Source organism: Chlorocebus sabaeus, chromosome 29, assembly GCF_047675955.1.
Source record: "Chlorocebus sabaeus isolate Y175 chromosome 29, mChlSab1.0.hap1, whole genome shotgun sequence".
Classification (NCBI taxonomy): Eukaryota; Metazoa; Chordata; class Mammalia; order Primates; family Cercopithecidae; genus Chlorocebus; species Chlorocebus sabaeus.
In genome coordinates, this window is record NC_132932.1 from 482598 (window position 1) to 553304 (window position 70707).

A 70707-nucleotide genomic window follows, 5' to 3' on the forward strand; every position below is an offset into this window, starting at 1 on the left:
CCAACATCATTTATTAAATAGGGAATTCTTTCCTCATTGCTTGTTTTTGTCAGGTTTGTCAAAGATCTGATGGTTTTAGATGTGTGGTGTTATTTCTGAGGCCTCTGTTCCATTCCATTGGTCTAGATATCAGTTTTGGTACCAGAACCATGCTGTTTTGCTTACTGTAGCCTTGCAGTATAGTTTGAAGTCAGGTAGCATGATGCCTCCAGCTTTGTTCTTTTTGCTTAGGATTGTCTTGGTTATATGGGCTCTTTTTTGGTTCCATACAAAATTTAAAGTAGCTTTTTCCAATTCTGTGAAGAAAGTCAATGGTAGCTTTTTGGGGACAGCATTGAATCTATAAATTAGTTTGGGCAGTACGGCCATTTTCACGATACTGATTCTTCCTATCCATGAGCATGGAATGTTTTTCCATTTGTTTGTATCCTCACTTATTTCCTTGAGCAGTGGTTTGCAGTTCTCCTTGAAGAGGTCCTTCATGTCCCATGTAAGTTGGATTCCTAGGTATGTTATTCTCTTGGTAGCAATTGTGAATGGGAGTTCACTCATGATTTGGCTCTCTATTATTGGTGTATAGGAATGCTTGTGATTTTTGCACATTGATTTTGTATCCTGAGACTTTGCTGACATTGCTTATCAGCTTAAGGAGATTTTGGGTTGACATGATGGGGTTTTCTAAGTAGACAATCATGTCATCTGCAAACAGGGACAATCTTACTTCCTCTTTTCTTAATTGAATACCCTTTATTTCTTCCCCTTGCCTAAGTGCCCTGGCTAGAACTTTCAATATTATGTTGAATAGGAGTGGTGAGGGAGGGCATCCTTGTCTTATGCTTTTCAAAGGGAATGCTTCCATTTTTTTCCCCATTCAAATAGCTCTTATTATTTTGAGATGCATTACATCTATTCCTAGTTTATTGAGAGTTTTTAGCATGAAGGGGTGTTCAATTTCATTGAAGGCCTTTCTGCATCTATTGAGATAATCATGTGGTTTTTTTGTCCTTGGTTCTGTTTATGTGATGGATTACGTTTATTGATTTGCATATGTTGAACCAGCCTTGCATCCCAGGGATGAAGCCAACTTGATCGTGGCGGATTAGCTTTTTGATGTGCTTCTGTATTCAGTTTGCCAGTATTTTATTGAGGATTTTCGCAATGATGTTCATCAGGGATATTGGCCTAAAATTCTCTTTTTTTGTTGCATCTATGCCAAGCTTTGTTATCATGATGATGCTGGCCTTATAAAATTAGTTAGGATTCCTTCTTTTTGTATTTATTGCAATAGTTTCAGAAGGAATGATACCAGCTCCTCCTTCTACCTCTTGTAGAATTCGGCTGTGAATCCATCTGGTCCTGGACTTTATTTGTTTGGTAGGCTATTAATTATTGCCTCAGTTTCAGAACCTGTTATTGCTGTATTCAGCGATTCAACTTCTTCCTGATTTAGTCTTGGGTGGGTGTATTTGTCCAGGAATTTATCCATTTCTTCTAAGTTTTCTAGATGATTTGCATAGAGGTCTTTATAGTATTCTCTGATAGTAGTGTGTATTTCTGTGGGATCAGTGGTGATATTCCCTTTATCATTTTTTATCGTGTCTATTTGATTCTTCTTTTCTTTCTTAGCAGTCTTGCTAGTGGTCTATCTATTTTGTTGATCTTTAAAAAATAACCCAGCTCTTGGATTCATTGATTTTTTGAAGTTTTTCTTTTTGTGTGTCTCTGTCTCCTTCAGTTCTGCTCTGATCTTAGTTATTTCGTGTCCTCTGCTAGCTTTTGAATTTGTTTGCTATTGCTTCTCTACTTCTTTTAATATTGAGGTTAGGGTGTTGAGTTTAGGTCTTTCCTGCTTTCTCTTGTGGGCATTCAGTGCTATAAATTTCCCTCTACAAACTGCTTTAAATGTGTCCCAGAGATTCTGGTATGTTGTGTCTTTGTTCTCATTGATTTCCAAGAACATCTTTACTTCTGCCTTCGTTTTGTTATTTACCCAGTAGTCATTCAGGAGCAGGTTGTTCAGGTTGTTCAGTTTTTATGTAGTTGTGCAGTTTTGAATGAGTTTCTTAATCCTGAGTTCTAATTTGATTGCAGTGTGGTCTGAGAGACAGTTTGTTGTTGATTTCTGCTCTTTGACATTTGCTGAGGAGTGTTTTACTTCCAATTATGTGGTCAATTTTAGAATAAGTGTGATGTGTTGCTGAGAAGAATATATATTCTGTTGATTTGGGGTGGAGAGTTCTGTAGATTTGTATTACACCTGCTTGGTCTAGAGCTGAGTTCAAGTCCTGGATATCCTTGTTAATTTTCTGTCTAATATTAACAGTCGGATATTAACCTCTCCCCTTATTATTGTGTGGGAGTCTAAGCCTCTTTGTAAGCCTCTAAGGACTTGCTTTACGAATCTGGGAGCTCCCGTATTTGGTGCATATATATTTAGGATAGTTAGCTCTTGTTGAATTGATCCCTTTACGATTATGTGATGGCCTTCATCTTTGTTGGTTTAATGTATGTTTTATTAGAGACCAGGATTGCAACCCCTGCTTTTTTTCCTTTCCATTTGTTTGGTAGATCTTCCTCCATCCCTTCATTTTAAGCCTATGTGTGTCTTAGCACATGAGATGGGTCTTCTGACTATAGCCCACCAATGGGTCTTGACTCTTTATCCAATTTGCCATTCTGTGTCTTTTAATTGGAGCATTTAGCCCATTTACATTTAAGGTTAATACTGTTATGTGTGAATTTGATCCTGTCATTATGATGTTAGCTGGTTATTTTGCCCATTAATTGATGCAGTTTCTTCATAGCATTGATGATCTTTACAATTTGGTATGTTTTTGCAGTGGCTGGTACTGGTTTTCCTTTCCATGTTTAGTGCTTCCTTCAGGAGCTCTTGTAAGGCAGGCCTGGTGGTGACAAAATCTCTCAGCATTTGCTTGTCTGTAAAGGATTTTATTTCTCCTTCACTTATGAAGCTAGTTTGGCTGGATATGAAATTCTAGTTTGAAAAATATTTCTTTCAGAATGTTGAATATTGGTCATGACTGTCTTCTGGCTTGCAGGGTTTCTGCTGAGAGATCTGTTGTTCGTCTGATGGGCTTCCCTTTGTTGGTAACCTAGCCTTTCTCTCTGGCTGCCCTTAACCTTGGTGAATCTGACAATTATGTGTCTTGGGGTTGTTCTTCTCGAGGACTATGTTTGTAGTGTTCTCTGTATTTCCTGAATTTGAATGTTTCTTTTTCTCTTTTTGTCTCTAATCTTGTCTTCTCGCTTTAATTAATTTGACATTCAATTAATTCTCTCGAGGACTATGTTTGTAGTGTTCTCTGTATTTCCTGAATTTGAATGTTCCTTTTTTCTCTTTTTGTCTCTAATCTTGTCTTCTCGTTAATTAATTTAACATTCAATCACTGATATCCTTTCTTCCACTTGATTGAATTGGCTATTGAAACTTGTGTATCCTTCATGAAGTTCTCGTACTGTGGTTTTTAGCTCCATCAGGTCATTTAAGCTCTTCTCTACACTCTTTATTCTAGTTAGCCATTTGTCTAACCTTTTTTCAAGGTTTTTAGCTTCCTTGCGATGGGTTAGAACGTGCTCTTTTAGCTCAGAGAAGTTTGTTATTATTGACCTTCTGAAGCCTGCTTCTATCAACTCGTCAAACTCATTCTCCATACAATTTTGTTCCCTTGCTGGCGAGGACTTGTATTCCTTTGGAGGAGAAGAGACTTTCTGGTTTTTGGAAGTTTCAGCCTTTCTGCTCTGGTTTCTCCCATCTTTGTGATTTTTATCTACCTGTGGTCATTGATGTTGGTGACCTATGGATGGAGGTTTGGTGTGGTTGTCCTTTGCTATTCTGATGTTGATACTGTCCTTTGCTGATGTTGATGCTATTGGTTTCTGTTTGTTAGTTTTCCTTCTAACAGACAGGCCCCTCAGCTGCAGGTCTTTTGGAGTTTGCTGGAGGTCCACTGCAGACCCTGTTTGCCTGGGTATCACTAGCAGCGGCTGCAGAACAGCAAATATTGTTGCCTGATCTTTCTTCTGGAAGCTTGGTCCCAGAGGGCACCCACCTGTAGGAGGTGTCTGTTGACCCCTACTGGGAGGTGTCTCCCAGTCAGGCTACACAGGGGTCAGGGACCCACTTGAGGAGGCAATCTGTCCATTTTCAGAGCTCAAATGCCACAGCTGGGAGAACCACTGGTCTCTTCTGAGCTGTCAGGCAGGGATATTGAAGTCTGCAGAAGTTGTCTGCTTCCTTTTGTTCAGGTATGCCCTGCCCCCTGAGGTGGAATCTAGAAAGGCATTAGGCCTTGCTGAGTTGAGGTGGGCTCCGCCCAGTTGGAACTTCCTTGTGACTTTGCTTACACTGAGCATAGAACTGCCTACTCAAGCCTCAGTAATGGCGATCGTCCCTCCCTCGTCAAGCTCCAGCTCCAGCGGAGGATGTTCCGGAAATATGAATGCCCAGACTGGGATACAGGGGGTGCCTTGGAACTGGGATGCATGGCGCGGGGTGTCGGCGGTGTGTGAGGCACCGGGCTGGGGTGCACCGCGGGGAGGAACACGCTGGGTCTGGGATGCTCCCGGATGGGTCGTCCCAGAGACGTAGGCAGCATCTTACCTTAAAACTCGCGGGTGAGCTCCACGCTGGGCTTGGCCACGGGCTCCAGCTGTTGAGGCTGCTGCAGAGGAGCCGCCGCCATCCCTGCCGCCGGGGAGCCGGGACACATGCTAGACTACGCTTTGATAGGGGCGCTGAGCGCTGCAGTAGTGGCAGAGCCCGCTCCAATCAGGGCCTGCTGCCTAAGCGCTCCTCTCCCGCGCCTCTGAGCGCCGCTCTCCCGCCCCGCCAGGGGAATTGCCGGACTGAGCATGCGCGCCGCGCTGCCGAGTCGCGTGAGACCACGGGCCGCTGGCCTCTACCCCTCTCCTGGGCTCCAGCATGAAAGGCCCGGCGTGCATAACCTGGTGTCCGGGCCTTCGGGGCGGGGGGTAGCGTTCCCGCTTTCCGTGTACTCAGTCCTCGGGCCGTGAGCAGAACTCATTTCTTTTGTTTGTCGACCTGGGTACCTTGCAGGGCCTGTTTCTATTCCCCACCTGCTCAGGACCTGTCCAGCTTGTCCTTGCTGACTCGGGAGGGAACTCGGAACCTAGGGCCATGCTGGGAGAGAACCTGGCCGGATCTGGGAGTCAAGGGGCGGGGAGGTGTTAGAGAGTTCATCCTTCCCCACCCTCGCCAGCCTGGCCCTGCCTCGGGGATCCCCGTGGCGTCCTGGGCGTTCCCGTGCCACCTCCCTTCCAGTTGGCAGCTCTGCAGACACCTCCACCCCTGCACATCACGCTCAGGTTCTGGAGACAGGGAGGAGGGCTGGGGGATCCAGAGATCCAGCCTGGCCAGACTTCTGCTCTCTGCTCAGCTAAGCACCCCACACTGAGAAATGAACACGTGGATTCGATTCAAAGCCCTGAAATCATCTGCATTTTATTTGCACCTCATTTGCAAGTTGTTAATTTGCAACTCTGCTCCTTCCACTCCAGCTTCCTTCTCTCCCATCTCCCCTCAAATTCCCCAGTGGCCCGGGCAAAAAATATCGGTTGGTCTTTGCCAAGGTAGACTCAGCCTTGTCAGCAGGCCTGTCCTGTGTTCTCAGGGGAGGCCTTTACCCAAGGCCACAACAACAGCAGGAATCCCGAGTAAGACGCCACCTTGACGGCAGGGAAGGCTGGATGTTGTCACAGGGCAGAACTGATTTTATGAGGTGAACAGTAAGGTGAGCAGCGGTGGGAAAGGCCAGTGGATGAATGCAGGAACAGCACTAGGAGCTAGAGCCCAACAGTGCCCCGTGGGCTGTCTCCTGGTCCTCAGAGGCGGGACGGGGTTCCTCCACCCACCACCACTGTCTCCCCAGTGATGTAGCTGGCATCTTCAGAGCACAGGAAAGACACGATGCCAGCACAATCCTCTGGCTCGCCTAACCTGGGGAATAGGGGAAGAAAGGAAGGGAGTAAAAATTAAATAGTTCTGGCCCCCTCACCTGGGACACAGGGAATGAAGTTTGCTTAATCAAGAATTATCAGATGACTTTTCAGGATCAGTGTACAAGCTTTCTGCCTATCAAATAGGGTTACCATGAGGATATGCTGTTATAATTTAGTAGAAGCATACTGTACTCTGCAAAAACCATTACCCATAATATTCAAATACTATGGAAACATACTGTTTTATAGAGAGCTCAGGACACCAAGATCCAAAGTTATATAGATAAAATGGTGAGCAATTATTTCATACTTCAAAAAAAAATGGTTTCACATGTGCACACACTAAAGTATCAGGGAGTCTGTGTGACAGTAAATGGTGTGTTTAAAATGATTCAGTTTGTAGAAGTTCAACTTACAGACGACCTTTCCAGGAATCTATACTTGTCCCTTAAAGTCAGGTTCATTTGGTGAGAATGTGCTAATTCTTATTTTGTCAGCGATTGCATAGTTAGGGGACACTTTAATCTGCCTGCCATAGCATGTTCTAGAGGTGGGCAGAGTGAGTACCTCAACCCTAGAAGGGCTGAATTAATGGTTCTCCATTCTGGCTGTATCTTGCAATCATTTGAGAGGCTTAAACAAAAAAAGAAAAGACAAAGAAAAACAAAAGCCCAGATGGTCCAGTCCTACCTTGGACCAATTACAAAAGAATCTCTGGGAGTGGGTGGGGCCTGAGCACCTGCAGTTTAAAAAGCTCCACAGGTGATTCTACTGTGAATCCAGGATTGAGCTACATGGGCTAGATCATTCATGGGAGCTCTAGGATGACAATCCCGTGACTTATAAACCAGGCCTGTAGCTGATGCCTGACATCAGAATGGCTTTGGGAAAATTTGGAATGTCTGGACCGGTACAGAGTTAGGCATCGCTGGCATTTGTCCTTGAGGGACAAGATGGAGGAAGTAGATAGTGCCCTGAAGCCAGAAGGTAAAGAGAGGCAGGGAACTTAGAGGAAAGTGAGCCCAACAAAGGTGCTTGAACAGTTCACCCAGCTCACTGGGGAAGAAAGTAAGTCCTTAGGCAAGGGGAGTTTGGGGCTTAGTAAAGCTCTTCATTCTTTTCATTTGGATTGTAAATCATCAACCTGAGTTTGCAAACGTGTCATTATTCAAAGGAACTAAAAATGCATGGTTTTGGTTTTGGTCCCTGGTCTCCATGGATGCTCAGAGGTGGAGGCAATCCCCCAGATGGAGAGAGGACTCAGGGCTTCTCCCAGAGCTCTGCACTGCTGAAACCCCAATGTCTCTGGGTTTACCTTTTGAAAGGGAAGCTGACTTCTTGCTCAGGCCACAGCAGTGATAGTGTTTATGAATCTGTGGTCTGTGAGGCAGAGAAGAGCCTGCCTGTGTTATCTGTGGGACTGAGACAGCGGGCTGTGGGCTGCTAGGGACCAGACCTTTCCATCTTCATGCCTCTTAGGGCCCTTGATCCCATAACAGTTTTACCTTCTTATCTGCAGGGTTTGTTTCATTCTTTCCTCTTTTTCCTTGTCCATCCAGAGCTGCAGGAAGAAGGGAAATCTCTTTAAGAAGAGGAAAGTGAGGAACAGAAAGGGAAGAAACTGCCCGTCCTCATGGCAACAGAGAGTAAGGATGGAGAGACTTCCCTCTTTCACTTTCTATTCCTTTTTCTACTTCCCAGCTCTCCCTACTGCCCTCATGTGTTTCATTTGTTTCAGGTTCTAGTGATGCATTTTGCTGCGTCTCTCCAATTCTCATCCATGTAAGAGGAGAGGAAACAGTGTGAGTAGAGTCTGAATACCGCAGTCTCCACCCTATGCCTTAGGAATGGTGTGATTGGAGTCTGGCTTAGATAGGGCAGCTGGTACAGAGAGGGAATGTGGAAAAACCCAGGGAAGGAGAACGGAGTGGTTGAGAGCTCAGATACTAGGCTTCCCTGTCCAAGAAGATGGATGCCTTTCAAGGGGTTCCAGTGGGATGCAGAGCTCCCCTTCCTCACCATCCTGCTGAAGCTGGTCTTGATAAGTCCAGGTGCTAGGCAGTTCACCCTAATGTTCCTTGGGGCCAGCTCTATGGCCAGGGTCTTGGTGAGGCCCAGCAAAGCTGTTTTACTGACATTGTAAGGACTGAGGCCCTGGAGAGAGAAAACAATGGGTTAGACTCATAATTTCCAGGTCATTCTTCGTTCTAATAACTAGACATAAAGGGCACTGCTCAATAGGGATCTCCTGTAATGGAGGGGCACAGTTAGGAAACTGTCTTGTGGCCAAACCTCCCCTAGGTTATGGTTTGTGGAGGCAAGGCATCTATTTTGTGGGCAGGGACTTGGTGGTGTGATTCTAAAAGGGGACACAAACTTCTTTGGGTAACAGGTGGGGTGGAAAGATGTACAGGATGGGATGGAAGGGGCAGTCAAAAGGGTTCTTACAGGAAATGGACTGAAGGCTGCTATGGAGGCCACGATCACCACTGAGCCGCCTCTGGAAAAAGAAGAGAGCTGACGGTCTTCCCATTATGGACCACTGCCCTCAGCCCGTGTGGGGTCCCATCTCACCCAGGCTCTCCCTCACTCTCTGTACCCTCGTTTCTCCATTTCTGGCACCACTGCCTTTGTCATCAGGGCTGGGGCCTTCACATTAATGTCCAGAGTCTGAAGCCAAGAGAAGAAGGGGAAACAGCGTGAGTGAAGAGCACTGGAGGAGGCATGGCAATGAGGAGTTAGAGTGGGTTCCTAGGATGTTTGTCAGAGCTGACGAAGATCTTAGGATGATATACCTGCATCTTGCACATGAAGAAACTGAGGTTCAGGGAGAGGTAGCTCTCACCAGCTGCTCAGCTAGATAATGATACATTAGGTTCAGGTGAGAAAAAATGGAGCCTGGTTCATCTTGTTTCGTAACCAGCCAAGTATGACTTGGCCCAGAAGGGGCCTAAATCCTCAGGGCTCCTTTGGATTTGAGCTGCGTTTTCTGCGTTTCTTCAAAAGTAGGGAGAGCCTGCAGTTGTCAGCTTCCTGGACCTGTCTTAAAGTGCGCTATGCTTCTCAGGGAAAATGTGGCCTGACCTTGGATACCTGGGGTTGTTCTAGCACTTCTCTGGCTTCTATACTTAGGGAGTGAGATGCTCTTGGCCCTCTAGGATGGACTTCCTGGCTAGACCTGATTAGAAAGTGGGATCATGAGGAGGCACCTTCTGGGGAAGCTGGGGGACAAGCTACAATCAGAATCCCGACATCCATAATCTAAAACAATTGTATGACCCCTGTTTACATTGTTCTAGACAACTGCTTATATTAAAATATTTCAGTCTTACAGAAAAATTGGAAATAGAAGTACAATGAGTATCTAGATATCTTTCACTTAGATTCACCAATTGCTCACACTTTGTCCCCTTTGTCCTCTCTGTAGATCTGTGCGATTTTTTAAACGAACCACTGAAACTCAGTTGCAAGTTTTCTGAAAGATTTTATATAATAAAATGAAAAATTACTAAGAACACAAATAAAAAAATAAAAATGTAAATTAAAAAAAAAGAAAGTCAGGGCTGGTCGTGGTGGCTCATGCCTGTAATTCTTGCACCTCGGGAGGCCAAGGTGGGTGGACCACTTTGAAGTCAGGAGTTTGAGACCAGCCTGGGCAACATGGCAAACCTCGTCTGTACTAAAAATACAAAAATTAGCCGGATGTGGTGGCATGTGCCTGTAGTCCCAGCTACTCAGGAGGATGAGACAGCTGAATAGCTGGAACCCAGGAGGTGGAGGTTGCAGTGAGCTGAGATAGCACCACTGCACTCCAGCCTGGGGAATTATGTGAGGCTCCATCAGAAAAATAAATAAATAAAATAAGTAAACTCAGTTGCAGATATTACAATGCTCTATTCCTAAATACTTATCATACATTTCCAGAGAGTAACGATGTTCTTTTACACAACCATAATCTGTTATCACAACCAAGAGTCTGACAATGATGATAATGCTATCTAATATATTGGCCTCATTTGTGCCCCAAATGTGTTGTGTTTTTTAAAGTCCAGAGCTCAATCAAGGATCAGCCATTATGTTTGCATTTGATGTACTGTGATAGTTTAAAAGATATATAAAAGAAAAGTTATAGACACATCTGATTTTATTATGCTTTGCAGATTTTTTTTTTTTTTTTTTTTTTTTACAAATTGAAGTTTTGTGGCAACCCTGCGCTAATTGGAGTCATTTTTCCAATGGCATGTGCTGACTTTGTCTCTGGGTCACATTTCGGTAATTCTTGGACTATTTCAGACTTTTTTCATTATTATTATATCTGTCACGGTGATCTATGATCAGTGATCTTTCATGTTTTTATTATAATTGTTTTGGGGTACCAAAAACCACACCCAGAAAAGAAGGTGAACTTAACCGATAAATGTCGTACGTTCTGACTGCTCTGCCCTTCTCCCATCTCTCTCCCTCTCTGTGGGCCTCCATATTCCCTGAGACACATTTATATTGAAATTAGGTCAATTATTAACCCTACAATGGCCTCTAAGTGTTCAAGTGAAAGGAAGAGTCACACATCTTGCACTTTAAATCAAAGGCTAGAAATAATTGAGCTTAGTGAGGAAGGCATGTTGAAAGCTGAGGCAGGCTGAAAGCTAGGCCATGTGCACCAGTTAGCCAAATTGTGAGTGCAAAGGAAAAATTCTTGAAGGGAATTAAAAGTGCTACTTCTGTGAACACATAAATGATAAGAAAGCAAAAAGCTCTATTGTTAATATGGAGAAAAAGTTCTGTGTTCTGGATAGAAGATCAAACTAGCCACAACATTCCCTTAAGCCAAAGCCTAATCAGAAAAAGGCCCTAACTTTTTAATTCTTTGAAGGCTGAGAGAGGTGAGGAAGCTCCAGAAGAAAAGTTGGAAGCTAGCAGAGGTTGGTTCATGAGGTTTAAGAAGCCATCTCTGTAACATAAAAGTGCAAGGTGAAGCAGCAAGTGCTGATGTAGAAGCTGCAGCAAGTTATCCAGAAGATCTAGCTAAGATCAGTGATGAAGGTGGCTACACCAAACAACAGATTTTCCATGTAGATGAAACAACCTTCTAGTGGAAGAAGGTGCCCTGTAGGGCTTTAATGGCTAGAGAGGAGAAGTCAACGCCTGGCTTCAAAACTTCAAAGGACAGGCTTATTCTCTTGTTAGGGGCTAATGCAGCCAGTGACTTTAAGTTGAAGCCAATGCTTATTTACCATTCTGAAAATTCTATGGCTCTCAAGATTTATGCTAAATCTACCCTGCCCATGCTCTATAAATGGAAAACAAAGCCTGAATAACAGTACACTGTTTATAGCATGGTTTACTGGATATTTTAAGCTCAATGTTGATAGCTACTGCTCAGAAAAAAATATTCCTTTCAAACTATTACTGCTCCTTGACAGTGCACCTGGTTAGTCAAAAGCTCTGATGGAGATGTACAAGGAGATTAATGTTGTTTTCATGCCTGCTAACACAACATCCATTCTGCAGCCCATGGATCAGGGGGTAATTCTGACTTGCAAGACTTATTATTTAAGACGTACATTTTGTAAGTCTACAGCTGCCATAGATAGTGATTCCTCTCATGGATCTTGGCAAAGTTAACTGAAAACCTTCTGAAAAGGATTCACCATTCTAGATGCCATTAAGAATATTTGTGATTCATGGGAGGAGGTCAAAATATCTACATTAACAGGAGTCTGGAAAAAGTTGATTCCAACCCTCATGGATGACGTGGAGGGGTTCAAGACTGCATCAGAGGAAGGAACTGCAGATGTGGTGGAAATAGCAAGAGATCCAGAAGTAGAGCCTGAAGATGGGACTGAATTGCTGCAATCTCATGACAAAATGTAAATGGCTGTGGAGTGGCTTCTTATGGATAAGCAAAGAAAGTGGTTTCTTGGGATGGAATCTATTTCTGGTGAAGATGCCACGAACATTGTTGAAATCACAACAGGGGATTTAGAGTATTACATGAACTTAGGTGACTAAGCAGTGGCAGAGTTTGATAGGATTGACTCCAATTTTGAAAGAAGTTTTACTGTGGGTAAATGCTATGAAACAGCATTGCATGCTACAGAGAAATCTTTTGTGAAAGGAAGAATCAACTGATGTGGCAAACTTCACTGCTGGCTTATTTGAAGAAATTGCCACAGCCACCCCAGCCTTTAGCAACACCACCCTAAGTCAGCCACCATCAGTGTTGAGGCAATACCCTCCACCAGCAAAAAGATTACAGCTTCTAAAGTCTCAGATGATTGTTAGCATTTTTTAGCAATAAACTATTTTAAAATTAAGATACATATATATATTTTAAGATATAATACTATTGCTTATTTAATAGACTACCATTACATGACCATTATAGTGTAAACGTAACTTTTATATGCACTGGGAAACCAAAAAATTCATGTGACTTGCTTTATTATAATATTGAATTTATTGTGCAGTGGCCTGGAACCAGACCACAATGTCTCCGAGGTGTGCCTGTACTTAGTTCAAAACTGATTTTCATATGGTCTCTGTTCAGACTGTTCATGAATGATGTTCCTCTATTTTAAAGACTATCAGAATCTGGCTGGGTGCGGTGGCTCGTGCCTGCAATCCCAATACTTTGGGAGGCTGAGGTGGGGGGATCTCTTGCGGTCAGGAATTTGAGACCAGCCTGGGCAACACAGTGAAACCCCATTTCTATTAAAAATACAAAAAATTAACTGGGTGTGGTGGCACATGCCTGTAGTCCTGGGTACTTCAGAGGCTGAGGCACAAGAATCGCTTGAACCTGGGAAGCATAGGTTGCAGTGAGCTGAGATCGCACCACAGCATTCCAGCCTCAGTGACACAGCGAGGAAAAAAGAAAAAGGAAAAAAAAAAAAAGAAAAAAAGAAAAAAAAGAAAGATGGAAAAAAGACAGGGCAAGACTGTCTAAAAAAAGAAAGAAAGAAGCCAACCTTAAATGGTTAGCAGCAAATCTTTGGGTAGTTTTGAAGAAAAGATGATTTATAAAGAGAAGTCATTTTGATGATAGTTCCTAAGAAGGAAGGTTTTGTTGTCATTGTTGTTGTTTTTAATATAGAGAAAAGGTCTCACTGTGTTGCCCAGGCTTCACTCAAACTAGCTCAAACTAGAATCAAAAACTAGCTCACTGAAGAACATTTTGGCACTTTGGTCTTTATGTGTATGAAACACTGGTAAATAAACCGTAGTATTTTCGCAACCTGATACTTTATTGTTGAGAAATTTTTGATGACATCTGATATAGTTGGTATGTTTGTGCCCTCTAAGTCTCATGTTGAAATGTGATCACCAATGTTCAAGGTGGGACCTGGTGTGAGGTGTTTGGGTCATGGGGGTGGATCCCTTATGAATGGCTGGTGCCCTGCCTGTGGCAATGAGTGAGTTCTCACTCTATTAGTTCATGCCAGGACTAGTTGTTTAAAAGAGACTGGTTTCTCTCTCTTGCATCCTCTCTTGCCATGTGACACCCTGCTCCCTTTCTCCTTCTGCCATGATTGTAAGCTTCCTGAGGCCTCATCAGAAGCAGATACTGGCACCATGCTTCTTGTACAGTCTGCAGTATTGTAAGCCAAAACAAACTTCTTGTCTTTATAAATTGCCCAGCTCAGGTATTCCTTTATAGCAACACAGAACAGACTAATACAACATCAGAGTAAAAAGCAAAACCATGGGAAATCATAAAAAATTAGCATTTCCAAATCATGTGGGAATATTAACCTTAATAAACAAAAACAAATATTTTAATTAAAACTTTGTAATTAAATATGTGTGAAATATATTATGAATATAATGTAATTATACATTTTCACATAAAATCCAATGTTCTACCACTTGAATTTAGACATCTGGATCTCAGATTTTCTTGACATTGCTGTTAAGAAGAAAATAATACGGGTTTTTATTTTATTTTTTTAAAGGATGTATGTTTTAAAGGGGCAACTGGTCATTTTACCAGAATTAGTATTTTAAATAACTAGCAGCATTTAATATTTCCCAACTAATGAAAAAGATTACTTTTTGTCAGCAGAAAAGGGGACAGGTGGGTGTGTAAATTTAAGTGTTGTAGTTGTTGGCATATTAGCTGCTATGTCTCTGTTGGAAATCAGCCAGACAGAAGAGCATACCGGGGAAGAAGCCTTGGGAGGGGAGCAGACTACAGCTAATGAAGAGCAAATACAAGAAGTCAGAACTAGGAGTAGCAGAAACGAATAGGAAGGGCAGGGATAGAGCTACCCCTACCCGCCCTTTACCAGGTGTGCTCCACATGTGTGGCACATGGCAAAGAGTCCTCACATTTACACTGCCCTTGACAAACACATTCTAAAAGCAGACGGAGTTTGTACTGAATATGTTCTGAGGCCCCCCCCTGCTGATTTAATCCCCTCTCACCTTGTCCCACACCTCCTCGGTGATATCCATTAGGCTTCCAAAGAAAGGGTTGACAGCAGCATTGGAGACTAGGATATCGATACCTCCATGAAGCTTCACAGCCTAGAGAGAGGGGGTGAGGTCTGGACCAGGGCTGCAGTAAGTAAAGGAGGTGCATTTACCCATGTTGATAAAAACTTTCTTTTGAGCTATGCCCTGTGGCTCATGCCTGTAATCATGGCACTTTGGGAGCCAAGGTGGGAGGATCACTTAGGTTGAGGAGTTTGAGAGAAGCCTGAGCCACATAGCGAGATCTTATCTTTATATTAAAAACAACAACAACGACAACAAAACCTTCCTTCTTAGGAACTGTCGTCAAAATAAGTTCAGTTTCTTAAAACATCTTTTTTCTGAAAACTACCCTAAGGTCTGCTGCTAACCATTTAAGGTTGGCTTCCTTCTTTCTTTTTTAGATGGAGTCTTGCTCTGTCATCCAGGCTGGAGTACAGTGGCATGATCTCAGCTCACTGCAGCCTTGATCTACTGGGTTCAAGCCATCCTCTTGCCTCAGTCCCCAAAGTAGTCGGGAGTATTAGTACTTGCCACCACACCCCGCCAATTTTTGTATTTTTTGTAGAGACAGGGTCTTGCCCTGTTGCCTTCTGGAACTCCTGAGCTCAAGCCATCCACCTGCCTCAGTATCCAAAAGTGTTACAGGTGCGAGCCACCAGGAAGTTTGTCTTATATTTTTTTGCAGTCTTTTCTTCCCACCTCCTATTCTTCTAAGGCTGTCTCTGATCCTTTGCTCTTTTCTTTACACTTGCCCTTTGGGACGCTCCTTCATTCTCATGATTTCAAGTCTCACCTCAAAATCTATTTCTAGACACCTCTTCTTCCTTTCACAGTGATTTCCACCCCCATTTCTCCAAGTGCTTACTGTCCAATTCTCCTTGAATAAGTTACCCTTATCTCAAAGTCAATCTGTTCACACTTATCTAAATGGAAAAACTGGCTTAAATAGAGCTGAAGAAAGTTACCCTGGAGGGGCCTTTGAGATCATCTATTCCAATGTCCTTAAGGTGGAGATGATGAAACAGGTTCTGGGAATTTTCTCAATCATATAGTTGAGTAGTGACACACTGGCGCTAGCTAAGAACAGGAGGCCTGCTTATTCTGTGTTTGGGAAAGTGATTTGCTCAGGGCACAAAGCTAGTTAGCAGTGGAAGAACTAAGGTCAGTCTCCCACTTTGTAGCACACCGCTAATTCATAAGAGCCCTCTGAAAGTGAGTTGGGGTCATTAGGAAACTGGCTGCCCAGGAGAGCCATGATGGGAGAAGATACCAGCCTGAATTTAAAGCAATTCCATATTTAGTTATGATGTCATTTTCCCTGTCTCTGTCTCTCTCTTTTGACCTGAAGGCATGAAAGATTCAAGGTAGAAACTGACATTTAAACTGAGAAAGCCAAGAAAGGCAACATCTCACCTCCTTAATAAGTTATAAGTAGGTAGTGAGGTGTGTGCTAGAGTAATGAATGGCCAAGCAGAATCTGCCAACAAGAGTTTTCAGTACAAAGCCACCTTGAAACCAGACTTTGCATTTGCCCAGAACTGGCAATTTTGATGCCTTGGGCAAGCAGCAGTACATGGGCCCTTGGTCAACTTTGTGCTTCGGACTTGGCACACAGAGGGGTGTTACTAACAATGTACACCATCTGCTAGCTTTCCATTTTAACTAATTATTCTTGTTAACTAGGTGCTAAGCTCAGTTGTTTCTAGATGGTTGAAGGAATGCCTGGGCTGTCAACATGTAAATCTAATAAAATTTACAGTCATATAATCTTTTAAAACCAGTATTAATACTTTCCTGCACCCTTTAAATTTTGGCATAAAGCCCAGTCACCTGCCTTGGTTTTGTATAAGTCTCACAAATGGACTTGTTACCAGGGAGGTGCAGAGTAAGTTAATAAGTGATGTGCGCTGTGCTGAGTTCACATGTTTTTGGGCTGGGTGAGGACAGTGGATTGCTCTAGAATCACCTGGAGACATTTTCTACTCTGCAGTATACCTCATGCCTGTAGTCTTAGCCACTTGGGAGGCTGAGGTGGGAGGATTGCTTGGGTTCAGGGGTTGGAGGTTACAGTGAGCTATGATCATGCCACTGCACTCCAGCCTGGGAAACAGAGTGAGGCCCTGTCTCTGGAAAAATAAAGTATCTAAGTCTTGTTCTAAATTGTGTGATCACTACACTAAAGCGGTTAGGAGCTGTTTGCTCTGTGTTCTGATAGTTATGCATTTTTAAGAAAACATATAATCAAGCAGATAGGCAGCTAATCTGGCTTCTGCTTACCACACACTTAGAAGCTTTGTGGTGCAGACGAGGAGGCCACTGGGTAGTGACCATTCTCAGGGCAGTGGCTTTTCTCATCGCAGGGTAACATGTGGCCATTGGCAGAAGACATTTCAAATAGCTGACAAGTGCTCTGTCATTCTCCTCTCTGACAATGGTCACACAAACTACCTGAGAGCCATTTTTGACTTCGCTCGTGTTTCCCACTTTTTGACATGGGGTTGGAAAATCTTGGTTCGTTCCCACTAAATGTCTCTTGGACACATCTGTTCCAGTCCCACCACACTGCTCTAAACCTGGATGACAGCAACAGCTTCCTCACTGATGCCCTGGATTCAGTGTTTTCTCTGTATATCCTTCCGACCAGAGCCAGATTATCTTTCTTAATAACCATCTTTCTCTTGCTCAAAACCTCACATGGCTTCTTATTTGCTATAAGGATGTCTAAACATATCCTTTTAAGGTCCTTAACATATCCTTTTAAGAAGCTATTGCCGGGTGCGGTGGCTCATGCCTGTAATCCCAGCACTTTGGGAGGCCGAGGGGGCGGATCACCTGAGGTCAGGAGTTCAAGACCAGCCTGGCCAACATTGTGAAACCCCATCTCTACTAAAATACAAAAATTAGCTGGACGTGGTGGTGGATGCCTGTAATCCTAGGTACTTGGGAAGCTGAGGCATGAGGATTGCTTGAACCTGGAGGCTGAGGTTGCAGTGAGCTAAGATTGTGTCATAGCACTCTAGCCTGGGCAACAAGAGTGAAACTCTGTCTCAAAAAAAAAAAAAAAGAAAAAAGAAAAAAAGGATATGGAGGCTCATGGCCTCTATCTTTCCAATGCAGCCCCTTTCCCAGCAGTACTTCTAAGCCTGTGCTCTCCACTGTGGACTGACAGCGCTCCTCTCTTTCCTTCAGTTCCTTCTTGGCTGTCTGCTCATTTTGCGGAGTTTTCTGGAACCTCATCTCTATTCCATCTGTCCATTCACATTTATTCCTAAACGTTTAGCTCAAGTACCACTTCTGGGCTAGGCCTGTAGACCTTGTGAAGTGAACCTAGTGGGGGTCACAGGATGTTTTTTCAGCAGGATTTTGACATTAAATTGCTACTTACATGTCATATAGTTAGTGCTAATTGACCCAGACTCCCAAACAGCTCCTTCCACTATCAGGATCAAGTCCCCAATCTTGGGCTCTGTCCACCAGCCTAGGCCAGCCTTTTTTGGACTCACATTTGTGACTCTCTTGGACTCACATTTGGCTCTTTCCAATGCACATCTGAGCATTTGCCAGACAGTTCCTTCAAAACGGAATTACCCTATACAGTCTACCACACTACCGTCTACTATTGTTAAGATCCTCCTCTTCTAAGAAAATTATGCAAATTATTTCTGCCAACCTTCCAATCTGTTAGCACAATCCTGTACTTTCCATTTTTGGGTAGATTCTCCCTTCCACTCTGCGGAATAAAGTGTGTGTCCTGAGCCTCAAGGGAAGAGGAACTTCCTTTGCTGGATGGTTCATATTTTCTTCAGCAGCTGCAAGGCTGGTGTCCACTACTAATTGTGACATTGACTTATATACTTTCTTTGAGACTAAAGTCCAGTACCTGGTAGTCTGTAGCCAGTCAATAAAGGAAGGGAGCTTGGGAGGTTCGGGTTGAATCACGGCTCTTTCCTTAATGGCTGTGGGACCTTAGGAAGTTGCTCCAGCTATCTGAGCCAGTCTCTGCAGACTGAGAGAATAGTCCTTGCCTTGCTTGGGTTGTTGTCAGGCCTAGAGATAACCTGTGTAAGGCTCTGAACACAGGAAATGGCACATAATAAGTGGCTGAAACATGATGGGCTGCTTCCTGAGGTTCCCAGGGACTTGACTCTATAAGCTGAAGAATAGGGGATTGTTTATTAGCTCATGGGTGGGAACATCTATTTTGTGATTGTATTTACCCTTCTCATCTGTCCAATTAGATGGAAAATTACTAGAGAACCAGTACCAACTGTTTCTTTGGGGTACTCAAGGGATGATGCAGGGTTGAAGCATTAGAATGTTTTAAAATTCTCTGAGATGGGATGATTCTCTGAAGTTAGTTCATGAACATAACAGAAAGGCACACAGTAAAAATGTGCTGCTATCCAGGAAAGCAGGGAAGGAGGATCAGGCTGGCTCCCTTTTCCACTTCCTGGCTCTGTGCCTATTTCCTTGCACCTCACCATAGCCACCAGCCGCTCCCGGTCCTCCGCCTTCCCCACATGGCACACGGTGCCCGTCACGCTCAGCCCTTCCCCCTGCAGCGTGGCCACCGCCTGGTCCACATTCTGCTGCTTCCGGCTGCTGACGACCACGTGGGCCCCATCCTGGGCCAAACGCCGGGCGATGGCAAAGCCGATCCTGTGAGCAGAAAGAGACAAAGACTGCCAAGGCCTGTGCAGGGGAAGAGGTGGACAGCATGGGCTCTGAAGACTGCTCGGGTTTGAATTCTGGCTCTTTCTCTATATGATCTCCACGTGTCTCTTCTATGTGTAAAACAGGCTTAATGGCACGGCCATTTTTGGCACTCATTTACTTTTTCTTATGACCTGGACCACAGCCTCAGTTCCCAAGAACTTACATCACTTTCTACAGTTCCCACCATGAGTGACAGGCTTCATCCCCTGTTGGGACTGAGAGTTAAGAAATGAGCTGGGTGTGCAGCATCCACTTCCATGATTTGAGGGTCTCACTCAGAACAGCCTTGCCCCCAGGTTTCTTTCTTACTAGTCTACAACATTCTCAAAATTCTATCCTTAGTTATTTTTGGGGAACATCTATTTTGTGAAAAGATGGTCTCCGGTCAAAAATGTAAATATTGCCTTGGGAGGAAGAGTTACACATTCTGCACTTGTCAGCCGTTAGCGTTTTACCTACATTTGTATTTTAGTTTTGTGGAGAGCTGGCATCTAGCAAAGTGCTGTAGAAATCAGAACCAGGACAGACAAGAGTGGTGGGTGAGAAACAGGCTGGACAAGGTAGGCCCAGATGTACCGACCTAAACAAAAATCTTGAAACATGGCTCTTGTGTCCCATCTAGGTAAGGGGGAGGGGTCCCGGGAGACTTTCTCGTGCCCAAACAGAGTGTCTGGTACATTTTCATAAAGCTGGAGGCCTTGGGATAGGATTTTGAAATCCAGATTCCCTTGGATTTCTAGTTTCTGGTCTTCCCGGACGCTAGGTGGAGCTGGTTGACTGGGGCAGCCCAGAACACTGCGGGGACCAGAAAGATGGGGCTGCACAGAGGCGGTACAGTTGTGCCAGAGGCAGCAGGGACGCGAACCTGGCAAGGGAGGGTCCAGGGCCAGGGGATTCGGAGGGGCTTCAGGCGGACCACGCGGCTGCTTTTTTCCAGGGCCAGACTTTGGCTGCGTGTGAGGTCTGAGGGCAGGGGCACCGGAGGCCGAGGATGAGAGGCCAGTGCCTGTCACCAGGCAGCCAGGGCCTCAGAAACTCCGGCCGGAGCACTCACCCGTCGGTGGAGGCGGTGACCAGGGCCACCTTATTCGCGAGCGGATCCCGGCGGGTCATCCCGGAGCTGGCCATCCGCACCGAATTCCAAGCGCTGACACAGAGGCCTGGCAGCCCCGCCTTGTGCATGGCTCAGACCAGCAAGTCTGGGTTCCACTCCTTCCAGCGGAGGTGACAGAGAGTAGGGCGAAGGGCAGGACGAAGGACTAAGGGCAGGACGAAGGGCGGGCCGCTTCCCTGCCCGCCCCCTCCCGGTCCTTGGCCCGCAGGAAGTCCTCTGTGGCGGTGCTCGCCTCCCTCCGTCGCCGCTCTCCGCAGCCAGCTACGTTCAGCCCGACTGGGGCTTGCCTTCCCGGGCTAGCTGGTGACCAAAGCGCTCTCTGTTCAAGTTTTCCGTAGGGCTCGCCCCTCCCGTGGCCCCTGCAGGAACCCGCAGACTTTGGCCGCTGCCCTTCTGCATCTGCTTGCCCCGTTTTTCTTCTGCGGGAAGTGGGGGTTTTGAGTTGCTTTTGCTTCTTCAGAATTTCTTCTCCAAGAAAGTCTGGGTCAATGTATGTGACAGCCCACAGGAGGGCAAATGTTTTGAGACTGCCTATGGAGCTGAGGCCTGTGGTCCTCATAGAGTCCACCAGGTGAGGCTGGAGGAGCCTGGGAGAGATGTGATAGGGAGTAACTGCACCAGGTCTGGCACTGCCCTTCACTCTGCCCAAGGTCTCCTCCATCTTCACGGGCCCTGGAGGGCAGACTATGGTCATTGACCAAACAGTATCTCACATCCCTCTCCAAAGGGACTTTCTCCTTTACAGGGGCTAAGTGCTAGAGAGGAGGCTGCAGAGTCCCTGGAGCAGTGGTGGAAATGCTGAGAACTGGGGGCACTCAAGTCTAACCACTATGTCCCCAGGTCTTACCCTCCATCCTAGTTCAATAAATATTTGTTGAATGCAAAATCTCTTTATGAACTGTAAGCTATAAGCACATAGTAGTTACTGCCACCATGTAGTGATTATTATTGCTGCCCTGGGCCAGACTCTTCATCTGTAAATTACTGACGGTATGGAGTAGATGGTGAATAAAGTCCTTACTAGCTATAAATTCTGTGTCCAAGACTTCAGCCTCCACTTCTGCTATGTGGGCTGAAGTGATCTCCCTCCTGGGTTTCTGGGAGAATCAATAAATCTGGATGGCTTATGGTGCACTATAGAAAGACCCGAACAGACGCAAATGTAAGCATCAGAATTTGTTTAACCCACTGGCCTCCAAAGGCCAGACTGAGAAGCAGTGCTGGTCCATGACAACGTTTTCACTAGTGTAAGGCAAAATGAGAAAAGGAAACACATTACAGTGAGTTTCATGAAGCTAAGTCTATTTAACAGTCCTTTATTGTGGAGTATACGTTTGCTCCTTTTTTTGTGTGTGTGTGTTAGTGTTTTCTTTCAGAAAAGATGATGAAAGCAGATGGGTAGGTTTAGAGATGTGTTGTTGGTGAAATCACCAGTTTGGCAACCTTATTCCCCTGCAACTGGGGGGAAAAATCCTGGTTTATGAAATCCAGTTCTAGGGATGACTTTTTAATATAATTCATGTTTGCTTAAGATTCATTTAGTGTATGTGTAGGTCAATTGTGCAGCTGAAAAAGGATATCAACATTCAGCTGGGCGTGGTGGTTCATGCCTGTAATCCCAGCACTTTGGGAGGCCGAGGCGGGCAGATCACGAGGTCAGGAGATCAAGCCCATCCTGGCTAACATGGTGAAACCCCGTCTTTACTAAAAATACAAAAAATTAGTCGGGTATGGTGGCACGTGCCTGTAGTCCCAGCTAATCGGGAGGCTGAGGCAGGAGAATGACATGAACCTGTGAAGCGGAGCTTGCAGTGAGCTGAGATTGCGCCACTGCACTCCAGCCTGAGCGACAGACGGAGACTCTGTCTCAAAAAAAAAAAAGAAAAAGAAAAAGAAAAAAAATGGATTTCGACATTCAAAAGAGGATATATGGCAAGCAAGTAATAGAACAGGCCTGCACTGGATTTCTACTATTTTCCTCAGCCAAGAAGTAACAGCTTCAGTACTCTGCTTTGGTACTCAGCACATCCCGATGAGATAGGAGAGCTTAAGTATAATTTTCCCCATGTCCAGGGAAAACTGACTCTGACTGGTCCTCCTCAGTCTGACCTCATGAATTATTGACAGAGGCTGGAAGCGCCACACTCCTTGTCCTCTCGCACTCTTTGGTGCTAATGCACTGTGGAAACCCTTTCCAGGGCTCTCCATCTGTGTGTAGGGCTGGGGAGAGGGTACACAGGAGGACTGCTGCAGGGCTTCTCAGGGCTTGGTTCAAAGGGACAGGCCTGCAGGGGGCGTTTGATCTCTCTTCCCCTTCTCTTCAGAGGTAGGCTGACTGAGGGGCGGAGGGTTGCAGGAAGGTGAGGAAGACTACACTTCAAAGAGCAAAGGATTCTGGGAAAAGAGAATTGTGGCTTGGGAGCTTGGTGAACATCACATGGCCCTTCCTTTTGTGGGCAGGGTTGCTATTTGTCCTCCAGCACTATTTCTTTTGCAAAGAGCACAGGAGACATTAGGGAGGGGGCCTGTGAGCAGAAAAGGATAGAAGGAAGTCAAGAAGTATGGGTATAGCACTACTATAGTACTACTATAGCACTAGTATAGCAGTACTATAGCACTAGTATAGCACTACTCCTCATCAAGCTGACTTATTGGAGATAAGAACGGGAAATCTTGGGCCGGGCATGGTGGCTCACGCCTGTAATCCCAGCACTTTAGGAGGTCGTAGTGATCACATCACTTGAGGTCAGGAGTCCGAGACCAGCTGGCTGAGATGGTGAAACCTCATCTCTACTGAAAATACCAAAATTAGCCAAGTGTGGTCTGGAGTTTGAGACCAGCCTGGCCAACATGGTGAAACCCTGTCTTTACTAAAACTACAAAACTTAGTTGGGCGTGGTCAGGAGTTCAAGACCAGCCTGACCAACATGGTGACACTCCGTCTCTACTAAAAATACAATAGCTAGTTGGGCCTGGTGGCACGTGCCTGTAATCCCAGCTACTCAGGAGGCTGAGGCAGAAGAATTGCTTGAACCTGGGAGGCAGAGGTTGCAGTGAGCCGAGATCACGCCACTGCACTCCAGCCTGGGCAACAGAACGAGAGACTCCATCTAAAAAAAACAAAAACAAAAACAAAAACAGGAAATCTTCCAGGGAAATACATGCATATGTGGGAGTATCTCTTTGAGATGGGAGCTGTAATAGGCAATGGGATTGTTCTTGTATAGAGATGGTAACATCTGCCTGTCTTGAGGAACAAATGCCTCCACTATTGAGGGCTCTACTCCCATCCTTTTCAAGGGCTGCCTGTGGTCCAGAAGAGGATTCACCTGGGGTGGAATTTAAGTCTTGCATTTTGCAATAGCTGTCCTAGATTGACTGTTGAGTCATGCATCACTGACACAAGTCAGGATTAGGCAATGTGGGAGGGCTGGTGTGGGGTTAGGACAACTGCCAAGCAGAGAAAGTAAGAGTGTTAACAGTATTTATTGAGCACTTCCTTACTAAGTGCTGACAAGTTTTAAGTGCTTTTTTATAAATTTTATTGAATATTTTTAATCTGGTGAAATGGGTGTTTTAATGAAGGGAGCCAGAGGCCTGAGGGTTGTGACCAACTCAGCATTCCACTGAAGGCTATATGATCAAACAGCAAACTGTTTATCATGAATGCGGAATGTGGGCCAACTCACTTCTGCACCTGCCGCCAGGAGGTTTACTGAGGGCAATCACTCCCTGGTGCTGTGCTCCTTGAGGTTATCTACTGCAATATCTGGAGACTACTGTTCAAAGAATGCACTCATGCAAGCCTGCACTAAGTCAAGCAGCTGACTGACAACCACCCGTTTCTCCCTACCTCCTTTACTCAATAAATACAAAGGGCTGTGGAAACTCAGGGCCCTTGTTCACTAGAAGCAAGGAGCCCCCAACCCCCTCTTCCAAATGTGCTCATCTTTGTCTTTATTCCTGCATTAATATTCTTTTGTTCAGTCCACCAAGGACTGCGGCATTTTAAATTCGTTTTTGTTTGTTTGTTTGTTTTTTTGAGATGGTATCTTGCTCTGTCACCAGGCTGGAGTGCAGTGGCACAATCTCGGCTCACTGCAACCTGTTCCTCCCAGGTTCAAGCGATTCTTCTGCCTCAGCCTCCCGAGTAGCTGGGACTACAGGTGCACACCACCTCACCCAGCTAATTTTTGGGTTTTTAGTAGAGATGGGGTTTCACCATGTTGGCCAGGATCGTCTCGATCTCGACCTAGTGATCTTCCTTCCTTGGCCTCCCAAAGTGCTGGTATTACAGGCATGAGCCACTGTGCCCGGTCAGGTGTTTTAAATTCTATATGTGAAATCAGAGTGAGTGATGACAACCTCAATCACTGTCTGTGTTGTATAGTTACATTTCATTTTTCTGGCATTTTTGGGGGATTGATAGTTTTCACATAAATCAATTTTCTCTGAATTGGAATTTTAACTTTTAGGATCAGTGTGTTTTTCAAATCAACACATCTATTCATTAAATTATAAAAATAACACATGCTCATTATTTTAAAAAGGGATAAAAAGTTATGAGAAAACTGAAAGGTAACTCTTCCTTATGGTTCCTTTACCTTTTTCCCATATAGCTCTTGGCTTTGTGTATCCTTCCAGAAGTTTCCTATACATTTACATGCATTTTTCTTCTAAAAATTGTGTCACAAATGAGATGACACTATACATACTGTCCTTCAAATTGCTTTTCTTTTATTTCTCCCATGTTCCAACCCCCACTTTTTTATTTCTTTTTTAAAATTTTTTTCTTTTTTAAAATTATTATACTTTAATTTCTGAGATACATGTGCAGAACTTGCAGGTTTGTTATATAGGTATAAACGTGCCATGGTGGTTTTCTGCACCCATCAACCCATCATCTACATTAAGTATTTTTTCAAATGCTCTCCCTCCCCTAGCCCCGCATGCTGCCGACAGGCCCTGTTGTGTGATGTTCCCTTCCCTGTGTCCATGTGTTCTCACTGTTCCACTCCCACTTATTAGTGAGAACTTGCAGTGTTTGGTTTTCTGTTTTTGTGTTAGTTTGCTGAGAATGATGGTTTCCAGCTTCATCCATGTCCCTGCAAAGGACATGAACTCATCCTTTTTTATGGCTGCATAGTATTCCATGGTGTATATGTGCCACATTTTCTTTATCCAGTCTGTTATTGATGGGCATTTGGGTTGGTTCCAAGTCTTTGTATTGTGAACAGTGCTGCAAAAAACATACATGTGCATGTATTTTTATATTAGAATGATTTATAATCCTTTAAGTATATACCCAGTAATGGGATTGCTAGGTCAAATGGTATTTCTGGTTCTAGATCCTTGAGGAATGGCCACACTGTCTTCTGCAATGGTTGAACTAGTTTACATTCCCACCAACAGTGTAAAAGTGTTCCTCTTTCTCCATCTCCTTTCTAGCATCTGTTGTTTCCTGACATTTTAATGATTGCCATTCTAACTGGTGTGAGATGGTATCTCCTTGTAGTTTTGATTTGCACTTAGATTCTGGATATTAACCCATTGTCAGATGAATAGATTGCAAAAATTTTCTCCCATTCTGTAGATGGCCTGTTCACTCTGATAGTTTCTTTTGCTGCGCCGAAGCTCTTTAACTAGGTCCCCTTTGTCTATTTTGGCTTTTGTTGCCATAGCTTTTGGTGTTTTAGTCATGAAGTCTTTGCCCATACTTATGTCCTCAATGGTATGGCCTCAGTTTTCTTTTAGTGTTTTTATGGTTTTAGGTCTTACATTTAAGTCTTTAATCCATCTGGAGTTAATTTTTTTATAAGGTGTAAGGACGGCATCCAGTTTCAGATTTCTGCATATGGCTAGCCAGTTTTCCCAACACCATTTATTAAATAGGGAATCCTTTCCTCATTGTTTGTTTTGGTCAGGTTTGTCAAAGATCAGATGGTTTTGGATGTGTGGTGTCATTTCTGAGGCCTCTGTTCCATTCCATTGGTCTAGATATCTGTTTTGGTACCAGAACCATGCTGTTTTGGTTACTGTAGCCTTGCAGTATAGTTTGAAGTCAGGTAGCATGATGCCTCCAGCTTTGTTCTTTTTGCTTAGGATTGTCTTGGTTATATGGGCTCTTTTTAGGTTCCATACGAAATTTAAAGTAGCTTTTTCCAATTCTGTGAAGAAAGTCAATGGTAGCTTTTTGGGGACAGCATTGAATGTATAAATTACCTTGGGCAGTATGGCCATTTTCATGATATTGATTCTTCCTATCCACAAACATGGAATGTTTTTCCATTTGTTTGTATCCTCACTTATTTCCTTGAGCAGTGGTTTGCAGTTCTCCTTGAAGAGGTCCTTCACGTCCCATGTAAGTTGGATTCCTAGGTATCTTATTCTCTTTGTAGCAATTGTGAATGGGAGTTCACTCATGATTTGGCTGTCTATTATTGGTGTATAGGAATGCTTGTGATTTTTGCACATTGATTTTGTATCCTGAGACTTTGTTGAAGTTGCTTATCAACTTAAGGAGATTTTGGGCTGAGATGATGGGGTTTTCTAAATAGACAATCATGTCATCTGCAAACAGGGACAATCTGACTTCCTCTTTTCCTAATTGAATACCCTTTATTTCTTCCCCTTGCCTAAGTGCCCTGGCTGGAACTTCCAATACTATGTAGAATAGGAGTGGTGAGGGAGGGCATCCTTGTCTTATGTCAGTTTTCAAAGGGAATGCTTCCAGTTTTGCCCATTCAAATAGTTATTATTTTGAGATGCATTACATCTATTCCTAGTTTATTGAGAGTTTTTAGCATGAAGGGGTGTTCAACTTTGTCAAAGACTTTTCTGCATCTATTGAGATAATCATGTGGTTTTTTATCCTTGCTTCTGTTTATGTGATGGATTACATTTATTGATTTGCATATGTTGAACCAGCCTTGCATCCCAGGGATGAAGCCAACTTGATCGTGGCGGATAAGCTTTTTGATGTGCTTCTGTATTCAGTTTGCCAGTATTTTGTTGAGGATTTTCACAATGATGTTCCTCAGGGACATTGGCCTAAAATTCTCTTTTTTTGTTGCATCTCTGCCAGGCTTTGTTATCAGGATGATGCTGGCCTTATAAAATTAGTTAGGATTCCTTCTTTTTGTATTTATTGTAATAGTTTCAGAAGGAATGGTACCAGCTCCTCTTACTACCTCTGGTAGAATTCGGCTGTGAATCCATCTGGTCCTAGACTTTTTTTTTGTTTGGTAGACTATTAATTATTGCCTCAGTTTCAGAACCTGTTATTAGTGTATTCAGTGAATCAACTTCTTCCTGATTTAGTCTTGGGTGGGTGTATTTGTCTGGGAATGTATCTATTTCTTCTAAGTTTTCTAGATTATTTGCATAGAGATGTTTGTAATATTCTCTGATGGTAGTGTGTATTTCTGTGGGATCAGTGGTGATATTCCCTTTATCATTTTTTATTGTGTCTATTTGATTCTCCTTTTCTTTCCTGGTAGTCTTGCTAGTGGTCTATCTATTTTGTTGATCTTTAAAAAATAACCCAGCTCTTGGATTCATTGCTTTTTTGAAGTTTTTCTTTTTGTGTGTCTCTGTCTCCTTCAGTCCTGCTCTGATCTTAGTTATTTCTTATCTTCTGCTAGCTTTTGAATTTTTTTGCTCTTGCTTCTCTAGTTCTTTTAATTTTAACATTAGGGTGTTGAGTTTAGGTCTTTCCTGCTTTCTCTTGTGGGCATTCAGTGCTATAAATTTCCCTCTACAAACTGCTTTAAATGTGTCCCAGAGATTCTGGTATGTTGTGTCTTTGTTCTCATTGATTTCAAAGAACATCTTTACTTCTGCCTTCGTTTTGTTATTTACCCAGTAGTCATTCAGGAGCAGGTTGTTCAGGTTGTTCAGTTTTTATGTAGTTGTGCAGTTTTGAATGAGTTTCTTAATCCTGAGTTCTAATCTGATTGCAGTGTGGTCTGAGAGACAGTTTGTTGTGATTTCTGTTCTTTGACATTTGGTGAAGAGTGTTTTACTTCCAATTATGTGGTCAATTTCAGAATAAGTGTGATATGGTGCTGAGAAGAATATATATTCTGTTGATTTGGGGTGGAGAGTTCTGTAGATTTGTATTACACCTGCTTGGTCTAGAGCTGAGTTCAAGTCCTGGACATCCTTGTTAATTTTCTGTCTAATATTAACAGTTGGGTGTTAACGTCTCCCATTATTATTGTGTGGGAGTCTAAGCCTCTTTGTAGGTCTCTAAGAACTTGCTTTATGAATCTGGGAGCTCCCGTATTTGGTGCATATATATTTAGGATAGTTAGCTCTTCTTGTTGAATTGATCCGTTTACCATTATGTGATGACTTTCTTTGTCTCTTTTCATCTTTGTTGGTTTAATGTCTGTTTTATTAGAGACTAGGATTGCAACCCCTGCCTTTTTTCCTTTCCATTTGTTTGGTAGATCTTCCTCCATCCCTTCATTTTAAGCCTACGTGTGTCTTAGCACATGAGATGGGTCTTCTGACTATAGCCCACCAATGGGTCTTGACTCTTTATCCAATTTGCCAGTCTGTGTCTTTTAATTGGGCATTTATCCCGTTTACATTTAAGGTTAATATTGTTATGTGTGAATTTGATCCTGTCATTATGATGTTAGCTGGTTATTTTGCCCATTAATTGATGCAGTTTCTTCATAGCATTGATGATCTTTACAATTTGGTATATTTTTGCAGTGGCTGGTACCGGTTGTTCCTTTCCATGTTTAGTGCTTCCTTCAGGAGCTCTTGTAAGGCAGGCCTGGTGGTGACAAAATCTCTCAGCATTTGCTTGTTTGTAAAGGATTTTATTTCTCCTTCACTTATGAAGCTGGTTTGGCTGGATATGAAATTCTAGTTTGAAGAATATTTTATTTCAGGATGTTGAATATTGGTCATGACTGTCTTCTGGATTGTAGGGTTTCTGCTAAGAGATCCCCTGTTAGTCTGATGGGCTTCCCTTTGTTGGTAACCCAACCTTTCTCTCTGGCTGCCCTTAACCTTGGTGAATCTGACAATTATGTGTCTTGAGGTTGCTCTTCTTAAGGGGTATGTTTGTGGTGTTCTCTGTATTTCCTGAATTTGAATGTTCCTTTTTTCTCTTTTTGTCTGTAATATTGTCTTCTGACTTTAATTAATTTGACATTCAATCACTGATATCCTTTCTTCCACTTGATTGAATTGACTATTGAAGCTTGTGTATCCTTCATGAAGTTCTTGTACTGTGGTTTTCAGCTCCATCAGGTCATTTAAGCTCTTCTCTACACTCTTTATTCTAGTTAGCCATTTGTCTAACCTTTTTTCAAGGTTTTTTAGCTTCCTTGTGATGGGTTAGAACGTGCTCCTTTAGCTCGGAGAAGTTTGTTATTATTGACCTTCTGAAGCCTGCTTCTATCAATTCGTCAAACTCATTCTCCATACAACTTTGTTCCCTTGCTGGCAAGGACTTGTATTCTGTTGGAGGAGAAGAGACTTTCTGGTTTTTGGAAGTTTCAGCCTTTCTGCTCTGGTTTCTCCCATCTTTGTGGTTTTATCTACCTTTGGTCATTGATGTTGGTGACCTACGGATGGGGTTTTGGTGTGGTTGTCCTTTGCTATTCTGATGTTGATACTGTCCTTTGCTGATGTTGATGCTATTGGTTTCTGTTTGTTAGTTTTCCTTCTAACAGACAGGCCCCTCAGCTGCAGGTCTTTTGGAGTTTGCTGGAGGTCCACTGCAGACCCTGTTTGCCTGGGTATCACTAGCAGCGGCTGCAGAACAGCAAATATTGTTGCCTGATCTTTCTTCTGGAAGCTTGGTCCCAGAGGGCACCCACCTGTAGGAGGTGTCTGTTGACCCCTACTGGGAGGTGTCTCCCAGTCAGGCTACACAGGGGTCAGGGACCCACTTGAGGAGGCAATCTGTCCATTTTCAGAGCTCAAATGCCACAGCTGGGAGAACCACTGGTCTCTTCTGAGCTGTCAGGCAGGGATATTGAAGTCTGCAGAAGCTGTCTGCTTCCTTTTGTTCAGGTATGCCCTGCCCCCTGAGGTGGAATCTAGAAAGGCATTAGGCCTTGCTGAGTTGAGGTGGGCTCCGCCCAGTTGGAACTTCCTTGTGACTTTGCTTACACTGAGCATAGAACTGCCTACTCAAGCCTCAGTAATGGCGATCGTCCCTCCCTCGTCAAGCTCCAGCTCCAGCGGAGGATGTTCTGGAAATATGAATGCCCAGACTGGGATACAGGGGGTGCTTTGGAACTGGGATGCATGGCGCGGGGTGTCGGCGGTGTGTGAGGCACCGGGCTGGGGTGCACCGCGGGGAGGAACACGCTGGGTCTGGGATGCTCCCGGATGGGTCGTCCCAGAGACGTAGGCAGCATCTTACCTTAAAACTCGCGGGTGAGCTCCACGCTGGGCTTGGCCACGGGCTCCAGCTGTTGAGGCTGGTGCAGAGGAGCCGCCGCCATCCCTGCCGCCGGGGAGCCGGGACACATGCTAGACTACGCTTTGATAGGGGCGCTGAGCGCTGCAGTAGTGGCAGAGCCCGCTCCAGTCAGGGCCTGCTGCCTAAGCGCTCCTCTCCCGCGCCTCTGAGCGCCGCTCTCCCGCCCCGCCAGGGGAATTGCCGGACTGAGCATGCGCGCCGCGCTGCCGAGTCGCGTGAGACCACGGGCCGCTGGCCTCTACCCCTCTCCTGGGCTCCAGCATGAAAGGCCCGGCGTGCATAACCTGGTGTCCGGGCCTTCGGGGCGGGGGTAGCGTTCCCGCTTTCCGTGTACTCAGTCCTCGGGCCGTGAGCAGAACTCATTTCTTTTGTTTGTCGACCTGGGTACCTTGCAGGGCCTGTTTCTATTCCCCACCTGCTCAGGACCTGTCCAGCTTGTCCTTGCTGACTCGGGAGGGAACTCGGAACCTAGGGCCATGCTGGGAGAGAACCTGGCCGGATCTGGGAGTCAAGGGGCGGGGAGGTGTTAGAGAGTTCATCCTTCCCCACCCTCGCCAGCCTGGCCCTGCCTCGGGGATCCCCGTGGCGTCCTGGGCGTTCCCGTGCCACCTCCCTTCCAGTTGGCAGCTCTGCAGACACCTCCACCCCTGCACATCACGCTCAGGTTCTGGAGACAGGGAGGAGGGCTGGGGGATCCAGAGATCCAGCCTGGCCAGACTTCTGCTCTCTGCTCAGCTAAGCACCCCACACTGAGAAATGAACACGTGGATTCGATTCAAAGCCCTGAAATCATCTGCATTTTATTTGCACCTCATTTGCAAGTTGTTAATTTGCAACTCTGCTCCTTCCACTCCAGCTTCCTTCTCTCCCATCTCCCCTCAAATTCCCCAGTGGCCCGGGCAAAAAATATCGGTTGGTCTTTGCCAAGGTAGACTCAGCCTTGTCAGCAGGCCTGTCCTGTGTTCTCAGGGGAGGCCTTTACCCAAGGCCACAACAACAGCAGGAATCCCGAGTAAGACGCCACCTTGACGGCAGGGAAGGCTGGATGTTGTCACAGGGCAGAACTGATTTTATGAGGTGAACAGTAAGGTGAGCAGCGGTGGGAAAGGCCAGTGGATGAATGCAGGAACAGCACCAGGAGCTAGAGCCCAACAGTGCCCCGTGGGCTGTCTCCGGGTCCTCAGAGGCGGGACGGGGTTCCTCCACCCACCACCACTGTCTCCCCAGTGATGTAGCTGGCATCTTCAGAGCACAGGAAAGACACGATGCCAGCACAATCCTCTGGCTCGCCTAACCTGGGGAATAGGGGAAGAAAGGAAGGGAGTAAAAATTAAATAGTTCTGGCCCCCTCACCTGGGACACAGGGAATGAAGTTTGCTTAATCAAGAATTATCAGATGACTTTTCAGGATCAGTGTACAAGCTTTCTGCCTATCAAATAGGGTTACCATGAGGATATGCTGTTATAATTTAGTAGAAGCATACTGTACTCTGCAAAAACCATTACCCATAATATTCAAATACTATGGAAACATACTGTTTTATAGAGAGCTCAGGACACCAAGATCCAAAGTTATATAGATAAAATGGTGAGCAATTATTTCATACTTCAAAAAAAAAAAATGGTTTCACATGTGCACACACTAAAGTATCAGGAAGTCTGTGTGACAGTAAATGGTGTGTTTAAAACGATTCCATTTGTACAGGTTCAACTTACAGATGACCTTTTCAGGAATCTATACTTGTCCCTTAAAGTCAGGTTCATTTGGTGAGAATGTGCTAATTCTTTTTTTGTCAGCGATTGCATAGTTAGGGGACACTTTAATCTGCCTGCCATAGCATGCTCTAGAGGTGGGCAGAGTGAGTAGCTCAACCCTAGAAGGGCTGAATTAATGGTTCTCCATTCTGGCTGTACCTTGCAATCATTTGAGAGGCTTAAACAAAAAAAGAAAAGACAAAGAAAAACAAAAGCCCAGATGGTCCAGTCCTACCTTGGACCAATTAAAAAAGAATCTCTGAGAGTGGGCGGGGCCTGAGCACCTGCAGTTTAAAAAGCTCCACAGGTGATTCTACTGTGAATCCAGGATTGAGCTACATGGGCTAGATCATTCATGGGAGCTCTAGGATGACAATCCCGTGACTTATAAACCAGGCCTGTAGCTGATGCCTGACATCAGAATGGCTTTGGGAAAATTTGGGATGTCTGGACCGGTACAGAGTTAGGCATCGCTGGCATTTGTCCTTGAGGGACAAGATGGAGGAAGTAGATAGTGCCCTGAAGCCAGAAGGTAAAGAGAGGCAGGGAACTTAGAGGAAAGTGAGCCCAACAAAGGTGCTTGAACAGTTCACCCAGCTCACTGGGGAAGAAAGTAAGTCCTTAGGCAAGGGGAGTTTGGGGCTTAGTAAAGCTCTTCATTCTTTTCATTTGGATTGTAGATCATCAACCTGAGTTTGCAAACGTGTCATTATTCAAAGGAACTAAAAATGCATGGTTTTGGTTTTGGTCCCTAGTCTCCATGGATGCTCAGAGGTGGGGGCAATCCCCCAGATGGAGAGAGGACTCAGGGCTTCTCCCAGAGCTCTGCACTGCTGAAACCCCAATGTCTCTGGGTTTACCTTTTGAAAGGGAAGCTGACTTCTTGCTCAGGCCACGGCAGTGATAGTGTTTATGAATCTGTGGTCTGTGAGGCAGAGGAGAGCCTGCCTGTGTTATCTGTGGGACTGAGACAGCGGGCTGTGGGCTGCTAGGGACTAGACCTTTCCATCTTCATGCCTTTTAGGGCCCTTGATCCCATGACAGTTTTACCTTCTTATCTGCAGGGTTTGTTTCATTCTTTCCTCTTTTTCCTTGTCCATCCAGAACTGCAGGAAGAAGGGAAATCTCTTTATGTTTAAGAAGAGGAAAGTGAGGAACAAAAAAGAAAGAAACTGCCCGTCCTCATGGCAACAGAAAATAAGTATGGAGACTTCCCTCTTTCACTTCCTATTTCTTTTTCTAGCTCCCAGCTCTCCCCACTGCCCTCATCTATTTCATTTGTTTCAGGTTCTAGTGATGCATTTTGCTGCATCTCTCCAATTCTCATCCATGTAAGGAGAGAGGAAACAGTGTGAGTATAGTCTGAATACCTCAGTCTCTACCCTATGCCTTAGGAAAGGTGTGACTGAAGTCTGGCTTGGATAGGGCAGCTGGTACAGAGAGGGAATATGGAAAAGCCAAGGGAAGGAGAATGGAGTGGTTGAGAGTTCAGGAATCAGGTACTGGGCTTCCCCATCCAAGAAGATGGATGCCTTTTAAGGGGTTCCAGTGGGATGCAGAGCTCTCCTTCCTCACCATCCTGCTGAAGCTGGTCTTGATAAGTCCAGGTGCTAGGCAGTTCACCCTAATGTTCCTTGGGGCTAGTTCTATGGCCAGGGTCTTGGTGAGGCCCAGCAAAGCTGTTTTACTGACATTGTAAGGAAGGAAGCCCTGGAGATAGAAAACAATGAGTTAGACTCATAATTTCCAGGTCACTCTTGGTTCTAATAACTAGATATAAAGGGCAGTGCTCAATAGGGATCTCCTGTAATGGAGGGGCACAGTTAGGAAACTGTCTTGTGGCTAAACCTCCCTTAGGTCATGGTTTGTGGAGGCAAGGCATCTATTTTGTGGGCAGGGACTTGGTGGTGTGATTCTAAAAGGGGACACAAACTTCTTTGGGTAACAGGTGGGGTGGAAAGATGTACAGGATGGGATGGAAGGGGCAGTCAAAAGGATTCTTACAGGAGATGGACTGAAGGCTGCTATGGAGGCCACGATCACCAGTGAGCCGCCTCTGGAGAAAGAAGAGAGCTGACAGTCTTCCCATTATGGACCACTGCCCTCAGCCCGTGTGGGGTCCCATCTCACCCAGGCTCTCCCTCACTCTCTGTACCCTCGTTTCTCCATTTCTGGCACCACTGCCTTCGTCATCAGGGCTGGGGCCTTCACATTAATGTCCAGAGTCTGAAGCCAAGAGAAGAAGGGGAAACAGCGTGAGTGAAGAGCACTGGAGGAGGCATGACAATGAGGAGTTAGAGTGGGTTCCTAGGATGTTTGTCAGAGCTGACGAAGATCTTAGGATGATATACCTGCATCTTGCACATGAAGAAACTGAGGTTCAGGGAGAAGTAGCTCTCACCAGCTGCTCAGCTAGATAATGATACATTAGGTTCAGGTGAGAAAAAATGGAACCTGGTTCATCTTGTTTCGTAAACAGCAAGGTATGATGTGGCCCAGAAGGGGCCTAAATCCTCAGGGCTCCTTTGGATTTGAGCTGCGTTTTCTGCGTTTCTTCAAAGTAGGGAGAGCCTGCAGTTGTCAGCTTCCTGGACTTGCCCTAGAGTGGGCCATGCTTCTCAGGGAAAATGTGGCCTGACCTTGGATACCTGGGGTTGTTCTAGCACTTCTCTGGCTTCTGTACTTAGGGAGTGAGATGCTCTTGGCCCTCTAGGATGGACTGCCTGGCTAGACCTGATTAGAAAGTGGGATCATGAGGATGCACCTTTTGGGGAAGCTGGGGGACAGGCTACAATCAGAATCCCGACATCCATAATCTAAAACAATTGTATGACCCCTGTTTACATTGTTCTAGACAACTGCTTATATTAAAATATTTCCATCTTACAGAAAAATTGGTAATAGAAATATAATGAATATCTGGAGATCCTTCACTTAGATTCACCAGTTGTTCACATTTTGTCCCCTTTGTCCTCTCTGTAGATCTGTACAGTTTTTTAAATGAACCACTGAAACTCAGTTGCAAGTTTTCTGAAAGATTTTATATAATAAAATGAAAAATTACTAAGAACAAAAATTAAAAAAATAAAAATGTAAATTCAAAAAAAGTAACTCAGGGCTGGTTGTGGTGGCTCATGCCTGTAATCCCTGCACTTCGGGAGGCCAAGGTGGGTGGATCACTTTGAGATCAGGAGTTTGAGACTAGCCTGGGCAACATGGCAAAGCTCATCTGTACTAAAAATACAAAAATTAGCCGGATGTGGTGGCATGTGCCTGTAGTCCCAGCTACTCAGGAGGATGAGACGGCAGAATAGCTTGAACCCAGGAGGTGGAGGTTGCAGTGAGCTGAGATAGCACCACTGCACTCCAACCTGGGGAATAGTGTGAGGCTCCATCACAAAAATAAATACATCAGTAAAATAAAATAAGTAAACTCAGTTGCAGATATTACAATGCTCTATTCCTAAATACTTATCATACATTTCCAGAGAGTAACGATGTTCTTTTACACAACCATAATCTGTTATCACAACCAAGAGTCTGACAATGATGATAATGCTATCTAATATATGGGCCTCATTTGTGCCCCAAATGTGTGTTGCGTTTTTTAAAGTCCAGAGCTCAATCAAGGATCAGCCATTATGTTTGCATTTGATGTACTGTGATAGTTTAAAAGATATATAAAAGAAAAGTTATAGACACATCTCATTTTATTATGCTTTGCAGATTTTTTTTTTTTTTTACAAATTGAAGTTTCATGGCAACCCTGCGCTAATTGGAGTCATTTTTCCAATGGCATGTGCTGACTTTGTCTCTGGGTCACATTTTGGTAATTCTTGGAATATTTCAGACTTTTTTCATTATTATTATATCTGTCACAGTGATCTGTGATCAGTGATCTTTCATGTTTTTATTATAATTGTTTTGGGGTACCAAAAACCACACCCAGAAAAGAAGGTGAACTTAACCGATAAATGTCGTACGTTCTGACTGCTCTGCCCTTCTCCCATCTCTCTCCCTCTCTGTGGGCCTCCATATTCCCTGAGACACATTTATATTGAAATTAGACCCATTAATAACCATATAATGGCCTCTAAGTTTTCAAGTGAAAGGAAGAGTCACACATCTTGCACTTTAAATCAAAGGCTAGAAATAATTGAGCTTCGTGAGGAAGGCATGTTGAAAGCTGAGGCAGGCTGAAAGCTAGGCCATGTGCACCAGTTAGCCAAATTGTGAGTGCAAAGGAAAAATTATTGAAGGAAATTAAAAGTGCTACTTCTGTGAACACATAAATGATAAGAAAGCAAAACAGCTTTATTGTTAATATAGAGAGAAAGTTCTAGTGTTCTGGACAGAAGATCAAACTAGCCACAACATTCCCTTAAGCCAAAGCCTAATCAGAAAAAGGCCCTAACTTTTTAATTCTTTGAAGGCTGAGAGAGGTGAGAAAGCTCCAGAAGAAAAGTTGGAAGCTAGCAGAGGTTGGTTCATGAGGTTTAAGAAGCCATCTCTGTAACATAAAAGTGCAAGGTGAAGCAGCAAGTGCTGATGTAGAAGCTGCAGCAAGTTATCCAGAAGATCTAGCTAAGATCAGTGATGAAGGTGGCTACACCAAACAACAGATTTTCCATGTAGATGAAACAACCTTCTAGTGGAAGAAGGTGCCCTGTAGGGCTTTAATGGCTAGAGAGGAGAAGTCAACGCCTGGCTTCAAAACTTCAAAGGACAGGCTTATTCTCTTGTTAGGGGCTAATGCAGCCAGTGACTTTAAGTTGAAGCCAATGCTCATTTACCATTCTGAAAATTCTATGGCTCTCAAGATTTATGCTAAATCTACCCTGCCCATGCTCTATAAATGGAAAACAAAGCCTGAATAAGAGTACATTTGTTTATAGCATGGTTAACTGAACATTTAAAGCTCACTGTTGATAGCTACTGCTCAGAAAAGGATTCCTTTCAAACTATTACTGCTCATTGACAATGCAACTGGTCAGTCAAAAACTCTGATGGAGATGTACAAGGAGATTAATGTTGTTTTCATGCCTGCTAACACAACATCCATTCTGTAGTCCATGGATCAGGGGGTACTTCTGACTTGCAAGACTTATTATTTAAGAAATACATTTTTGTAAGGCTGTAACTGCCATAGATAGTGATTCCTCTGATGGATCTCGGCAAAGTTAACTGAAAACCTTCTGAAAAGGATTCACCATTCTAGATGCCATTAAGAATATTTGTGATTCATGGGAGGAGGTCAAAATATCTACATTAACAGGAGTCTGGAAAAAGTTGATTCCAACCCTCATGGATGATGTGAAGGGGTTCAAGACTGCATCAGAGGAAGGAACTGCAGATGTGGTGGAAATAGCAAGAGATCCAGAAGTAGAGCCTGAAGATGGGACTGCATTGCTGCAATCTCATGACAAAATGTAAACGGCTGAGGAGTGGCTTCTTATGGATAAGGAAGGAAAGTGGTTTCTTGGGATGGAATCTATTTCTGGTGAAGATGCCACGAACATTGTTGAAATCACAACACGAGAGTTAGACTGTTACATGAACTTAGTTGATTAAGCAGTGGCAGAGTTTGATAGGATTGACTCCAATTTTGAAAGAAGCTCTACTGTGGGTAAATGCTATGAAACAGCATTGCATGCTACAGAGAAATCTTTTGTGAAAGGAAGAATCAATTGATGTGGCAAACTTCACTGCTGGCTTATTTGAAGAGATTGCCACAGCCACCCAAGCCTTCAGCAACACCACCCTAAGTCAGCCACCATCAATGTTGAGGCAATACCCTCCACCAGCAAAAAGATTACAGCTTCTAAAGTCTCAGATGATTGTTAGCATTTTTTAGCAATAAAGTATTTTAAAATTTAGATACATATATATATTTTAAGAGATAATACTACTGCTCATTTAATAGACTACCATTAGATGACCATTATAGTGTAAACATAACTTTTATATGCACTGGGAAACCAAAAAATTCATGTGACTCGCTTTATTATAATATTGAATTTATTGTGGTGGCCTGGAACCAGACCACAATGTCTCCGAGGTGTGCCTGTACTTAGTGTAAAACTGACTTTCATATGGTCTCTATTCAGACTGTTCACGAAAGATGTTCCTCTATTTTAAAGAGTATAAGAATCTGGTTGGGTGCGGTGGCTCGTGCCTGCAATCCCAATACTTTGGGAGGCCAAGGTGGGGGGATCTGTTGAGGCCAGGAATTTGAGACCAGCCTGGGCAACACAGTGAAACCCCATCTCTAATAAAAATACAAAAAATTAGCCTGGTGTTGTGGCACATGCCTGTAGTTCTGGGTACTTCAGGAGCTGAGGTTGAACCTGGGAGGCAGAGGTTGCAGTGAGCTGAGATTGCACCACAGCACTCCAGCCTCGGTGATACAGTAAGGAAAAAAGAAAATAAAAAAAAATTAAAAAAAAGAAAAAGGCAAAAAAGACAGGGCAAGACTGTCTAAGAAAAGAAAGAAAGAAGCCAACCTTAAATGGTTAGCAGCAAATCTTTGGGTAGTTTTGAAAAAAAGATGGTTTAAGAAAGAGAAGTCATTTTGATGATAATTCCTAAGAAGGAAGGTTTTGTTGTCATTGTTGTTGTTGTTGTTTTTAATATAGAGAAAAGGTCTCGCTGTGTTGCCAGGCTTCGCTCAAACTAGCTCATCTAGAATCAAAAACTAGCTCACTGAAGAACATTTTGGCACTTTGGTCTTTATGTGTATGAAACACTGGTAAATAAACCGTAGTATTTTCGCAACCTGATACTTTATTGTTGAGAAATTTTTGATGACATCTGATATAGTTGGTATGTTTGTGCCCTCTAAGTCTCATGTTGAAATGTGATCACCAATGTTCAAGGTGGGACCTGGTGTGAGGTGTTTGGGTCACAGGGGTGGATCCCTTATGAATGGTTGGTGCCCTGCCTGTGGCAATGAGTGAGTTCTCACTCTATTAGTTCATGCCAGGACTAGTTGTTTAAAAGAGAATGGTTTCTCTCTCTTGCTTCCTCTCTTGCCATGTGACACCCTGCTCCCTTCCTCCTTCTGCCATGATTGTAAGCTTCCTGAGGCCTCATCAGAAGCAGATACTGGCACCATGCTTCTTGTACAGTCTGCAGTATCGTAAGCCAAAACAAACTTCTTGTCTTTATAAATTGCCCAGCTCAGGTATTCCTTTATAGCAACACAGAACAGACTAATACAACATCAGAGTAAAAAGCAAAACCATGAGAAATCATAAAAAATTAGCATTTCCAAATCATGTGGGAATATTAACCTTAATAAACAAAAACAAATATTTTAATTAAAACTTTGTAATTAAATATGTGTGAAATATATTATGAATATAATGTAATTATACATTTTCACATAAAACCCAATGTTCTACCACTTGAATTTAGACATCCGGATCTCAGATTTTCTTGACATTGCAGCTAAGAAGAAACTAATACGGGTTTTTATTTTTTATTTTTAAAGGGTGTATGTTATAAAGTGGCAACTGGTCATTTCACCAGAATTAGTATTTTAAATAACTAGCAGCATTTAATATTTCCCAACTAATAAAAAAGATTACTTTTTGTTAGCTGAAAGGGGACAGGTGGGTGTGTAAATTTAAGTGTTGTAGTTGTTGGCATATTAGCTGCTATGTCTCTGTTGGAAATCAGCCAGGTAGAAGAGCATACTGGGGAAGAAGCCTGGGGAGGGGAGTAGACTACAGAGAGTGAAGAGCAAATAGGAGCAGTCAGAACTAGGAATAGCAGAAATGAATAAGAAGGCAGGGATAGAGCTACCCCACCCCCCGCCCTTTACCAGGTGTGCTCCACGTGTGTGGCACATGGCAAAGAGTCCTCACATTTACACTGCCCTTGACAAACACATTCTAAAAGCAGATGGAGTTTGTACTGAATGTGTTCTGAGGCCTGCCCCCTGTTGATTTAATCCCCTCTCACCTTGTCCCACACCTCCTCGGTCATATCCATTAGGCTTCCAAAGAAAGGGTTGACAGCAGCATTGGAGACTAGGATATCGATACCTCCATGAAGCTTCACAGCCTAGAGAGAGGGGGTGAGGTCTGGACCAGGGCTGCAGTAAGTAAGGGAGGTGCATTTACCCATGTTGATAAAAACTTTCTTTTGAGTTATGCCCTGTGGGTCACGCCTGTAATCATGGCACTTTGGGAGGCCAAGGTGGACGGATCACTTGAGCTGAGGAGTTTGAGAGAAGCTAGAGCCACATAGCGAGACCTTATCTTTATATTTAAAAAAAAAAACAAAAAAAACAAAAAAAACAATGACAACAAAACCTTCCTTCTTAGGAACTATCGTCAAAATAAGTTCTCTTTCTTAAAACATCTTTTTTTTTTTTTTTTTTTTAGAAAACTACCCTAAGATCTGCTGCTAACCATTTAAGGTTGGCTTCCTTCTTTCTTTTTTAGACGGAGTCTTGCTCTGTCACCCAGGCTGGAGTACAGTGGCATGATCTCGGCTCACTGCAGCCTTGATCTACTGGGTTCAAGCCATCCTCTTGCCTCAGTCCCCAAAGTAGTCGGGGGTACAAGTACTTGCCACCACACCCCACCAATTTTTGTATTTTTTGTAGAGACAGGGTCTTGCCCTGTTGCCGAGGCTGGTCTGGAACTCCTGAGCTCAAGCCATCCACCTGCCTCAGTATCTGAAATTGTTACAGGTGCGAGAGACCAGGAAGTTTGTCTTATATTTTTTTGCAGTCTTTTCTTCCCACCTCCTATTCTTCTAAGGCTGTCTATGATCCTTTGCTCTTTTCTTTACACTTGCCCTTTGGGACGCTCCTTCATTCTCATGATTTCAAGTCTCACCTCAAAATCTATTTCTAGACCCCTCCTCTTCCTTTCACAGTGAGTTCCACCCACATTTCTCCAAGTGCTTACTGTCCAGTTCTCCTTGAATAAGTTACCCTTATCTCAAAGTCAATCTGTCCACACTTACCTGAATGGAAAACCTGGCTTAAATAGAGCTGAAGAAAGTTCCCCTGGAGGGGCCTTTGAGATCATCTGTTCCAATGTCCTTAAGGTGGAGATGATGAAACAGGTTCTGGGAATTTTCTCAAGATCATATAGTTCAGTAGTGACACACTGGGGCTAGCTAAGAACAGGAGGCCTCTTATTCTGTGTTTGGGAAAGTGATTTGCTCAGGGCACAAAGCTAGTTAGCGGTGGAAGAACTGAGGTCAGTCTCCCATTCTGTAGCACACCGCTAATTCATAAGAGCCCTCTGAAAGTGAGTTGGGGTCATTAGGAAACTGGCTGCCCAGGAGAGCCATGATGGGAGAAGATACCAGCCTGAATTTAAAGCAATTCCATATTTAGTTATGATGTCATTTCCCCTGTCTCTGTCTCTCTCTTTTGACCTGAAGGCATGAAAGATTCAAGGTAGAAACTGACATTTAACTGAGAAAGCCAAGAAAGGCAACATCTCACCTCCTTAATAAGTTATAAGTAGGTAGTGAGGTGTGTGCTAGAGTAATGAATGGCCAAGCAGAATCTGCCAACAAGAGTTTTCAGTACAAAGCCACCTTGAAACCAGACTTTGCATTTGCCCAGAACTGGCAATTTTGATGCCTTGGGCAAGCAGCAGTACATGGGCCCTTGGTCAACTTTGTGCTTCGGACTTGGCACACAGAGGGGTGTTACTAACAATGTACACCATCTGCTAGCTTTCCATTTTAACTAATTATTCTTGTTAACTAGGTGCTAAGCTCAGTTGTTTCTAGATGGTTGAAGGAATGCCTGGGCTGTCGACATGTAAATCTAATAAAATTTACAGTCATATAATCTTTTAAAACCAGTATTAATACTTTCCTGCACCCTTTAAATTTTGGCATAAAGCCCAGTCACCTGCCTTGGTTTTGTATAAGTCTCACAAATGGACTTGTTACCAGGGAGGTGCAGAGTAAGTTAATAAGTGATGTGCGCTGTGCTGAGTTCACATGTTTTTGGGCTGGGTGAGGACAGTGGATTGCTCTAGAATCACCTGGAGACATTTTCTACTCTGCAGTATACCTCATGCCTGTAGTCTTAGCCACTTGGGAGGCTGAGGTGGGAGGATTGCTTGGGTTCAGGGGTTGGAGGTTACAGTGAGCTATGATCATGCCACTGCACTCCAGCCTGGGAAACAGAGTGAGGCCCTGTCTCTGGAAAAATAAAGTATCTAAGTCTTGTTCTAAATTGTGTGATCACTACACTAAAGCGGTTAGGAGCTGTTTGCTCTGTGTTCTGATAGTTATGCATTTTAAGAAAACATATAATCAAGCAGATAGGCAGCTAATCTGGCTTCTGCTTACCACACACTTAGAAGCTTTGTGGTGCAGACGAGGAGGCCACTGGGTAGTGACCATTCTCAGGGCAGTGGCTTTTCTCATCGCAGGGTAACATGTGGCCATTGGCAGAAGACATTTCAAATAGCTGACAAGTGCTCTGTCATTCTCCTCTCTGACAATGGTCACACGAACTACCTGAGAGCCATTTTTGACTTCGCTCGTGTTTCCCACTTTTTGACATGGGGTTGGAAAATCTTGGTTCGTTCCCACTAAATGTCTCTTGGACACATCTGTTCCAGTCCCACCACACTGCTCTAAACCTGGATGACAGCAACAGCTTCCTCACTGATGCCCTGGATTCAGTGTTTTCTCTGTATATCCTTCCTACCAGAGCCAGATTATCTTTCTTAATAACCATCTTTCTCTTGCTCAAAACCTCACATGGCTTCTTATTTGCTATAAGGATGTCTAAACATATCCTTTTAAGGTCCTTAACATATCCTTTTAAGAAGCTATTGCCGGGTGCGGTGGCTCATGCCTGTAATCCCAGCACTTTGGGAGGCCGAGGGGGCGGATCACCTGAGGTCAGGAGTTCAAGACCAGCCTGGCCAACATTGTGAAACCCCATCTCTACTAAAATACAAAAATTAGCTGGACGTGGTGGTGGATGCCTGTAATCCTAGCTACTTGGGAAGCTGAGGCATGAGGATTGCTTGAACCTGGAGGCTGAGGTTGCAGTGAGCTAAGATTGTGTCATAGCACTCTAGCCTGGGCAACAAGAGTGAAACTCTGTCTCAAAAAAATAAAAAAGAAAAAAGAAAAAAAGGATATGGAGGCTCATGGCCTCTATCTTTCCAATGCAGCCCCTTTCCCAGCAGTACTTCTAAGCCTGTGCTCTCCACTGTGGACTGACAGCGCTCCTCTCTTTCCTTCAGTTCCTTCTTGGCTGTCTGCTCATTTTGCGGAGTTTTCTGGAACCTCATCTCTATTCCATCTGTCCATTCACATTTATTCCTAAACGTTTAGCTCAAGTACCACTTCTGGGCTAGGCCTGTAGACCTTGTTAAGTGAACCTAGTGGGGGTCACAGGATGTTTTTTCAGCAGGATTTTGACATTAAATTGCTACTTACATGTCATATAGTTAGTGCTAATTGACCCAGACTCCCAAACAGCTCCTTCCACTATCAGGATCAAGTCCCCAATCTTGGGCTCTGTCCACCAGCCTAGGCCAGCCTTTTTTGGACTCACATTTGTGACTCTCTTGGACTCACATTTGGCTCTTTCCAATGCACATCTGAGCATTTGCCAGACAGTTCCTTCAAAACGGAATTACCCTATACAGTCTACCACACTACCGTCTACTATTGTTAAGATCCTCCTCTTCTAAGAAAATTATGCAAATTATTTCTGCCAACCTTCCAATCTGTTAGCACAATCCTGTACTTTCCATTTTTGGGTAGATTCTCCCTTCCACTCTGCGGAATAAAGTGTGTGTCCTGAGCCTCAAGGGAAGAGGAACTTCCTTTGCTGGATGGTTCATATTTTCTTCAGCAGCTGCAAGGCTGGTGTCCACTACTAATTGTGACATTGACTTATATACTTTCTTTGAGACTAAAGTCCAGTACCTGGTAGTCTGTAGCCAGTCAATAAAGGAAGGGAGCTTGGGAGGTTCGGGTTGAATCACGGCTCTTTCCTTAATGGCTGTGGGACCTTAGGAAGTTGCTCCAGCTATCTGAGCCAGTCTCTGCAGACTGAGAGAATAGTCCTTGCCTTGCTTGGGTTGTTGTCAGGCCTAGAGATAACCTGTGTAAGGCTCTGAACACAGGAAATGGCACATAATAAGTGGCTGAAACATGATGGGCTGCTTCCTGAGGTTCCCAGGGACTTGACTCTATAAGCTGAAGAATAGGGGATTGTTTATTAGCTCATGGGTGGGAACATCTATTTTGTGATTGTATTTACCCTTCTCATCTGTCCAATTAGATGGAAAATTACTAGAGAACCAGTACCAACTGTTTCTTTGGGGTACTCAAGGGATGATGCAGGGTTGAAGCATTAGAATGTTTTAAAATTCTCTGAGATGGGATGATTCTCTGAAGTTAGTTCATGAACATAACAGAAAGGCACACAGTAAAAATGTGCTGCTATCCAGGAAAGCAGGGAAGGAGGATCAGGCTGGCTCCCTTTTCCACTTCCTGGCTCTGTGCCTATTTCCTTGCACCTCACCATAGCCACCAGCCGCTCCCGGTCCTCCGCCTTCCCCACATGGCACACGGTGCCCGTCACGCTCAGCCCTTCCCCCTGCAGCGTGGCCACCGCCTGGTCCACATTCTGCTGCTTCCGGCTGCTGACGACCACGTGGGCCCCATCCTGGGCCAAACGCCGGGCGATGGCAAAGCCGATCCTGTGAGCAGAAAGAGACAAAGACTGCCAAGGCCTGTGCAGGGGAAGAGGTGGACAGCATGGGCTCTGAAGACTGCTCGGGTTTGAATTCTGGCTCTTTCTCTATATGATCTCCACGTGTCTCTTCTATGTGTAAAACAGGCTTAATGGCACGGCCATTTTTGGCACTCATTTACTTTTTCTTATGACCTGGACCACAGCCTCAGTTCCCAAGAACTTACATCACTTTCTACAGTTCCCACCATGAGTGACAGGCTTCATCCCCTGTTGGGACTGAGAGTTAAGAAATGAGCTGGGTGTGCAGCATCCACTTCCATGATTTGAGGGTCTCACTCAGAACAGCCTTGCCCCCAGGTTTCTTTCTTACTAGTCTACAACATTCTCAAAATTCTATCCTTAGTTATTTTTGGGGAACATCTATTTTGTGAAAAGATGGTCTCTGGTCAAAAATGTAAATATTGCCTTGGGAGGAAGAGTTACACATTCTGCACTTGTCAGCCGTTAGCGTTTTACCTACATTTGTATTTTAGTTTTGTGGAGAGCTGGCATCTAGCAAAGTGCTGTAGAAATCAGAACCAGGACAGACAAGAGTGGTGGGTGAGAAACAGGCTGGACAAGGTAGGCCCAGATGTACCGACCTAAACAAAAATCTTGAAACATGGCTCTTGTGTCCCATCTAGGTAAGGGGGAGGGGTCCCGGGAGACTTTCTCGTGCCCAAACAGAGTGTCTGGTACATTTTCATAAAGCTGGAGGCCTTGGGATAGGATTTTGAAATCCAGATTCCCTTGGATTTCTAGTTTCTGGTCTTCCCGGACGCTAGGTGGAGCTGGTTGACTGGGGCAGCCCAGAACACTGCGGGGACCAGAAAGATGGGGCTGCGCAGAGGTGGTACAGTTGTGCCAGAGGCAGCAGGGACGCGAACCTGGCAAGGGAGGGTCCAGGGCCAGGGGATTCGGAGGGGCTTCAGGCGGACCACGCGGCTGCTTTTTTCCAGGGCCAGACTTTGGCTGCGTGTGAGGTCTGAGGGCAGGGGCACCGGAGGCCGAGGATGAGAGGCCAGTGCCTGTCACCAGGCAGCCAGGGCCTCAGAAACTCCGGCCGGAGCACTCACCCGTCGGTGGAGGCGGTGACCAGGGCCACCTTATTCGCGAGCGGGTCCCGGCGGGTCATCCCGGAGCTGGCCATCCGCACCGAATTCCAAGCGCTGACACAGAGGCCTGGCAGCCCCGCCTTGTGCATGGCTCAGACCAGCAAGTCTGGGTTCCACTCCTTCCAGCGGAGGTGACAGAGAGTAGGGCGAAGGGCAGGACGAAGGACTAAGGGCAGGACGAAGGGCGGGCCGCTTCCCTGCCCGCCCCCTCCCGGTCCTTGGCCCGCAGGAAGTCCTCTGTGGCGGTGCTCGCCTCCCTCCGTCGCCGCTCTCCGCAGCCAGCTACGTTCAGCCCGACTGGGGCTTGCCTTCCCGGGCTAGCTGGTGACCAAAGCGCTCTCTGTTCAAGTTTTCCGTAGGGCTCGCCCCTCCCGTGGCCCCTGCAGGAACCCGCAGACTTTGGCCGCTGCCCTTCTGCATCTGCTTGCCCCGTTTTTCTTCTGCGGGAAGTGGGGGTTTTGAGTTGCTTTTGCTTCTTCAGAATTTCTTCTCCAAGAAAGTCTGGGTCAATGTATGTGACAGCCCACAGGAGGGCAAATGTTTTGAGACTGCCTATGGAGCTGAGGCCTGTGGTCCTCATAGAGTCCACCAGGTGAGGCTGGAGGAGCCTGGGAGAGATGTGATAGGGAGTAACTGCACCAGGTCTGGCACTGCCCTTCACTCTGCCCAAGGTCTCCTCCATCTTCACGGGCCCTGGAGGGCAGACTATGGTCATTGACCAAACAGTATCTCACATCCCTCTCCAAAGGTACTTTCTCCTTTACAGGGGCTAGTGCTAGAGAGAAGGCTGCAGAATCCCTGGAGCAGTGGTGGAAATGCTGAGAACTGGGGGCACTCAAGTCTAACCACTATGTCCCCAGGTCTTACCCTCCATCCTAGTTCAATAAATATTTGTTGAATGCAAAATCTCTTTATGAACTGTAAGCTATAAGCACATAGTAGTTACTGCCACCATGTAGTGATTATTATTGCTGCCCTGGGCCAGACTCTTCATCTGTAAATTACTGACGGTATGGAGTAGATGGTGAATAAAGTCCTTACTAGCTATAAATTCTGTGTCCAAGACTTCAGCCTCCACTTCTGCCAAGTGGGCTGAAATGATCTCCCTCCTAGGTTTCTGGGAGAATCAATAAATCTGGATGGCTTATGGTGCACTATAGAAAGGCCCGAACAGACGCAAATGTAAGCATCAGAATTTGTTTAACCCACTGGCCTCCAAAGACCAGACTGAGAAGCAGTGCTGGTCCATGACAACGTTTTCACTAGTTCAAGGCAAAATGACAAAATAAAGACATTACAGTGAGTTTTACAAAGCTAAGCTTATTTAACAGTCCTTTATTGTGGAGTATACATTCGCTCCTTTGTGTGTGTGTGTGTGTGTGTGCGTGTGTATGTGTTAGTGTTTTCTTTCAGAAAAGATGATGAAAGCAGATGGGTAGGTTTAGTGATATGTCGTTGGCGAAATCACCAGTTTGGCAGTCTTATGTCAGTCGCTACAATTAAAGGGGAAAGAATTCTGATTTGTGAAATCAGTTCTGGGCATGACTTTTTAATAGAATTCATGTTTGCTCAAGATTCACTTAGTGTAGGTCAGCTGAGCAGCTGAAAAAGGATTTTGACATTCAAAAGGGGGTGTACGGTGAGCAAGTAATAGAACAGGCCTGCACTGGATTTATAGTGTTTTCCTCATCCAAGAAGTTACAGCTGCAGTACTCTGCTTTGGTACTCAGCACATCCGGATGAGATAAGAGAGCTTAAGTATAATTTTCCCCATGTCCAGGGAAAGCTGAATCTGACTGGTACTCCTCAGTCTGAGCCTCATGAATTATTGACAGAGGCTGGAAGCGCCACACTCCCTGTCCTCTTGCACTGTTTGGAGCTCATGCACTGTGGAAACCCTTCCCAGGGCTCTCCATCTGTGTGTGGGGCTGTGAGGAGGGTACACAGGTGGACTGCTGCAGGGCTTCTCAGGGCTTGGTTCAAAGGGACAGGCCTGCAAGGGGCATTTGCTCTCTCTTCCCCTTCTCTTCAGAGGTGGACAGGCGGACTCAGGGGCTGAGGTTGGCAGAAAGGTGAGGAAGACTACACTTCAATGAGCAAAGGATTCTGGGAAAAGAGAATTGTGGCATGGGAGTTTGGTGAATATCACATGGCCCTTCCTTGTGTTGGCAGGGTTGCTATTTGGCTTCCAGCACTATTTCTTTTACGGAGAGCACAGGGGACATTAGGGAGGGGGCCTGTGAGCAGAAAAGGATAGAAGGAAGTCAAGAAGTATGGGAATCTCTAGCACTACTCCTCATCAAGCTGGCTTATTGGAGATAAGAACAGGAAATCTTGGGCCGGGCACAGTGGCTCATGCTTGTAATCCCAGCACTTTAGGAGGCCGACTTGGGCGGATCACTTGAGGTCATGAGTTCAAGACCAGCTGGGCAACACCGTGAAACCTCATCTCTACTGAAAATGCAAAAATTAGCCGGGCTGGTCAGGAGTTTGAGACCAGCCTGGCCAACATGGTGAAACCCTGTCTTTACTAAAAATACAAAACTTAGCTGGGCGTGGTCAGAACGTCGAGATCAGCCTGGCCAACATGATGAAACCCTGTCTCTACTAAAAATACAAAACCTGGCCAGGCCTGGTGGCACGTGCTTGTAATCCCAGCTACTCAGGAGACTGAGGCAGGAGAACTGCTTGAATCTGGGAGGCAGAGGTTGCAGCGAGCAGAGATCATGCCACTGAACTCCAGCCTGGGCAACAGAACGAGAGACTCTATCTCAAAAAACAAAAACAAAAACAAAAAAACACAACAGGAAATCTTTCAGGGAAATACATGCATATTTGAGAGTATCTCTTTGAAATGGGAACTGTAATAGGCAATGGGATTGTTCTTGTGTGGAGGTGGTAACATCTGCCTATCTTGAGGGACAAATCCCTCCATGATTGAGGGCTCTTCTCCTATCCTTTTCAAGGGCTGCCTGCGGTCCAGAAGAGGATTCACCTGGGGTGGAATTTAAGTCTTGCACTTTGCAATAGCTGTCCTAGATTAATTGTTGAGTCATGCATGACTGACATAAGTCAGGAGTAGGCAGTGTGGGAGGGCTGGTGTGGGCTTAGGACAACTGCTAAGTAGAGAAAATAATAGTAAGAGTGTTAACAGTATTTATTGAGCACTTTGTTACTAAGTGTTGGCAAGTTTTAAGTGCTTTTTATAAATTTTATTGAATATTTTTCATCTGGTGAAATGGGTGTTTTAATGTAGGGAGCCAGAGGCCTGAGGGTTGTGACCAACTCAGCATTCCACTGAAGGCTATGTGATCAAACAGCAAACTGTTTATCATGAATGCAGAATGTGGGCCAACTCACTTCTGCACCTGCCGCCAGGAGGGTTGCTGAGGGCAATCACTCCCTGGTGCTGTGCTCCTTGAGGTTATCTACCGCAACATCTGGAGACTACTGTTCAAAGAATGCAGTTGTGCAAGCCTGCCCTAAGTCAAGCAGCTGACTGACAACCACCCCTTTCTCCTTACCTCCTTTACTCAATAAATATGAAGGGCTGTAGAAACCCAGGGCCCTTGTTCACTAGAAGCAAGGAGCCCCCTGACCCCTTCTTCCAAGTTTACTTTTTTGCCTTTGTCTTTATTCTTGTGTTAATCTTCTTTTGTTAAGTCCACCAAGGACTGTGGCATTTTAAATTCTTTTTTCGTTTTTTGAGACAGTTTTGCTCTGTCACCAGGCTGGAGTGCAGTGGCACAATTTTGGCCCACTGCAACCTCTGCCTTCCAGGTTCAAGTGATTCTCCTGCCTCAGTCTCCCAAGTAGCTGGGACTACAGGCACATACCACCTGACCCAGCTAATTTTTGTATTTTTAGTGGAGATGGGGTTTCACCATGTAGGCCAGGATGGTCGTGATCCCTTGAGCTAGTGATCTGCCCGCCTCAGCCTCCCAAAGTGCTGGGATTATAGGCATGAGCCACTGCACCTGGTCAGGTGTTTTAAATTCTCTATGTGAAATTCGAGTGAGTGATGACAACCTCAACCAGTATGTGTTGTATAGCTACACTTCAGTGTTCTGGCATTGTTGGGAGATTGATAGTTTTCATAGAAATCAATTTTCTCTGAATTTGTATTTTAACTTTCAGGATCAGTGTGTCTTTCAAATCAACACATCTACTCATTAAATATAAAATAACATATGCTTATTATTTTTAAAAGGGACAGAAAGTTATTGGAAAAGTAAAAGGTAACTCTTCCCTATGTTTTTTTTTTAACCTTCTTCCCATATAGCTGTTGGCTTTGTGTATCCTTCCAGAAGTTTCCTATACGTTTATATGCATTTTTCTTTTAAATATTGTTTCCACAATTGAGATGAGACTATACATACTGTCCTTTAAATTTCTTTTCTTTTCTTTCTTCTATGCTCCAACCCCCACTTGTTTTTTCTTTTTTTAAATTGTTATACTTTAAGTTCTGAGATACGCGTGCAGAATGTGCGGTTGTTACATGTGCCATGGTGGTTTGGTGCACCCAACAACCTGTCATCTACATTAAGTATTTCTCCTAATGCTCTCCTTCCCCTAGCCCCCCACCACCGCCAAAAGGCCCTGGTGTGTGATATTGCCCTCCCTGTGTCCATGTGTTCTCATTGTTCAACTTTCACTTATGAATCAGAACACGCAGTATTTGGTTTTCTGTTCTGTTGTTAGTTTGCTGAGAATGATGGTTTCCAGCTTCATCCATGTCCCTGCAAAGGACATGAACTCATTCTTTTTTATGGCTGCATAGTATTCCATGGTGTATATGTGCCACATTTTCTTTATCCAGTCTATCATTGATGAGCATTTGGGTTGGTTGCAGGTCTTTGCTATTGTGAACGGTGCTCCAATAAACATATGTGTGCATGTGTCTTTATAGTAGAATGATTCATAATCCTTGGGTATATCCCCAATAATGGGATTGCTGGGTCAAATGGTATTTCTGGTTCTAGATCCTTGAGGAATGGCCACACTGTCTTCCACAATGGTTGAACTAATTTACACTCCCACCAACAGTCTAAAAGTGTTCCTATTTCTCCACATTCTCTCCAGCACCTGTTCTTTCCTGACATTGTAATGATCGCCATTCTAACTGGTGTGAGATGGTATCTCATTGTAGTTTTGATTTGCATTTTTCTAATGAGCAGTGATGATGAGCTTTTTATCTTGTCTATTGGCTGCATAAATGTTTTCTTTTGAGAAGTGTCTGTTCACATCCTTAGCCCACTTTTTGATGATTTTCTTTTTTCTTGTAAATTTGTTTAAGTTTGTTGTTGATTCTGGATATTAGCCCATTGTCAGATGGATAGATTGCAAAACTTTTCTCCCATTCTGTAGGTGGCCTGTTCACTCTGATGATAGTTTGTTTGTTTTGCTGCATTGAAGCTCTTTAATTAGGTCCCATTTGTCTATTTTGGCTTTTTTTGCCATTGCTTTTGGTGTTTTAGTCATGAAGTCTTTGCCTATACTTATGTCCTGAATGGTTTGGCCTCTGTTTTCTTCTAGGGTTTTTACGGTTTCAGATCTTATATTTAAGTCTTTAATCCATCTTGAGTTAATTTTTTTATAAGGTGTAAGGAAGGGGTCCAGTTTCAGTTTTCTGCATATGGCTAGCCAGTTTTCCCAACACCATTGATTAAATAAGGAATCTTCTCCTTATTGTTTGTTTTTGTCAGGTTTGTCAAAGATCAGATGGTTGTAGATGTGTGGTATTATTTCTGAGGCCTCTGTTCCATTCCACTGGTCTAGATATCTGTTTTGGTACCAGTACCCTGCAGTTTTCGTTACTGTAGCCTTGCAGTATAGTTTGAAGTCAGGTAGCATGATGCCTCCAGTTTTGTTCTTTTTGCTTAGGATTATCTTGGCTATATTGGCTCTTTTTAGGTTCCATATAAAATTTAAAGTATTTTTTTCCAATTCTGTGAAGAAAGTCAATGGCAGCTTGATGGGATAGCATTGAATCTATAAATTACTTTGGGCAGTATGGCCATTTTCATGATATTGATTCTTCCTATCCATGAGCATGGAATGTTTTTCCATTCATTTGTGTCCTCACTTATTTCCTTGAGCAGTGGTTTGTAGTTCTCCTTGAAGAGGTCCTTCACATCCCTTGGAAGTTGGATTCCTAGGTATTTTATTCTCTTTGTAGCAATTGTGAATGGGAGTTCACTCATGATTTGGCTCTCTGTTGTCTGTTATTAGTGTATAGGAATGCTTGTGATTTTTGCACATTGATTTTGTATCCTGAGACTTTGCTGAAGTTGCTTATCAGCTTAAGGAGATTTTGGGCTGACACGATAGGACTTTCTAAATATGCAATCATGTCATCTGCAAACAGAGACAATTTGACTTCCTCTCTTCCTGTTTGAATACCCTTTATTTCTTTCTCTTTCGTGACTGCCCTGGCCAGAACTTCCGGTACTATGTTGAATAGGAGTTGTGAGAGATGGCACCCTTGTCTTGTGCCTTTTTTCAAGGAAATGCTTCCAGTTTTTGCCCATTCAGTATGATATTGGCTGTGGATTTGTCATAAATAGCTCTTATTATTTAGAGATATGTTCAATCAATACCTATGTTATTGAGAGTTTTTTGCATGAAGGGGTGTTCAGTTTTGTTGAAGGCCTTTCTGCATCTATTCAATTAATCGTGTGGTTTTTGTCATTGGTTCTTTTTATGTGATGGATTATGTTTATTTATTTGCATATGTTGAACCAGCCTTGCATCCCAGGGATGAAGCCGGCTTGATCATGGTGGATAAGCTTTTGGATGTGCTGCTAGATTCGGTTTGCCAGTATTTTATTGAGGATTTTTGCATTGATGTTCATGAGGGATATTGGCCTAAAATTCTCTTTTTTTTGTTATTTCTCTGTCAGGCTTTGTTATCAGGATGATGCTGGCCCCATAAAATGAGTTAGGAAGGATTCCCTCTTTTCTATTGACTGGAATAGTTTCAGAAGGCATGGTACCAGCTCCTCTTTGTACCTCTGGTAGAATTTGGCTGTGAATCTATCTGGTCCTGGATTTTTGTTTGGTAGGCTATAATTATTGCCTCAATTTCAGAACCTGATATTGGTCTATTCAGAGATTTAACTTCTTCCTGGTTTAGTCTTGGGAGGGTGTATGTGTCCAGGAATTTATCCATTTCTTCTAGATTTTCTCAATTATTTGCATAGAGGTGTTCTCTGATGGTAGTTTGTATTTCTGTGGGATGGGCGGTGATATCCCCTTTATCATTTTTTATTGTGTCTATTTCATTTTTCTTTGTTTTCTGCCTTGTTAGTCTTGCTAGCGGTCTATCTATTTTGTTGATCTTTTCAAATTACCAGCTTCTGGATTCATGGATTTTTTGAAAGTGTTTTGTGTCTCTACCTCCCTTAGTTCTGCTCTGATCTTAGTTATTTCTTGCCTTCTGCTAGCTTTTGAATGTGTTTGCTTTTGCTTCTCCAGTTCTTTTAATTGTGATATTAGGGAGTTCATTTTAGATCTTTCCTGCTTTCTCTTGTGGGCATTTAGTGCTATAAATTTCCCTGTACACACTGTTTTAAATGTGTCCCAGAGATTCTGGTCATTGTGTCTTTGTTCGCACTGATTTCAAAGAACATCTTTATTTCCGCCTTCATTTCATTATTTACCCAGTAGTCATCCAGGAGCAGGTTGTTCAGTTTCCATGTTGTTGTGCAGTTTTGAGTGAGTTTCTTAATCCTGAGTTCTAATTTGATTACACTGTGGTCTGAGCGACAGTTTGTTGTGATTTCTGTTCTTTAACATTTGCTGAGGAATATTTTACCTCCAATTATGTGGTCAATTTTAGAATAAGTGTGATGAGGTGCTGAGAAGCATGTATATTCTGTTAATTTTGAATGGAGAGTTCTGTAGATATCTATTAGGTCTGCTTGGTCTAGAGCTGAGTTCAAATCCTGGATATCTTTGTTAATTTTCTGTCTTTTTGCCTGTCTAATATTAAAAGTGGGGTTTACAGTTTTCCATTATTATTGTGTGGGAGTGTAAGCCTCTTTGTAGGTCTTTATGAAGTTGCTTTATGTATCTGGGTGCTTCTGTATTGGGTGCATATATATTTACGATAGTTAGCTCTTGTTGTTGAATTGATCCCTTTACCATTACGTGATGGCCTTCTTTGTCTCTTTTGATCTTTGTTGGTTTAAATTCTGTTTTATTAGAGACCAGGTTTGCAAACCCTGCTTTTTTTTGCTTTCCATTTGCTTGGTAAATATTCCTTCATCCCTTCATTTTGAGCCTATGTGTGTCTTTGCACGTGTGATGGGTCTCCTGAATATAGCACACCGATTGGGTCTTGACTCTGTATTCAATTTGCCAGTCTGTGTCTTTTAATTGGGGCATTTATCCCATTTACATTTAAGGTTGATATTGTTGTATGTGAATTGGATCCTGTCGTTATGATGCTAGCTGGTTATTTTGCCCGTTAATTGATGCAGTTTCTTCATACCATCGATGGTCTTTACAATTTGGTATGTTTTTGCAGTGGCTGGTACTGGTTTTTCCTTTCCATGTTTAGTGCTTCCTTCAGGAGCTCTTGTAAGGTAGGCCTGGTGGTGACAAAATCTCTCAGCATCTGCTTGTCTGTAAAGGATTGTATTTCACCTTCACTTATGAAACTTAGTTTGACTGGATAGGAAATTCTATTTTGAAAATTCTTTTATTTAAGAATGTTAAATAAGCCCTATTGGCTTGTAGGGTTTCTGCTGAGAGATCTGCTGTTACTCTGATGGGCTTCCCTTTGTTGGTAACCCAACCTTTCTCCCTGGCTGCCGTTAACCTTGGTGAATCTGACAATTATGTGTCTTCGGGTTGCTCTTCTTGAGGGGTCTGTTTGTGATGTTCTCTATATTTCCTGAATGAATGCTTCTTTTTACTCTTTTTGTCTCTAATCTTGTCTTCTGGCTTTATTTCATTAATTTTATCTTCAATCACTGATATCCTTTCCTCCGCTTAATCAAATCGGCTATTGAAGCTTGTGTATCCTTTATAAGGTTCTCGTCCTGTGGTTTTCAGCTCCGTCAGGTCATTAAGCTCTTCTCCATACTGGTTATTCTAGTTAGCCATTCATCTAACCTTTTTTCAAGGTGTTTTAACTTCCTTGTGATGGGTTAGAACACGCTCCTTTAGCTCAGAGAAGTTTGTTATTACTGACCTTCTCTCTGTCTAATTTTATTCCCTTGCTGGCGGGGACTTGCATTCCTTTGGAAGAGAGGAGTCATTCTGGTTTTTGGATGTTTCCGCTTTTCTGCTCTGGTTTCTCCCATGTTTGTGGTTTTATCTACCTTTGATCTTTGATATTGGTGACTTACGGATGGGGTTTTGGTGTGGATGTCCTTTTTGTTGATGTTGATGCTATTCGTTTCTGTTTGTTAGTTTTCCTTCTAACAGACAGGCCCCTCAGCTGCAGGTCTTTTGGAGTTTGCTGGAGGTCCACTGCAGACTCTGTTTGCCTGGGTATCACTAACGGAGGCTGCAGAACAGCAAATATTGCTGCCTGATCCTTCTTCTGAAAGCTTCATTCCAGAGGGGCACCCACCTGTAGGAGGTGTCTGTTGGTCCCTACTGGGAGGTCTCTCCCAGTCAGCTACGTGGGGGTCAGTGGCCCACTTGAGGAGGCAGTCTGTCCATTATCAGAGCTCAAATGCCACACTGGGAGAACTACTGTTCTCTTCTGAGCTGTCAGGCAGGGATGTTGAAGTCTGCAGAAGCTGTCTGCTTCCTTTTGTTCAGGTATGTCCTGCCCCCTGAGGCGGAATCTAGAGAGGTAGTAGGCCTTGCTGAGCTGTGGTGGGCTCTGCCCAGTTTGAGCTTTTTTGCCACTTTGTTTACACTGTGAGCCTAGAACCGTCTACTCAAGCCTTAGCAATGGGGGACGCCCCTCCCCCTGCCAAGTTCCACTATCCCAGGTCAATCTCAAACTGCTGCACTCACAGTGAGCAAGCCTCTGTGGGCATGGGACCTGCCAAGTCAGGCACGGGAGGGAATCTCCTGGTCTGCCAGTTGTGAAGACCATGGGAAAAGTGCAGTATTTGTGCAGGAGTGTACTATTCCTCCAGCTACAGTAACTCATGACTTCCCTTGGCCTGGAAAGGGAAATCCCCCGACTCCTTGCTCTTCCCGGGAGAGGTGATGGCCTACCCTGCTTCAGCTCACCCTTTTTGGGCTGCACCCACTGTTCAAGCAATCTCAGTAACATGAACCAGGCACCTCAGTTGGAAATGCAGAAATCACCTGTCTTCTGCATCAATCATGCTGGGAGCTGTAGACTGGAGCTGTTCCTATTCAGCCATCTTGTAAGTGACTCCTAGAATTTTATAACTCTGTTGCGTAGTTACTCAAATTTTTGGTTTTTCAGTTTTTTCTCTGACTGCTCGGTATTTAAGCAGTTGCTAGTGAATACTGGTTGGAAATATCCCAGTATTTGCATGGTCCTAGCAGGCAGAACATTCTTTTAAAACAGGTACAGGCTTCTCTTTCCCCTCATGCCTAGGATTGCTTTCTGCTGTATTTGGGAAGGGGTGGTATGGGAAGGGGGTTTGTCTATGCAGTTCCACAGTCAATTTCAAATAGCAGGTGGCTCTGTCTTGGGCCTCAGCACTCTCTTCTGCTGGCCACTTCTGGGAACTCCAAGATTATGGCCCTTGCATGATTTCCATGTGGATGCTGAGATGCAGTCTTTGGGGCAGGGATGGGATGGGGAATGCCATACTTCCTGATACAGTTTGGATGTTTGTCCCCTCCAAATCTCATGCTGAAATGTGATTCCCAATATTGGAGATGAGCTTGGTGGGAGGTGTTTGGGTCATGGGGGTGGATCCCACATGAGTGACTTGGTGCCCTCCCCTTGGTGATGAGTGAGTTTTCTCTCTATTAGTGCATGTGGGAACTGGTTGTTAAAAGGAGCCTATGACCTGTTCCATGCTGGTACTGTGCCTGTACAGCCTGCAGAACTGTGAGCCAAACAAACCCTGTTTCATTACAAATTACCCAGTCCCAGGTATTCCTTTATAGCAACATAAAATGGACTCACACACTTCCCCAGCTGCCTATTCTTTATTCCTCACAATGCCACGGCACTAAGAAATTCACTGAAGATTTGGGGGCAGAATGAATCACAATACAGAGGGATAAATCCACAGGCATAGGATGCCTAACATAACTTCCCATTGGGTCTTTTATTGGCACCAGCAAATTCCTAGCCCTGCTTTCAAAACTGAAGTTTCCTCTGTCCTCCAGAGATAGTCCCCGTGGCAGATGTGGAGATGCAGGTCACAGCTCAGGTTTTCCTCCTAGACAGGACTCATGGCCCAGCTGCTGAGAGCCTGATTAGCTGTGAGTGTCCAGCTGTTAACTCCTTCTGGTCTACTTCAGCTCTGGACGGAGGTCACAGTCTTCTCAGGGTGGCCCTGGCCATTTACTGAGCAGGACAGTTTGGTCAAGGACCTCGCTATTTCTGCCCAACATGTGGCTTCTCTAAAGATCCTCTTTTCTTTGGAGCTCTCAGTTAGGCATTTGTCAGACCTGCATCTCGTGGTCTAACACTTTCTTCTTCTCAATCCTACTTCCTTCCTTTTCCTTTCACAGGTGCCACTTCAGATAAGCCCTTTGGACTCCTAACTCCAACCAGGTGTCTGCTTTATTGAGGACTCACAGACACAGTCTCCTTTCTTCAAAACCTTTACAATGTAAGACCTCACTAACACACAGGAGATGGTCTCCCAGAGGGTCTGTGCTGTTCCCTCACTCGGAACATCAAGATGCACTGAAGTAAGAATCCTCTACTCTACAGTTGCTGCTAGCTGAGCTATTCCATGGGGGCTTCAGCAGTAAGTTGCAGGGTTGGCTTTGATAGGCAAAGGCTGGCTGGTGGAGCACATCGAGTTCTGGAGGTTTATGTGTGTTTTCTTTTTTTTTTTTTTTTTTTTTTTTTGTTGAGACAGAGTCTCGCTTTGTCACCCAGACTGGAGTGCAGTGGCCGGATCTCAGCTCACTGCAAGCTCCGCCTCCTGGGTTCACGCCATTCTCCTGCCTCAGCCTCCCGAGTAGCTGGGACTACAGGCGCCCGCCACCTCGCCCGGCTAGGTTTTTGTATTTTTTTTAGTAGAGACGGGGTTTCACCGTGTTAGCCAGGATGGTCTCGATCTCCTGACCTTGTGATCCGCCCGTCTCAGCCTCCCAAAGTGCTGGGATTACAGGCTTGAGCCACCGCGCCCGGCCTATGTGTGTTTTCATGAAGATCTCTCTGCCAGTAGCAGATGAAGAGGTGTTGCCTCACTCTTCCTGGGGTCTTCTATTTTCCTGGGAGGAACTTCTGAATCAACTGAACACACACACACACACACACACACCTTTGAAGCATCAACAGTAATTCTGAGTTCTTAGGGACAATGCAGATTAAATCCACATTAAGAAAGACAACTATGGCCAGGTGCGGTGGCTCATGCTTGTAATCCCAGAACTTTGGGAGGCTGAGGCGGGCGGATCACCTGAGGTCGGAAGTTCAAGACCAATCTGACCAACATGGAGAAACCCTGTCTCTACTAAAAATACAAAATTAGCCCGGCATGGTGGCAGGCGCCTGTAATCCCAGCTACTTGGGAGGCTGAGGCAGGAGAACCGCTTAAACCTGGGAGGCGGAGGTTGCAGTGAGCCGAGATTGTGCCGTTGCACTCCAGCCTGGGCAACAAGAGCAAAACTCTATCTTAAAAAAAAAAAAAAGAGAACTATTGATCCAGAGGTGGCCATACTGGCCTCACTGGAGATAACAGGTGACATTATTATGCAAAGTGGTTTCATTTCCCTTGTCTTGTTTTTGGAATAGTATAAGAGGCCTATGATACGAATAAATAAGGCCCATTCACAAGCCTCACCAAAGGACAAAACAAATCTACTTCTGAAGAAGGCTCTTTGTTGGGCCAGATCAAATCCTTGGACAGAATTGTACTCTTAATCTCTGCAGTGGAAGTGGGGGGTAGTTTAAGAATTTATTAACCTTCTACCTTGAGCAATCCCTCAGGAGTAAAAGGTATCAGGCCTCTGAGCTGAAGCTCAGCAATTGTAACCCCTGTGACCTGCACATATACGTCCAGATGGCCTGCAGGAGCCAAGAAGTCTGGGGCAGCTGAAAAACCACACAAGAAGTAAAACAGCCAGTTCCTGCCTTAACCGATTAACCAACATTACAACATTCCACCATCGTGACTTGTCCCTGCCCTACCTTGACTGATCAATCGACCTTGTGACATTCTTCTTCTGGACAATGAATCTTATGATCTCCCCACCATGTACCTTGTGACCCCTCCTCTGCTAACAATAGATAGTCACCTTTTACTGTAATTTTCCATTACCTACCCAACTCCTACAAAGCAACCTCTTTCCCTCCTCCCTTTGCTGATTCTCTTTCCGGACTAAGCCCACTTACACCCAAGTGAATAAACAGCCTTGTTGCTCACACAAAGCCTGTTTGTGGTCTCTTCACAAAGACGTGCTTGACAAAAGGGAAGGGTGGATTTGTCCTTCTGGTTACATATGTTCTGCCGGCTCATTTTGAATTTAATTAAACAAGGATTGTCCTTACCTTTTCATACTTTGTAAGAAACCATAAATATTTATGCATCTTGATTTTTCAAAGAAACATTTTTTATTTTGAAGTAATTATAGTCTCATAGGAAGTTGCAAAAGTAGTACATAGAGTCCCTGAATACTCTTCCCACAGTGGTGACAACTGTACTATAATATCAATTCTGGGAAATTGATATTGGTACAATACTAACTAGACTATAGACCTTATTCAGTTTTCATTATTTTTTACTTGCACTTATTTGTGTGTGTCAATGTGTGTCTGTGCTTCTCTGCTTGTTGATGTATTTAGGAGAACTTTGACTAGCAAGCCATACAGATCTACTCCATTCTTATTCCTTTGTTCACTATCTGGATGAACTATCACTTATCAGTCCCCTATCGGAATCCACTTCAGTTGTTTATGGTTTTTCTCTAAGGCATGATGTTGCAATAGCACCCTTGTACATGTAGCTAGGAGAACTTGTACTAAGCCCAGGTAAATAGTTGAAGTACAAGGGCAAAGGAGTGTGTCTTTGATATTTTAATAGAAATTGCCTGTCTCCCTCTAGAAAAGCTGTGCTCTTTTCCAGTGGCAGAGAACCTTCCTGAAAGGCAATCCTGTGTGTTGGTGTCCATTTCATCATACCCTTATAACACTCAGCTTCAACAAACATACAGATTTTTGCTGATGTGGGAGAAAAATATTAATGATTAATGATATTAAGGTGATTATCTTTTCACTTGTTTATAGACATTTGTATTTCTTTTTAAATGAACTGCTCATGACCTTTGTCTACTTTTATTTGGTTGTTTACTTCTTTCTCATTTATTCCTATAAACTCTTTACAAAAGGAAATTAACCATTTGATTGTCATATGTTGTGAATATTTTTACCCGTTTGACTTTTGAATTTATGTCTTTTTAATGAATTGTAGAAGTTTAAAATCTTTATGAAATAAATTTATTTAGTTTTTTGTTTATGGCTTCTGAGTTTTGTGTCATGATTAGAAAGGCCTTTCTTATTCCAAAAGTATAAGATATTCAATTATAAGATTTCCTGTAGTTATTCAATGTGTGTGTATGTATGTTTAAATCTTCGGGCCATCTGATATTTGTGCTTGTGTGGGAAGTGAGATAGAAATCTGGGTTAGTTTTTTTCCCAAATGGTTAACCAGTTGTCTCAGCACTGTTTGAATAACTCTTCCATGCCTTGGTTTCTTTATCATTACTGTATGTATTTGAGCCTATTTCTGGACTCTAGTTCATTTCATTGATTTGTCTGTCTGTTCCCAAGTCAGGATTTTAATAGATATTGCAAAGAGGAAAAAGAAAGTGCTAAAATTGCCACAAAATAATCTCAAATAGAAGAGTATGGCAATTCAGAGGGGGAGAATTTTTAATTGGGGTCTGAAAAAGCTTCACGAAAGAGGAACATTTAAGATGAAGCTTGAATGATAAGCAATGTTGGGCAAAGGGAATAAAGAACAAAGTCATGGAGGTGGTGAATATTTGTGCACTCGTGCCTCGTGTCTCTGCAAAGGAACTCATGCTCCACCACTGGTGTTTTTATACATGCATGTCTTGAGCATAGTTAAGAGGATACAGAAATTTTCATGTGACTTTTTTGAGGCATTTTGAGGACACATTTATTAATCATAACAGCTACAAGTTGAATACCTACTGTTATCCCATAGACATAGTGATATCTACGTCATTTTTGATTTTCACTACAATGAACAAAGTTGATATTCCCATTTTAGAAATGAGGAAAATGCCCCAGGCAGTTTAAAGAACACCTAGAAGTGGCTGTATTGAGATTAAAATGCATGACCAGCAATTTAAAAAATCAGAATAGAAAATATCACAATTCATCACCTCTGGTTAGGGTGTTTGTAGCAGAAGTTGTTCCTGCTTTACCTATGTCATCTGGGATCCCTCTGCTATCTCTTTGTAGACCAGTTGAATCCCAGTGTGCATTCTTTCCCAAAAGCCAGCATGCTGTTGGAAGGTACAAGAGAGCCAGAAATGCCTGGGAATTTATGTCCCTTCCCTCCCCTCACAGCCTTTAACCAATGACTGATGGGGGTGGGGATAGACATACTCTAGCTCTTTTGCCCTCTCACTGGGATGGCTGCGATGTGACCTATGATGTTCCCCAAGTCTTCTGCGGGAATGAATCAAAATTGCCTTCCATGGGACTTGGCTCGATGTTGTACCCTTACTTGGCCCCTTTCTACTCTTACTTTCTCACGTATCTCTTTTCTTTGGGAATAGTTCCTAATAAATCACTTTCATTTATATCTTCCTCTAGGGCAGCACTGCTTTAAGAAGCTACTGTTGTAGTGATGTAGGAGTGTGTGTGTGTGTGTGTGTGTGTTTGTGCATGTGCACACATTGCATTATCATTTAACTTGTATTTCTTAGTGTGGAGCTAGTTTGAAAGCCACTGTTCTATACTACATTAAGCTGCCTGTTTGTGTATAGTTCACTGAGCTGGAAATTCTGCTTGATGCCCCCAAATAAGAACTGCAGATCAGATTCCAAATCTTATTGCTTATTTGAGTACAGTGACTTAAAATATATTAAATAAAAATGTAGGCTGGACACTGTGGCTCACATCTGTAATCCCAGGACTTTGGGAGGCCAAGGTGGGTGGATCACTTGAGGTCAGGAGTTTAAGACTAGGTTGACCAACATGGCAAAACCCCATCTCTACTAAAAAATAAAAAATAAAAAATAAATTAGCTGGGTCTGGTGGCATGTGCCTGTAGTCCCAGCTACTCAGGAGGCTGAGGCAGGAGAATAGCTTGGACCTGGCAGGCAGAGGTTGCAGTGAGCTGAGATCAGGCCACTACAGTCCAGCCTGGGCGACAGAGCAAGTCTCTATCTCAAAAACAACAACAACAAGAAGAAGTGTTAGTTGTGGCTCTAAAGAATACAGTCAACTTTGATACTATTGGCTAGGCTGGTCTTTGACTTCTTGGGCAGCCAACCCTACTAAACAGTTTCCAAAGTTCAGGCTTCCCTTTGCCAAAGCTGATAAATGTGGTGTAAAGGTTGTATTAGTTGACTGTTAATTTTTTGCAGACTAGCAGAAACGAGAAGACCAGGTTTGCCTTGTAACAGAGCCAGAAGTTGTGCCTGACCACAGGGCAGGATACCACAGGGCAGGACTCTGACCCTCAGCTTGGCTTAGATGGAGAGAGGCAAGATGTACAGAATTGCTTTGCATTTGCCCCCAAAGACAAGGTAGTTAAAAGAAAGGAAGATAACACACCACATACTCACTACCAACCAATGAGACCCAGCAAAGACGTCACACAAATCCTTGTCAGATTTGTTGGGATCCTGGGGCAGTCCTGACTGCCAGAATCCACTGGAGGCCATGAGTGGAGGGCTGAGGACATCATTTCTAAATACAGTGGAGATGAAATCTGGAAGGCAGTGCAAAGAAAAGGGCAGGAAACTCATCTTCTCAGGGAAGTCGTGGGATCCCTGCCATCACGTATGTCTGCTGATGACCCTTATTTGTCAGTGCATGACGTGACATAGTCTACATGTTTAGAAAAGAGAAAAAATATGTTCAAAAATCTGATGGAATTATTAAGACACAAGGAAGGAGGTCTAAACTCATCAAATGTAGGGTGAAGATGGCTGTGAGTTAATAATTTATAGGGAGTTGGGCACAGTGGTTCATGCCTGAAATCACAGCACTTTGGGAAGCAGAGATGGAGGATCACTTGAGGCTAGGAGTTTGAGACCAGCCTGGGCCATGTAGTGAGACTCTTATCTCTACTAGAAATAAAAAATTAGCTGATCATGGTTGCGTGCACCTGTAGTGCCAGGTACTCAGCGGGCTGAGGAGGCGGGATGACTTGAGTCCAGGAGTTGGAGGCTGTAGTGAGCTATGATTGTGCCACTGCACTCCAGCCTGGGTGACAGGGTGAGACCCTGTCTCTGAAAAAAGTGGAATTTTTAGAGTCTAATATTGTCCCAAAGAAGATCCATATGTTCTGGTAGGCATGGATATTCTGGACACCCCGAAGGTGTGCTGCAGCGTGGAGAGTGGGTGCGCATCAGCACCACCAGCGTCTCTGTTAAACAGAATACTGTGCATGGGTATTACTCCCTGGTGGGGAATTCTGTGCAACTATTAAGAATCCCAGAGGAGAACTCTAAACACCTCGCCAACTTCTACCAAGGTTCCTAGATCTGGCAGGAGGTTTTGCCCAAACCCAGCTGTCAGTGTATGAGTTTGGTGAGACAGAGCACTTGTGCAACATGTCAGGCAAAGCAACTTTGGTACTCCCAGGCAGGCAGTAAGGGTCAACGGAAGTCTAGGATCCATGATGTGCTGGTCCCCCAAGGCTCAGGGAAGCTGCCCAGGGTGAATGCAGTCTTATCTGTATGTGCTCTACTTTACATCTGATATAGTTTGGATATTTGTCCCCTCCAAATCTCATGTTGAAATGTGATCCCCAGTGTGGAGAAGGGGCCTGGAGGGAGGTGTCTGGGTCACAGGGATGGATCCCCCATGAATGGCTTGGTGACCTCTCAGTGGTAATGAGTGAGCTCTCAGCTATTAGTTCATGTGAGATCTGGTCGTTTTAAAGAAACTGGCACCTTCTCCTTTCTCTTTTGCTCCCTGTCATGCCATGTGACATGCTGCCTCTATCTTTGCCTTCCACCATGAATGGGAGCTTCCTGAGGACCTCACCAGAAGCTGAGGAGATAGATGCTGGTGCTAGGCTTTTTGTAGAGCCTGCAAAACTGTAAGACAAATGAACTTCATTTCTGTATAAATTGCCCAGATATTCCTTTATAGCAACACAAAATGGACTGATATAGCACCACTACTGAGGGACCCTGAAAGCATTCTGCTCTGTTTTTTTTTTTTTTTTTTTTTTTTGAGACGGAGTCTCGCTCTGTCGCCCAGGCTGGAGTGCAGTGGTGCAATCTCAGCTCACTGCAACCTCCGCCTCCTGGGTTCATGCCATTCTCCTGCCTCAGCCTCCCGAGTAGCTGGGACTACAGGCGCCCGCCACCACGCCCGACTTTTTTTGTATTTTTAATAGAAACGGGGTTTCACCGTGTTAGCCAGGATGGTCTCCATCTCCTGACCTCGTGATCCGCCCGCCTTGGCCTCCCAGAGTGCTGGGATTACAGGCGTGAGCCACCGCGCCCGGTCTCTGCTCTGGTTTTATACCTCAGAGACCACTTGGATTGATGAGCCAAGCATTGCAGGCTGTTCTAGGAATGACAGAGACAAAGCCTGGGCTATTCCGGGCATTTCCTCCTATCTCAGAATGTTACATTCTCTGTGCATTCTGCCCAAGAATTGCAAGCAACAGAGGGTCAGCCAAGGCTATTTGTGGACTTGTCATCCTGTCTGGTTGAAGGGTCCTTCAGCACCAGCCAACTCTCTCTCCTGGTTCCATGTTCACTCTGCTACTTTCTAATTATTACTCCAGGTTGGAGGGATGGATGATGGACAACACCTTTTCTCATCACTGGAAGGGCATGTTCCCCACTGAAACTGAATCCACTGTTTTTTGTTTGTTTGTTTTTGATTTTGAGACAGCGTCAGGCTCTTTCGCCTGGGCTGGAGTGCACCGGTGCAATCTCAGCTTATTGCAACCTCTGCCTCCTGGGTTCAAGAGATTCTTCTGCCTCAGCCTCCCAAGTAGCTGGGATTGCAGGCGTGCACCACTATGCCTGGCTAATTTTTGTGTTTTTAGTGGAGATGGGGTTTCACCATGTTGGCCAGGCTGGTCTCGAGCTCCTGACCTCAAGTGATCTACCTGCCTTGGCCTCCCAAAGTGCTGGGATTACAGGCGTTAGGCCAATCCACTGGGTTTTGAGACTCAGTCAACTTCATGTGTGTTTAGGTTACTTAGCTGCATTCCTAAAGTCTCTGAACCAGTCAGCCAGGAGCTTGGATATCAAGACCTTGGAGGGAGTTTGGTGTCAGTTTTCAGCATCAAATTCCCTCCAAGGTCTTGATATCCAAGCTCCTGACTGACTGATCTGAGAGCCACACCAGGGGTCAGGACCCTGTGAGCCCAGCCTGAAACTGGCAGTCAGATCTCACAGGCTTCAGGAGCACTAGGACCCCACCAGAGGTGGTCCTGAAGCTGAGTGGAAGGCCTGGGGAATGGGCTATGCAAGCTGATTGCTCACTGCAAGTAGCAAGAGGTGAGCGTTGCTGGGACTCTAGAGTTCAGCAGCGAAGTGTTGCTTTCACATGAGGGTAGCATGAGACAAACCTCTGACTGGAGAGGGCAGCAGGGGTGGAAGGGAGATGGGGGGTCAGTTTTATCTACAGTTTCTGGTTTGCCTGCTGTTCCTGAAGAGTTAGGTGAGAGAGACTTTTGGGCTGTTTCCAGGAGGAGCTCTGATAAATTCCAGCAGTGAGGAGGCCCCCTCCCCGCTCAGGATTCAGTTTCTGTCCAGTTTTCAAGGTGGGTGGTTCCCATGAAGCATAGCAGGGCAGGATACGTGGGAGAGCCTTGGCTCATAGTGCACAAGTATTAAATATTTTTTTTCTTTTTTTTGAGACGGAGTCTCGCTCTGTCACCCAGGCTGGAGTGCAGTGGTGTGATCTCCACTCACTGCAAGCTCCACCTCCCAGGTTCACGCCATTCTCCTGCCTCAGCCTCCCGGGTAGCTGGGACTACGGGCGCCCGCCACTGCGCCCGGCTAATTTTTGTATTTTTAGTAGAGACGGGGTTTCACCGTGTTAGCCAGGATGGTCTCGATCTCCTGACCTCGTGATCCACCCATCTCGGCCTCCCAAAGTGCTGGGATTACAGGTGTGAGCCACCGTGCCCGGCCTTATATGTTAAGCTACATGATATTCATACAGTACTTCCATATAAACCTTAATTGTAGTTGTTGCAAGGATGCACCGTTTTCCTCACGAGCAGATTCTAATTAATCAACAATATGCTGATTAAGCGTCTGCAGGAGAAGCCCTGTGCTAAACACTGTAGAAAATTAAAGATTTACAGCATAAACTTCATCTTTGCACTCAAGGAATTTACAAGCTAGCTGAGGAAATAGGACACATCAACGAAACACCTAGAAAACAACTGCCAAAAAAAGTGCTAAACTAAGTGGGATTCATTGGCACTTCTTTTCCACCCTTCCACTACATCTTCCCTGCAGAGTGGCTCAACCTTGCATCAGTCGGCAGAACTCTGGGAGCACGAGGCAGATCATATGAATCTTCCCTCCAGTGTCCCACTCATTCTTTATCCCATGGAACATAGTCACTGTTGGTAAATAGTTCCTCTGCACCCTTCACTCCTTCCCACAGGGCTCAGTGGACTGGTGTAGGGGAGAGTGTGAGGGTGATGAGGGGAGAAGGTGGTTTTGTGTGGATATATCCAGAAAATGGACCCTGCAAACCTGTTAGATAAAAATAGGTTTAATTTCTTAGGTTGTCTTCTGTTAAAATGGAATGGGTCTGGTTAGTTGGAGGGGTCAGATATCTCTTGTTAAATTGATAAGCATCTACTGAATCTCATTCATGCAGAAGGAAGACAAAAGGCCATCAGGAGACCTGGGTGTGACCTTCTTGGGGCTCTTCTGGTTGCCTAGTAGCTTTTCCATATTCTCTCACTATGTCTTTATATCCATGTCTTTTCAATATACATTTCTCCCTAGTTGTGCTGATGCTTGTGTGACTGTCATCATCTGTGTATGATCCTCTGAATTAGACAGGTTCAAGAGAGTGACAAAAGTATTACTAGAACCTACTTTTGCTATTAGGCCAGCCTTTCTCAACAGGATTTCCAGGAAAGAATTAAGGTCTACAGAATATTATTTGAGTGACCGTCTTCTCAGTTTCCCTAGGATGTGACATAACTAGTTCCATTCTAGAAGAAGGAGAAATATAAGTTAATTCATTACATAAAATAGATGCTATTGGGCATTAGGGTTTAATTTTCTCATGGAACCCAGATTGAGAAGGGCTGCTCTGGGTCCTCGTCCAAGGGTCTCAAGCAACATCAGAGCTCCCTCCTTTTCTTGGCCTGCCTCAGTTGCTACAACTGACCCATAATGACTTCTTGAGTCGTGAGTTTGACAGTGTACACTAAATGTAATTGGAGTTCAAAGGAGAGACCAAGGCCCTGTAGGGGGTGGTATGTTGAGTTATAATGGCTTAGGCATTCTTAGGTCATCTAATATTAACTTAGAATAGGCAGTAGGTAGTGAACTTGGAGAGAGAAGACTCTGAAACTTTGCTCTCTCCCTCATTCCCTGTTGGGGACTCTGTAAGGCAGGACGGGGAGTAGTGGCTTCCCTCTGTGGTATGGGAGTAGAAGTTCTCTGTTCAAAAACCTTTAGATCTTGTAAACAGGGATCTAAATCAGCAGTCCCCAATCTTTTGGCGCCAGGGACTGGTTTCATAGAAGACAGTTTTTCCATGGACTGTGGGGCTTGCGGGTGGATGGTTTTGGGATGATTCAAGCTCATTACATTTATTGTGTACTTTTTATATTATTATTATATTATAATATATAATGAAATAATTATACAACTCTCCATGTTGTAGAATCAGTGGGACCCCTGAGCTTGTTTTCCTGCAACTAGATGGCCCCATCTGGGGGTGATGGGAGACAGTGACAGATCATCAGGCATTAGATTCTCATAAGGAGCATGCAACCTAGATCCTTTGCATATGCAGTTCACAGTAGGGTTCATGCACCTATGAGAATCTAATGCCTCTGCTGATCTGACAGGAGGTGGAGCTCAGGCGGTAGTGCGAGTGATGGGGAGTGGCTGTAAATACAGATGAAGCTTCCCTCGCTTGCCCACCACTCACCTCCTGCTGTGTGGTCTGGTTCCTAACAGGTCATGGACTTGTCTGGTCTGTGGCCCAGGGACTGGGGACCCCCGATAAATAGCAAAGCTGAATAAAGTATGCCTATCCCACCTGATAAAAATTTAGAGTTGTTATGATTTGGCATGGCGAGTCAAGGTGTTGAGTAATCTGGTGTTCAACAGATTTTCTCAAGAACAGAAAACCAAACACCGCATGTTCTCACTCATAGGTGGGAACTGAACAATGAGATCACTTGGACTCAGGGAGGGGAACATCACACACCAGGGCCTATCATGGGGAGCGGGGAGGGAGCAGGGATTGCATTGGGAGTGATGCCTGATGTAAATGACGAGTTGATGGGTGGTGACGAGTTGATGGGTGCAGCACAGCAACATGGCACAAGTATACATATGTAACAAACCTGCACGTTATGCACATGTACCCTAGAACTTAAAGTATAATAATAATAATAATCAATAAATAAATAAATAAATAAAAAGAAAATATACAAATGGCCAACTGGTAAATGAAGAAAATGCTCAACATCATTAATCATCAGAGAAATACAAACCAAAACTACAATGATATATCATCTAAACCCAGTTAAAATGACTTTTATCAAAAAAATAAAACAACAGGTGCCAGTGAGGATGTGGAGAAAGGGGAATGCTCATATGCTGTTGATAGGAATAGAAATTAGCACAGCCATGGGGGTTCCTCAAAAAACTAAAAATTAAGCTACCATATGATCCAGCAAATCCCACTGCTGGCTACATATCCAATGTATTAAAATCAATGTATTAAAGAGATATCTGCACTTCCATGTTTATCCACAAATAGCAAAGATATAGAATCAACTGAAGTAACCATCATTGGATGAATGGTGGTGCATATACAACAACAGAATATTATTCAGCCATAAAAAGTAATGAAATCCTATCATTTGCAAGAACACGGATGAAACTGGAGGACATTATATTAAGTGAAATAAGCCAGACACAGAAAGACAAATATCACATGTTGTCACTCATATATGGGAGCTAAAGAGTCGATCTAATGGAAATGGAGAGTAGGTTGACGGTTACCAGGAACTGGGGACTGTGGAGGTGGTTGGGGGATAAAAAGGGGTTGGCTAACAGTTACAAAAATACAGTTAGATTGAAGGAGTAAGATCTGTTGTTTGGTAACACTATCAGGCAACTATAGTTAACAGTAATTTATTGTATATTTTGAAATAACTAGAAGAGTGAAATTGGAATGTTCCTAACACAAATAAATGATAAATGCTTGAGGTGATGGACACCCCAATTACCCTGACTTGATCATTATACAGTGTATGTTTGTATCAAAATATCAAACAAACCCCATAAATATGTAAAACTATTATGTAACTATTAAAAAATTTTAAAGAAATTTCAATTCTGGATATACACCCAATAGAACTGCATGCACATATGCCCTAGGAGGCATGATAAGAATGTTTTAGAGCAGCACAATTTATAGAAGCACAATTTATATAACTGGAACAAGTTAAATTTCTATCAACAGTAGAATGGATCAATTGTGGTATAGACATCAATGAAATGTGTATTGGTTGTCTATCATACTATCCCAAAACGTAGTGACTTTTCATTGAGCTCACAATTTTATGGATCAGCAATTTAGACTGAATTCAGCTGGGAGTTCTGGTCTCAACTGAGCTGCCTCATTCATCTGTGAGATTCTTTTAATTTCTGAGGGCTCAGCCCAGACAACCAAGTTTACTCAGCTGTGTTCCACATACCTCATTCTCCAGCAGTCTAGCCCAGCCTTGTTCATGTGGCTGAGGCAGGAGTTCTGAAATACAGAGCAAAAGCACACAAGGCTGCTGGAGGCCTATGCTCAGAATAGGCATGTGGTCACCCTCACCAT

The 70707-nt window shown here is 44.1% G+C and overlaps 2 protein-coding genes across 6 annotated transcripts; both read right to left on the reverse strand.

Moving 5' to 3' along the window:
* Positions 1–5456: 5456 nt before the first annotated feature.
* Positions 5457–20434, reverse strand: LOC103231490 (dehydrogenase/reductase SDR family member 4). Of its 3 annotated transcripts, XM_007990910.3 has the most exons (8): positions 20228–20434; positions 18939–19116; positions 14407–14508; positions 8579–8649; positions 8428–8479; positions 7999–8133; positions 7485–7540; positions 5457–5977 (listed from the first exon to the last, which is right to left on the reverse strand). In XM_007990910.3, exons 1-8 carry the CDS (start codon positions 20353–20355, stop codon positions 5863–5865), a joined length of 837 nt encoding a protein of 278 aa, XP_007989101.3. In that variant the 5' UTR covers positions 20356–20434; the 3' UTR covers positions 5457–5862. The 3 variants fall into 3 exon arrangements, with proteins under 3 accessions (XP_007989101.3, XP_007989102.3, XP_007989105.3); XM_007990911.3 differs by lacking the exon at positions 14407–14508; XM_007990914.3 differs by lacking the exons at positions 7999–8133; positions 8579–8649.
* Positions 20435–31514: 11080 nt separating this feature from the next.
* On the reverse strand, positions 31515–46526 carry LOC140710661 (dehydrogenase/reductase SDR family member 4-like). 3 transcript variants are annotated; one of them, XM_073012916.1, is made up of 8 exons: positions 46320–46526; positions 45031–45208; positions 40461–40562; positions 34651–34721; positions 34500–34551; positions 34071–34205; positions 33546–33601; positions 31515–32035 (listed from the first exon to the last, which is right to left on the reverse strand). In XM_073012916.1, the coding sequence occupies exons 1-8, from the start codon at positions 46445–46447 to the stop codon at positions 31921–31923; spliced, it is 837 nt and encodes a 278-aa protein (XP_072869017.1). In that variant the 5' UTR covers positions 46448–46526; the 3' UTR covers positions 31515–31920. The 3 variants fall into 3 exon arrangements, with proteins under 3 accessions (XP_072869017.1, XP_072869018.1, XP_072869019.1); XM_073012917.1 differs by lacking the exon at positions 40461–40562; XM_073012918.1 differs by lacking the exons at positions 34071–34205; positions 34500–34551; positions 34651–34721; positions 40461–40562.
* Positions 46527–70707: the final 24181 nt, after the last annotated feature.

Excerpts from the sequence above, each read along its gene's own strand:
- LOC103231490 (XM_007990910.3), bottom strand. The coding sequence starts at position 20,355 with ATGCACAAGGCGGGGCTGCCAGGCCTCTGTGTCAGCGCTTGGAATTCG. Across the intron at positions 8,650-14,406 it reads CCGAGGAGGTGTGGGACAAG|ACTCTGGACATTAATGTGAA; the intron begins GTGAGAGGGGAT and ends TCTTGGCTTCAG. Across the intron at positions 5,978-7,484 it reads CAAACCCTGCAGATAAGAAG|GTTAGGCGAGCCAGAGGATT; the intron begins GTAAAACTGTTA and ends CCTATTCCCCAG.
- LOC140710661 (XM_073012916.1), bottom strand. The coding sequence starts at position 46,447 with ATGCACAAGGCGGGGCTGCCAGGCCTCTGTGTCAGCGCTTGGAATTCG. Across the intron at positions 34,722-40,460 it reads CCGAGGAGGTGTGGGACAAG|ACTCTGGACATTAATGTGAA; the intron begins GTGAGAGGGGAT and ends TCTTGGCTTCAG. Across the intron at positions 34,206-34,499 it reads CAGCCTTCAGTCCATCTCCT|GGCTTCCTTCCTTACAATGT; the intron begins GTAAGAATCCTT and ends TTCTATCTCCAG.